Here is a 71,941-nt window from a genome sequence, read left to right as displayed (position 1 = left end):
GAAGGAACAATAAAATCAATGCTTGTTAATGTGGTGTAATATACTTCAATGGATATAACACACCAACCATTCAAAGGCCAATTCCTCATTCAGGCTCAGGTGCCAAAATGCCTGATTAAAACACTTTCTTCCATCCCCTCTTAAGATACACAGTTTGGAAAGATGCCTCAGCACATCTCCAGCAATGATTTATCCTCCTGCTTTATTCAAGGAAACAAAGTGACTTCAGCTTCCTTGTTTAACAAAATAAAATAAAATCAGACACAAATCCAACCTGGCAGGATAAAAAAATATATGTACATATAAAAAGAGAAGTTGTCCTGCTTTAGAGCAGTAATATGAAATTATATTGTAAATTAAATTACAGAAAGGGAGAATAATATGAACTGAAAAAAAGATTAGTTCCAAGGCTGAGTTTCAGTCATTTGCCTTCCTGGATTTTACTGGGCCTGTGAGTCGGGCTAAGCTGCCCTCAGACAGACATGGGACCCTGGTTAATTAATCTTTTCCTTCCTCTAGAATAGATAGGGCCACCAAAGAGGAGCAGAAAAACAGGGAGAAATCTGCTTCCAGTTGAAGCCTGAGCACGATTACACCATTTCCAGGAGGGATGTGAAGGGGTTTGCCCAGAGACACCCTTAGAAGTTGCGCTGTGGGGAAGGGGATGCTGAAGGACTGTGACCACGGTGCGTGGGTGGAAAGGGGGAATATTAACCATCTAGACAAGGTAATTAATAGGGAAGGGGCTGATCAAATTAATAGTCTGCATGGAGGAAGATTACCCAGACGTGGTTATAAAGGAGGGGACAGATTAGGAGACAAATGCTAAAGGTAATACACGGAGGGGTTCAGGTGAGCCTTCTGCAGCCTTTTGCTCCATCCACGCTGCATGGGAAGTGGGTGAGGACACCTGGCAGGCTGCTGTGTAGAAATGAAGGTGCAATTTTCATAGATTCCTAGAAGCTATATCTTATTTCTTTTAAATGGATATTTGATTCAGTTGGGCTTGAATTTCCCTACAGAACAAAGGGATTCCTATGAATGCTTGATTCGGGATCTTAAACAGAAATATTTGCTTTTCAGGGAAGCTGAGCACCTCAGCAGAGATCTGCAGAGCTTTTAGCACCTACTATGTTCTAGAAATCAGGCCAAACTATTTCCTAGTGGAGCTGCCAGAATAGAAAAAGGAGGAAATAAATAGATCATATTTGAATTAATTAATTGGGATGTGTTCATCTCCTAGAAAGAGATGCAAGGGACAGGCCATCTTCTAGTGCTGGCTTCAGTCTTTCAGGCAGGTCACAGGGTTTACCTGAAGGTACGGATAGGTGAAGGTGCTGGCCTGAGTCACAGTAAAGATTAGGGCTGCAGAAAGCTGACCATTCTTTGTTATTTACACACACATCCCCCCCCACCCCCCCCACCCCAGTTGAGTATTTTTTCAATTTTTCCTGTGCTGGAGAGCATCCTGTGTTTGTTCCAGACAACAGACACACCTAATCAGCTGTTCCATATGGGATGCAACTGGGGATTCAGCCATGGCAGGGGGAGATTAATTCAGGTGGATATCTCTGCTTGGAAACTCGTCCTGGTTCCCTTCCATCCCTCCGCTAGCAGAGCAGATGGGGGAATCCTTTCCTCAGCCTTTATTAGAAGGAAGGCTTTGCCTCAGCTAGCTTGAGTCTATGCCCCTCGTTCTTAGTTTCGGTCCTCTATGGAAGCTGATATCTGCCCAAGAGCTAAATCTCCTGTCCCCTGCAGTTACCCTTGTGCTGCGTGGCTAGAGGCTGGGCAGCAGCACAACAAGGGCTGCAGAACAGCCCAGGGGATGGAAACAGGAAAGCCGGTAACTTCTTCCCCAGGGATATGTCAGGCAAAGGGGCTGGCACTGTAGCTACATCCAGAAGAATAAAATGAAGGAAATAAATAAAGGAGGCACAGCGCGTCCTACAAACAAGAACATGTGTCTGCATTTATTAACATTTCCAAAGCAGATTTAATTCTCAGCAAAGTGCTCCTGCCTACACGAAGCCCAGGCGTGTTGCAGGAAACCTCTCGTTAAGTTCCATACAAGCCATCTTTTTAGTGCATCCTCCAGGGGAATCTTCAAACAGATTCTATAATTTCACTGATAAATGGCTCTTTTGCAAAACACTATTTACATTCCAGCGTCAGAAAGGCTGGCGACTTTGCTTCCCCCCACCCCTTTCAACCGTCTCCTCCCAGTGCCTTCAGGGAAGGATCTCTCGCCCACTCCAGGGAGGTAATAAACCATGTGTAGGTTCTGCAAGGAAGGAGAAAGCTGAGAAATGCAGCTGTAGGAGATTCTTCCAGAATCTGGATTCTTCCAGAAACAGGGAGACATAGCAGTCCTGGAGACAAATCTGGGTATTAGGATTCAGAGAACGTATGTGTGTGTTTTTTCCTTGGCATTACCACAGGTTTTCTGGGTGGCCTCAGGCAAGCCACTTAATCTCTTTGGGGTCCTGTTTCCATTGGTATGTGCAGGATGAAGACAGCGACTTTATTCCGTTTGTTTACCCTGCTTGTTCTGATTACAGATCCCTGGGTGCAAGGATTGTCTCTTATTAAACAAAGCAGCCTGTACATGGGGATCCCAGCTTTGGTACGGCCTCTAGGCATACGGAACAACAAAACAACATCTGACAACCAGTCTAGACAGTAAAATAATGTGCCAGAGAGACACAGTTTGGTCACTGCTTCCTTTTTTTTTTTTTTTTTTTTTTTTCTTTTTTCATTTTGGAGCACCTGGGCCTTTTTGCCTTTACTGGTTCCTTACTCTATCTGCTGACCTGTGTTTAGGAGGGAAAGAGCTCAGGGTTATTTCCATCTTTATCCACCTTCCTAGAAAAAGGAATTTAAAAACTAGATCCTGACTGTTCTTTATGTTCTTTCACTTCCCAATGCCAGCTGTTTGTGCAGGACTGTCAGGGTGTACCCCAGGTCCCCCTGGATGTGCTGGGTGAGCTGTAACTGAGCCCTCACTGAAAATAGACCGTAACAGCCAACACAGTAGAAACACGTGCACTTCTGTTTGTGAGTTTTCATGAGGTACCTCTAAGATTCTTTGCCAACATTAGATCTTGTGCTACTATCATGTCCTACGCGCAGCATAGGATCGATGTACCCAGTTTACAGTTAGATTGATTACTCAGTCTGACGATGTCTTGAGATCCCAGTTGCTGCCAGTTTGGAGAGCTGGCTGCATCGCCCCCTTCTTCGCTGTTCCTAAGGACAGGCTTCTTCTGGAATTCACAATAGCCAGCATCTTCTCACAAAGCCTTTTAACTTAAGTTTCAAATTTGTGTTTACAGCAGTCTGACTTGAGTTCCATTTACCAGCTAATGCTCTGAAATGGAGGTGAATCAATGCACCGGGAGACATTTGTTTGCTGCTTGCTCCTGTTCTAGAAACATAGAAGGCCAGGTCTTCGACAGGTATAGATCAGGCTCTGCAGATTCCAGCACTGATTTTTGTTACTTGATGCAATCCAAGAACATCTCAACTGTTGTGTATTAGTAAATCCCCTCCTTCAGATTATTACTGTTTTCAAACCATGTGAGTGAAGACAATGCATCGTCCCACTTCCAAAAGCAAAGCTGCAAATACTGTTCTTAAACCGTGTGAGTGAGGACAACGCATCTTCCCCACACCTAAGGAAAAGCTGCAATTACAGACATAGAAGCACTGGACTCTCAAGGATGGCATCACATCCCTGGCAGGAAGTTGGTTTATTTTTAAATTGGTTCCTAAGGAAACCAAGTTTCCACAGTCATGTTCTCTGTCCCTTCGTCTGTCAGTCCTTCCTCAGCAACTTTTACATGAATTAGGCATTTTCAAGCACATCATATGCAGTAGGAAACAGTTATGAAACTCCGACCCGTTTTGTGAAGCTGGCAATGAAAAGATCCTGAAACTAAGTGATGCGCTTGAGTAATGCAGGAGTTCAGCAGTAGCCATCTCTGCCTGGCTGCCATTTAGCTAATAAAGCTGCTGCCTCTTGCCCCATCAGTGCTTTAAAGTCAAGCGGAATTGGGGTCTTTCTGAGTCACTGGTGGGGAACCCAGGTTACTGGGCTACAGAAAGAAAAGGAAACTTGGCTTTCTTCCCACTACTGCTGTAAAAACTTATTTGATGGATCACGAAGGTACTTAAAATCCTAACCAAGATTTGTGCTTGGATATGGTAGCTTCTGCCTGTTTCCCAAGTGCTCAGTACCCAAATGAAAGCTCAGCATGTGGGTTAAATGTTTCTCATGAGAAGATCCTGTTACATTAAGACATCGCAGTGTGTGTTGTTTTGAGACAATTTCCAGCAGAAGGGTATCTGATGGTCTTTGTGAGGCTAGCAAATAACACCTAACTGGAGAGAAACCAAATCAAAAAGAAATTCAACACTTTTTTTCTAAAACAAGAGCTTTCAGCCCAGTTATATTTCCTGAAATATGATGGAAATGTTTAGCTTTAGTTCCAGTGCAAAGAAACACCAGGTGTTTGGCACCCTGAAAGAAGCTGTGAAATTGAATTCATGTTCTCTGGACTTCTTTACTAGAGGAACTAGAGGGGAGGAAAGCAAGCAGGATCCTGGGCTAGCACTGCGGGGAGCTTTGAGCTGACAGGAGAAGGATGGGGCTGTGTAGCCGCATCTGCTGCTCCACGTGCCGCTGTAGCAGCCCTGCTGCAAGGGCTGCCCTGGTGCAGAGGGCTCCAAGCCTCGCCCGACTGCTAAACCAGAGCGTGCCCGGGACTGATGCACTCCCCACCCCTGCAGCCAGTTAGAGAAACCTTCTCTTTCCCTTCTGTTAGTTTGCTGCTTCCCCAACCAAACTGGAAGGATACGTTAGCCATGAACAAACTCGGGACAGCTGTGCCTTTCCCCTTTCAGGTCAACTGCTTGTCCCTGGAGGGAAGAGAAGTGGGGGGGTCACCCTGACAGGAGGCAGAGCCTGGTCATTATCCGTTAATGGGGAAGTCAATTAAAAGCCTGCCATTGCAGAACGCTTTCTGATGACTCTAATTATCCAATAATTGTATTATCTCATTCAGTGGTGCGACACGGTGCGAGGCCTTGCAAAATGATGTGGGTGCTTGAGTCTTTGGCAGGTACCTTGTTGCCTACAGCTGTTGGTGGGTCTGTGCATGGCCTGATGGGGCTGGGCAGGCTTGGGGAGCCCTTCATGCCAAGAGGGTTACATGGCAGTGAGCAGTGGCTAATCCTCCCAAAATCCATTCTTCCCTCACAAAGCCACCAGCTGGTACAAGACCTCGGTGAGGCTGGAGCTGCTGGGCTGTGTCATTCATTGCTGTTCATATGTGAAATGCAAAACTGCTGCCTGAACCCCACCTCTGCTATGTGTGTTTTAATGGGGATATTTAGGGCTTTGTCTCCACATAGACAGTGACAGGAGCAGAAGACAACTTAAAAGCTGCTATCCTGGCCCACCCTGTGTATTTAAGACAAAAATAACAACCTTCAAAACCCATCTTATGCTGATGGTCACACATCACGTGTCCTGAGTTTGCCCAGCCTTAGCAGTCCTGGCTCCTGCCAGGGACCCAGCAGTGCCAAGCTCTGCTGGCTTTGGTAGAACACCCAGATCTCTTCTGAGGTCCTAGAGAAGGCTAAGCCGTCAGGCCTGCTCCAAATACACTGTATGCTCTAACCAAAATTGTGGCCAAGGAGGAAAACAGCTTCACCCCTGCCTTTTTAGCCAGTAGTTCAATAATTGCAGCATCTTACTGATACACTGAAGATTCTGTTTAGTTATTACTTATTCCTTTAGGAAGTTAAATAATTCTCCTTCACTTCCTAGGATGTGGTCCTACCAGGACATGAGAACAAGAAGTTTTTTTCTTGCTTCTTCAGGTAAAGAAAGAGGTGTCCAGTTCACAAGCCTGGGTAGCCTGGGAGTCCCACAGCCCTGATTTTGGCAGGTCTTACTGTGACTTGTGTTCAGCAGCAGCATGACAATAAAAGAACATAGGTTGTATGTCCATGGTGACTAGAGCACCTGTAGGAAAGGATATGCATCTTTCAGTTCCTGTTGCAAAGATTATTTTTCTTTTTGATACTAAATGCTCACTAAAGAAAATATATGCCCAAGTTTGAGGTGGGATGCACCACCTAGTGCTCTGTTTCTAATGCTCTGAAGGAAAAGAATGACTCCTACTCAGGCATTTTTCAGGGGAAAGAAGGTACCTAAAGCTATCTGAGGCTTCTGGGCTGTATGCTGTGGAGGGAGGGAGCTGGTTCCTTGCAGCTCAAACAAAAGGTCTAGGGAGAATTGGGATTTACAATCCACCTCCAAGACAGTTATTACTTCCCAGCTAACATGGCTCTCAGCAGCGTGTGCTGCCCATTCGCAATCCCGTTCCTGGCAGCTAATTCCTCCCAGATATTGTACAAGAAACCTACACAGCTGCTGTGGCGTCCCGGACTCCACCGCCTTGCTGGAGTCTTTATTAGTGCCAAACCATTAAACTGTGAACAAAACACAGCTGAAATCTACCTGCACTAGTAGTAATAATAGTCCTAATAATAACAGCAATGCCACCACCTTGATCTCCTGTGGTGACTTTTTGTGGATAATTTAAAAACCTTCAATAAATATTAAGAAGTTCTTAAAATGCACTGAGACTGGTAGGAGTGATTCTCCTTTCTCAGGTGTGAAAGCAGCAGAAAGAAGGGTTATGGAGCAGGAGTTAGGATGCAGGATGCCTGGTTTCCTGGACACTTGCCCTTTTCCTTCTATCTCCCACATATTGCTGGCACTACATTTACAGAGTCCTCCGAGCTGGAGTTTTATGATATGGATTTCTATTCCAATACTGGAAAAGCAAGTGGATTCCCAAGGAATATCCCTCTGTGTGGACACTTGGCTGGTGCTATGCAGATGCTTGTAGGGAGATGGCAAGAGCGCAGAGCTGAGCTGCTTTGCAGTGTCAGGCTGCAGTGAGGAGCGAGCGGAGCAGCCTGGCCGTGGTACCTCGCTGCTACACCTCCCTGCAGCCCGTCTCTTCCCAGACAACCTTGCCACGCAATTCCCTTCTAGTGGCCACGTCAACCCTAACTTTGTATCTGTTAAACCTCAGGTAATTGCTTTTAGATGGGTGTAATTAAGAAGCCATTAGTGTAAAGTTTCATTTCAGTTTATGCTTTGGTCTCCATTTGAGCAGAGAAATATGAAATTAAGGTATTAGCTCCTTTCAGAGAGATGAGTCATGAGCTAATAAGTTTCAAGAGCTGTTTCTCAGCTGTAATGATTCTGCTTTTTTCTTTCCAGATCTTGTCCTCCTCCCAAATTCGTGCTTCTGGAGAATTCCTTTTGAAAAGAATAAAAGGGGGAAGGAGACTGAGTCAGAATGAGGAATTGCTAATAAAATGACAGCCAGAGAGATGCCAGCATTTTTGTGTGGAATTTCCCTGAAGCAGCTAGGGGTGCACGTGGTGATGGCAGGTGGGCAGTGGGTGGGACGTGTCCAGCTTGCGGGGGACATGTGGCACACCACATGCAGTGTCAGACTGTGCTTTTGGCCAGGAAGGAGCGAAGCAATGAATGGCCAAGACGTCCAGGGAGAGAACAGGGGAAGATGCCTCAACTTCCCAGAGCAGACCAGAGAGGAGGGATGTGAGTTTGTCCAGGAAAACTCAAGGTACCTGCTGTGGGAGAGTCCAGCTGAGCTGCAGAGCAAGCAGTGCCCAGGGAGTGTGATGCCTCCGCAGGGCTGCGAGCCGGGAAGCTCACGGTGGTGTGAGCAGCAACCCCCACCACAGGGCTGAGCCAGGGGGAGTTGTCCCCCTGCTGTCCTCCCAGCCTGAGCCCGCAGCCCGTGGCCCAGCTCAGCCCTGTGGTTTCAAGCCCTTTCAAGCTGAACAAATGCCTCCCCTTCCCCAGTCTCCCTTTGCTGTGTGCCTCATCCTTACTCTCCCGCATGGAGCATCGTCTGGACGCATTGATCTGGCGAACAGCTCCGGCTGTGCCACGGCGCCCGCCAGCCAAACACAGTTGGACAGATGTGCCGTGGCAGCTGAGGCACCCGGAGGGGGACCTTCCCCGAGAGCAGGGCTGCCTCTGACAGCGCGGTGCTCAACTCGCAGCGGTAGCATTTCCAGAACTAAATCAGTGACAGCCAGAATTGCATATACAGTTAATCATGGCTTAATTAAACTGTTCAGTGTCTAAACGAAGGGTGCTGCATGCAAGAAGGGAGAAGAGGGAAGAGGTGTCCTTAGTTTGAGACAGTGAAATGCTACTGATCATCAATAATGCATCTCAGTAATGTTCCTGTATGAATTGGAAATGCCAAGCAATCAAAGGCCATATGTATTTAGCTTAGATCCACATGATGTCCATGTATTTTTAATAGTGTGGCATCTTTGAAGTGTGTTTATGAAGCACAGCATTTCTCTCCATAGCTGTAGAGGAAAGAAATTGCCCCTGGCTGGCAGGCACACTCTTCCTCCCCTCCGCGGGCTGCTGTGAGGATGACTACACACCTTTCCCGGCAGGAAGGAGTGGAGGAAGACACAAACTAAATCCCAGGCATGGATGTTCCTTCTTTTGGTCTGACGATAAAGTAGTTTGCTAGAAGTAGGTGTAAAATCAATAGCCTGGCGGGGAACAATGGGTGATTTCTTGAAATAATCTATTACCTGCCTTAATCTAATCTAATCTCTATCTTCTGCTGGTTTGATCATTTCCAGTGTCTCTGTAGGGTGAGGTTTGCATACCAGCTGGTAAGGAAATGGGAGACTGAGGATCAGAATATGAGTCTGGGAGCATTCAGCTCCAGGCGAGCATCCTGGGCTGGTAGCTGAAGGTACACTCTGAAACTGAGAAGGGAAGGAAAAGGAGGGAAAAAAAAAAAAAAAAGACAGTCAGTCGTGTACTGGCTTAGCAGGGCTCTTAAAATGTTAGGACAGCTAACAAGGGAGGTGGTGGGCTGCTGGAGCCTTTAAATCAAGGCTAGAGACCTTTTTAAAAAAGATGTATTCTCATTCAGCTGGGAATTTTTGCAGTATTGCCAGCTCATGTCTTTAAAAAGAAGAACCAGCTGCTTTACGTTTCTGTGAGAGCTCAAAAGTTTGGGCTGAAACTGAAATTCACATGATTCCTGCAGCAATTCCTGTTTGATTTGTGCTGCTAATGTAGCATTAGGCTTCAGCTTGCAAGCATTGCTGGGGAAAACAGTAACCTTTGCTAAGTTATGAGACATACATGATTCTAGTGGGACCCTTTAAAATCTCTGAGTGTTTCTGACAGCATTTCTGCCAGGGGATAAGATGCAGGGAGGGTACAGACATCAGACCATCCCATTCCCAGCTCCACTGCTGTCTCTACCTGCCACTAGTGGTCCCAGCAGAAATGTGGGTTTTGTCAAAGCCAGAAAAGCTCCTGAAATCTGCAAATCCCCAATTCCAGAAGAGACTTTTGGGAATGGTAATAAAAATTACCTTGGTATTGTAAACCATTGGTGGGATCTGTGGGATTCATGCTCTCTCACCTCAATTAAGGCACTGGGGATGGCTCCCTGTTTTTTTCCAGCCACCTTAGACCACGGCCCCTTGCCCTGCCTAGTCTTGCTGAGGGGATGGAAAAGGCACAAATGCTGCAGACACTTCCATGGAGGTGCTCCAGAACCCAACAAAAAATAAAGAAGATGCTAGAGGAGGGTGGGGAGAGGGCAAGGGAGGTGCGTTAACACAAAACAAATTCTCTTATTTTGAGTTGTGAACCTGCTAAATTGGCTGTTGGTTATGTAAGAGAAGTCATTGTGTTGGTGTTGAAAGGGCAGCCTTGTACAGAGAGCTGGGGACACAGCCTGAATTTTAAGTAGCTGGGCGGCGCTGGGGAGGGCGAGTGCGCGGGCCCCCGTCCAAACCCATCCGTCCCGCTGCTCCCGCGCACCAGAGCAAGGGCGTTTCACCCAACGGACCCATGTCAGCCCGGCCAAGGTGCTGCCCTTCTGCTCTGCCGCTCCAATCTTTCCTTCCCATCCCTTCCCTCTGAATCACAAACACCCGTGCTGCTGGCACTACAGGAAAATTAACAAACAGCCTATAAATTTTACATGAGTTCCTGAGACCAGAGAGAAATTAATTTGATGTTGTCTTTTGATAAAGATGTAGCACCCTTTCTCTGACTTCAATTTGTTGGCTCCCCCTGCCACCCCCCCCACCCCCACCTCCCCCCGCCACCACCCTTCACAAACATGTTTTCTTGAAGGTTGCAATTTGGTTCTTGTGATAATAGAAGTGCATAAATAAATAAATAACCCATTTCAAATAACCCCTAGCTTGTAAATAGGAACAGATAGAAGAACACCACCCACAGAAGAACAAAAAAAGAATCAGATCAAGTCAAATCACAGGCCAGTTGCCTCTGGTTTGGATTAGCTACGTCTATTCTGTGCACAAGCTTTGGTTGCTCCCATGCCAGTCCCCAAAGGTCTTGATTTTATAGGCAGAGCTTAGAGGGCATGAAGGATGGAGCAAACTCAATAATCTCTGGAAAAGCTGTTGCAGCTGGATTCGGAGGGAGGAGTACAAGCTGCAAAAAGAAGAAGGCTTGAGGCCATCACCAGGTAGTCATTTTGTGCACAGAAATGCCACCTGGGGCTTAATTTCTTTACTGGAAAAGCAGTAGGTGGTATTTAAATCTGTGTTGGTAATAAAGAGATTGGGAGGGAGGATGTGCAGAGAAGGTAGAAAATTGAGCTATGATGAATCGGTTGCAATGCTCCAGTGGAAGCTCATGTAAGGGTTTTTTCCTAAGCCTGATCCAGTCCCTTTGGCCATTTTGTTAATGGTGTGTTATCGAAGCCCTTATCAAGTATTGTACAAAATGGTTGGTACCATTTATCTTTGATAATCAGTTATCACTGATTAGAGTCAAATTAAGAACTTTTTTTAATACATATTTGAAAAAGCAACTAAAAAAGGTGTTAAACAACAAAATCCACTTCAAATAATTCAGAGTTTGCAAAGATACTTGAAAGGATAAAAGGGAAAAGAAACAATTTCAAGAAAGTGCAAACCCGTGTTTAATCTGGAGCACTACATTTGCCTAAGAAACAAAGTTCTCTTCTAAAAGTTATTTAACCTCTTCACCTCTTTTTCCTTTAAGCTGATTTCTAAAATGAAAATGCTGATGTGAAACTAAGAAAAATGTAGTATGAAAGACTTTAGAAAAAATATTTTAACTAAGTTATGAAATGTTTAGATTTTCAAAATCCTTTGTTCCCTTTTTTTGGTCTAAAACTCCTCACTAAATTTGATCCAAATCCACTATGATTTTCAGTTCTTTGAAACTGAATGTTTCCATCATTTTTCAGAATGTGTCCAGCTCATGCCAAGGCCTTCTATGGCAGAGAATTAGCTTTGTTCTGCCCCCGCTTTTTTAACATGCACCTACTTTCCCTCAACAGATTTGCTTCCTCACTTCCCATTTTTTTTACATATTATTTATTCCATTATTTTGCCAAAGAGAGGGTGTTATGTCTTCTGTACTTACAGCCTTCTTTCTTTTTTCCGTGGTGCCTGGATCACTTTTTCATAGCACCAGAACCAAGTCCATACATCCAGTTTGAGGGACTCGGTCATGGGTGTCAGGTGCGGAGATGGACTTTGCTGTCTCCGAGGATTTCTTCCAGCTTCACCTGCTGGGGTGGCAGAGGTTTCCATCCCAGAAGCTTACTCGCCAAACGTTGTGCTCCTTATATATATACCTTTCCTTTCCTCTATAGACAGCATCACAACTGCTTAAAATTAGGTGTCATATATATATATTCTAGGAGCAGAGTTTAAAGGCCACTTTGCAAGGCAAAAAAGATAAAAGTGTGTAGCAGAAATGTGTGGCATCTGACTCTCTCTTAGAGATTTTGCTTTGATTTTTGTTGAATTGTTTTTTGTCTGAATTTTTAATATAAAGAGGTAGGCAGCTTGTCACTCTTTATGTATGGAAAACATAATGCTCTTTGATGTTCTCAGTTACTGTGTCATGTTTATATGCTCTGACAGTCTTTGAACTGCAGCTCGCTGCAGACAATGGGAAGGAATCCTCAGAGGGGTGACAAGGATTTTGAAAGAGCCCCGTTTTCTAGTCCAGAAATGGCAGCACTTCACCAACATCCACACTGCTGTCCAGTGCCTTCAAAACAGAGACTGTTTGACTGATAAATCTGCACGACTGAGCCCAAGGTGTATGATACTGCTCTGTGCTATGTCAACACTTCAAGGGCTTTAGTAAGCATTAGAGCTATTCAGAAACTTCCAACAATTTGATGTAAAGAAAGACAAACTTCTGGACCTTTGCAAAATTATTGCCCGTTATTTAAAAATACAACATAATTCAATGAAAATAAAAATCCATATTTCACCCAAGCGCTGATCACAATGACAGAAACTGCTAGTAAAATAAATACATCCCTTCTGTAAGGGTTTTTGTACGTATCCAAGAATATAAAAGTGGCAGGCGGCTGATGCAAGGAAATTAGGTACGATCACGCCCAGACCTATTCCAGCTGAATACTAAATAAACACCTGAGATCCCTGATGATGCCGCCCAGAAGCTGTCCTCTTTACTCCTGATCAGCACAGTGACACTTAAAAAGAAAAATCACAGTGCAGTGTTCTGCAGATCACTTTGCATGGCTTAGTGCATTATTTAATGAGCTTCAGGGCACAATGCAAAGTGTATTAGTTCACACAGGTCTTTCATTAAAAACTACAGCCAGACCTTTTATTTAGTCATTTAAATGGGCTGCTTCTCTTCAGAGAGCCTTTTAAGTTGTTGTTTTTTTAAAAATGCCCAGATTCAGCTGCAAAGCAAATGTATCAAAACACGCATTATGTTGTTGTTTCAGTAACAGTAGCAGCTAAAGGACTCCTACCACCGTGGCCGCAGCCCTGTCATGCTGGATGCCAGAAACGGGGAGCAGGGAAAGGCACAAAAGCCCCCCGTGCCGCCTGCGGGGTGATGTGCGGCACAGGGGCAGTGAACACGCAGGCAGGACTGCCGGCGGGATGCCCTGCTCCCTCAATGCTGGCGGCTGGCCACTCTGACATAGCCGTGCCAGCACACAACCCACCCAAAATTTGTCTTTTCCTTCCCCTTACTGTGCATTTGGGATTCTGCAAGCATACCGGGTCTTTGCCCTGCAGAGCATCCCTGACCGCATCAATTTGGGAGAGGTGGGAAGGGTGAATTTTGCTTTAATCCCTGGTGTAGCCAGCAGCGTTGCCTTCCTCTCCATCCCCATCCTCGCCATTTCCCCAGGGGTCACCTGCTCTTCATGGAGCATGGGGGAGAGTCTCCCAGGTCCTGTTCAAAAGTCAATTTGGAAACCTGACAGGGGGACTAAGCAGTCAATTCCATTTTCTTCTCCTCCTCCTTCCCAGCACAAAACCTAACAGACCCCTTCAGAAAAGACTCCCTGTCACAGGAAAGAGCTCCTTTGTATGCGAGTTGCAGCATCTATTTTTCAAGATAACCTTTATTTCATGTACTGAGTGTTAGCTTTGCTGAAAAAGAGAAAAGCCGAGATAACTCCTTCACCTGTGGAACATTATTACGCTTTCTGGAAAAAAAGAAGAATGAGTTGTTCTGGTATATGATAATGGAGGTGGAATGAATCGGGCAGAAGCAGGTGCTGAATTGCACCTCTCTCTCTTTCTCCACAACTGCCTATCTTTGCAATCTCACTCTCTTTTCTCTGTCTGTCTTCCCATCTCCAACACAGGCTGATTTTTCTCTCTCCCTCCTCTCATTATCTCCAAATTCTCCATTTTTCTTACGCACCATATAACGTCTTCTGGGATTCATCAGCAAAAACTCTAACCAGCAGCTCTGTTATTTGTGCTTTCTGGTGAGGTGGTACCTGCAGACCTGCCCTGCTGGGCTCAGTGCTGTACGACCAAAGCACAAACTACTGGCTTCTGCAGTGAAGATTTTCCAGTCTAAAAATTTTGTGGTTTGCGTTTGGCCACAAATTGGTCTGTGGAACATTTTCCCCCTGGGAAAAGGCTGTTCTTTAGGTAATAGGTAAAAATGTGAATGCTTCATTGGAGTACTCTAATTCCAATGCCATTTCAAAGGCAAAATATTGAATCAATTTGAAATCAAAATGGACTTTAAATTTTTTATTATTTCGGCTGTTTCCTGCCCCATTTCCCACTTGTTTTCACTTCTATATTAGAATCTTAATTTTATTCTGCTACATATCTATATACCATTCAGTATTGCAGTACTAAACTGTGTTTCAATAATATCAAAATGAAGCATTTCAGTCGGCGGTGGCGTAACTTCTGAAGAGAAATATTTCAAAACCATATTTTCTGATCTGGTCTTATCTGAGACATAAACAAATGTTTAGTTGCTAGATTTCTCTAGAGACAGAATGCCTGTTTTCTCATCAACTTTAATGATGAGCCCTAAGAAATCCTGAGTTTGATCAGATGGAATGAGGCACATTCAAACATATCTTCTGAACTGGATGCTGTTATTGCTGCGTGACAGTGATGTATGGAAGAGATTCCCCCTGTCCCTTGGCATACCCCATTCTCCGTGTGAAAACGTGAATAGTGCCTTCCCCTGCTTCCAGCTGTATGGTTAATGCCTCATTTGACAAATTATTTCAGCAGGGAAAAGAGGCTGGTTGCCACAATTACAACAGGCAGCAAACCTGACTGGACACCAGCCTTTTTATGTACACCAGTCCCTGGTACCCACAGTGGGAAGCCATCAGTTCAGGGATGCAGGAGGTGGCATGGACCTTGAAGGGAGAGAGGGAATCCCAGATGGGATCAGGACTTTAAATGAAAACCAGAAATAAAATTAATGTTCTGGGAAGAGCATCTTAGCAGTCATTTATCCTACTGCTCTGGAGCAGGGCTGTGGTGGGTTGTGGGAAGCATGGCTGGCTTTATGCTCTAATCATGGCCATGTGTGTTTGCAGAGCTGGCAATTTCACATCGACTGGATCCTACTGGCAGGGGAAAAGCTCTGCAGCGCATGCATCAGTGAGCTGTATGCAGATATAACGGCTCTGAACGTTGCTACACAGAGTCCGTGCTGCACCATAAATTACAGGGTAGTTATTTCTTAGTTATTTAGCAGTTACAGTGTAATTAGTTCCACTTAATGTCAACTTTTGTCAATACGTCTTCCATTAGCCAGAAAATTACAGCTGGGTTTTGAAGCGATGGCGATACATGAGCTTCTCTGAGCTCAAACTCGGAAAGAGGAGAGGGTGTGCTGTGGGGAGGCGATGGGGCTGCTAGGTGAATTCCAAGCCTGTCTCATCTCTTCTGCATTCCCACAAGCTTGCACATACTCACCTCCACACCTACACAAAACACACATCTCTTCTCCAGGATCAATATTCCAGCCCAGACAGCAGAGAGGAATCAAACAGGTCCTTGGAGAAGTTTGCTTTGGCTGCTCAGAAACAGACAGACAAACAAACAAGCAAATAAACCCAAGAGCTGCCTTAAGATAGCATTTGTTGCCCATATTTTGCAAAGAAACTAATTAAGAAGTATGCTTTAGATTTTGGAGATCCCAGCTTTCATTCAAAGAGGGCTTGATTTCCAGCCTGTGACTGCTTTACTCTTGGTCATCACTGGATGTATCTCTGCCTCCCTCCCCCCCCCCCCCCCCCTTTTTTTTTCCCCCTTTTTGACACTGCAGACATCGTTAGGAGATTGACATTACTGAGTTTTGCCATTCCTTTGGCCAGTATTTTAGTCTCTAGTCCAAAAATGATGAAAATCAGGGGACTGGGGTTTAGAAGAAGCACAGAGAAATATTTTCCTGTGTCCCGATTCTCTGAGTGACGCAGGATAAGGCAGGCTGGCTTTAAGAGTGTTATCCTTCCACCTAAAAACCTCACCGTAGGGCATCACCAGCCTTTGGGAATAGTCTTAGTGTGCAAGATCCTTCTACTTATTTCAAAACCATGTGAAAGCAGATTGTACCGTGTGACTATTGACTGAGGTACTAACAGTAGACTGATTAGGAAATTGCAAAAGAAATTCTTTTAAGATTACTTCGTAATGGTGCACATCCAACTCATTCTGTCTTTCTGTGTGCCACTAGACCAGGTCTAGGTAAAGAAGTAGAAAAGAGGCAGCATGGGTATTTTTTTTTAATTATTATTATTTTTAAAATATATATGTTTGATATTCCAGCCTCCAATACTCCCCTCCATATAATTTTCCTCTATGACTATGCTATATTCATTTCACACAGTGTCCTGTATAGTGCCAAAGCTGGTTCTTGAAGAAGAATTAAATATTCAGTTCAGGAAAAACATATCAGGCAGAAAGAATATAATGGTAATGTTGGTATTAATACTTCCTCCAAACGTATAATGAAGTTCCTTTGGTTGTCCCACACCCCTCTGTGTCCACCAGGAGGCCAGGGACAATGAAGCTCCTCCTGCTATTATAAAATAAACAGTAATAAGAACAACAGCAATAAACATTTGCACCACAGAATTTTTCCAGACGAACATGAATTTCAAAATTAATGGGCATGGCTATTCAGTGGTGATTGCAACTTCCTCCTATTATGGATAGTAAGATCAGGAGCATATGGCTCCACTCACCCACTGCAACTGAAACACTGAGACCAACTAAAACCTCTCCTGAGAAACTCTTGGAGATTTTACGTATACATATATATATATACACACACACAAAAATAATCCCCAACTATGCTTGAATAATGAAGGACTGTAATAAAAAATAATGATCTGAGGAATACCATAAACCAAAATAGAAGATAAACTCCTCTGATAAATAATGTATTGTAAACTACTCACTCAGCTGAGTCCATTCCATCTTGCACACGTTTGCATCCATATGGATTCTTCCTTCTCTCTGTGGGCAACCTCTTCTCAAATACAGAGAACGAAATTTATGCAGACGTTTGTGTCTGTTTCTCTTGAATATTTAAGACCACATTAGACAATTCTGCCCCACCAAACTCCCTTGCCTTAGTCACCAGGAAAGGGATAATTGGCTGTGTTAATGCTTGGATGCACCACGTTTGCAAATCCTGTAGAGTCAGCAGGGACTGGAACCTGTGGTACTTTGGCTTTTTGGAGAGATGTCAGCTGGCAGTCAGCATGGTGGTTAGCTGGGTCTCGGTCTGCATGGGGATGAAAGTATCTTGAGCACGTAAACGAAGCAAGAGGACTGGCACGTTGGCTGGCCCCAGGGTATGGCGTGTCGCTCTGGCAGAAGTCATTGATTGGGGAAGGAGAGCTTAGCCTGGTCTCTTCAGCAGCAGCTTTAGGGTCTCTGTGTATGGCACTCTGGGGTGCCCCGAATCGGCTCCTGAGGTTCACTTGGGATGTCCATGTCCCAGCCATGCTCTGCCATGAGGCCGAGGTGCTGTCCCACCTGCTGGGGCTGGGAACTGCAGGAGTGTGGCAATCTTACCCGGGTCCAGCCCTGACATTCTACCACCCCCATGGGACTTGGTCTCTCTGTCACATTTCCCATTTCCACTCTCTTTTCCTGGGTAAACACGCTTACTGCCTGTGTGGGAGATGACTATTATGGGTTAGCACCATTTCCTCTGCAGAGAAACCTGCTGCCTACAGTGCTTCCTCTCACTAGCTTCTTTTTTTTATTTCATTTCCCTGGGACGAAGCTTGACTCTCTGTCAGCACTGCCCCAGCCTCCTGCCACCCCGACCAAAACCAAAGCAGATACAGATCCCTGCCTGCCAAGCAGCAGGAGAGAGGAGGAGGATTAAGGGAGTGGGGAAGTTAAGATAAGCACTTTGACAAGCGTTAATGCAGAAAGGAGAAACCATAACAAACTCCACTGGGGCCAGGATAATTTCTGCCTCTGGGCAGAGGCTGGAAGGCCCTCAGTGACGTCAGGAGAATTTCTAACGGCATCAAGTGTTTGTCATCTCTTTTTGCCTCTCTCCTACACAAGCCCATGCCTGATGACACTGAACCTACATCCAAGCTTTTGCTGTTCCAAATCTGGAAGGTGTTGGCTGAAGAAGGGGAGGATGTACTGAGTCATGATCTCCATGCTGCATCCATAACTTCTGGGGCTGAGTGATGGAAACAAAACTGAGCTACCACCCACAAAAGCCTTGTGACAGAGGCTGTGGAGTCATAGCCCAGGCCTGTCTCTGAGGGTGGTGGGCTGTGAAACACCTCACAGCCTCCTCATTCCCTGGAGCTGAAGTCCAGCCATAAGGGATTGGAAGTCAGGCCAGTGCAAACAGGGACGTTTTGGTCGGTTGAGAGGGAAAATACTGGGGTCAGTCTTCCAGAGTTACCCTGAAACATGTTTTGGTGCATCTGTGTACGCAGCCACAGGAAATTCAGCAGCTGCTGAGTAAGTTTTGCAGGCTGACCAAGTAGAAGTCTCTGGTAACTGAAAGTCTCTGCTGGGACTGTAATTTGGGACTTTGGGAAATGTAGAAAAGACCTGCTGCTTCTGATCTTATGAGAAGAATAGAATAAGGGTGACACAAAGAGGGAATGAGGTAGGAGAGAGCAAGATGCAAGAAGAGGGAGCAGAGAGTGTGTGTTCTTAAAGAATCAACAATACGCATAGAAAAGGGAATTACCCAGGGGAGCAGAGTGTGTGTGTGGAGCTTGGAGAGATGTTACGGGAGGAAGATATTAAGGCAAAGCTACTGATATTTGAAATGTTATTTGAAGAGAAGTTTTAATCTGATAGGGCGCAGACAGAATTAATGGATTTTCACTGAGTTGCATAGCGCTTCGGGACAGTGCTGGGAACAAAGTGAAAGTTCTGCTGCTGGAGGTCAATGACACATCCCTGGCACAGAGCAAGCTGTCGGAGAAAAAATCAAAAAAGCAATTGAGAAATCAACTCTGGCAAATTCCTCAGAGATGAGAGAGTGTTTGAAAAACAAAACCCAAAAATATAACTCCTGTATCTGCTTTCCTTTTAATTACCCGAGAGTTCCATTTGGATAGCTAGAGTCAGGGATGGGTATGTAAGTGAACAAACCCAGGTAACAGTGAAGCATCTTCCATGTCCTTCAGACTATGGCTGGTCACCTGGCTGGCCGTGGCAGGCAGAGACCTGCGCTTGGAAGTAAGCCCACAGGAGGGGCTGGCTGGGCCACCAGGAGGAGCAGAGTATTTGGGGAAAAACTAGTCACAATCCAAAGCCTGCTTGGTGAAGCTGGTTGTGAACCACTGTATCTCCCGTTCACCTCAGTGGTCTGCGTGACTCAGTTGTCCCTCTGGAAAGCTCATTGCTGTTGAAGAGCAATGGAAAAGAAAAGAGAAAGAGAGCCAGGGAAAGGGAAGGAAGGAAAACTGTGCTCACACAATGGCAGGAAGATCCTTTTTCAGATAAACACCAGTATCTTGGAGATGAACAATACTCCCTGGGCCATCTAGATATCTTATCCTCTCTGGAGCTTTTCTTTTATTTTCTTTTCTCTTTTTTTCTTATCTGTTTTATTTATCCTGCTTTCTTCTTACTACTGTTTCTCTTTTTCTTGTCTGTTCTTTTTACATGATCAGAGGCTGCAGCTCTCTTGTGTTTCCCAGGATCCCAGTTAAAGATCTCATTGGCATCTGGGAGGCAGAAAGTGGCAAAGGTCAAGAAGGCAATGAAATATCAAGTTGAGTCATCCCTATTATTTAAGTCCTTCTGGGAAATGCAGACCATTTGGGTTTGTATTTCTGTTTTTTACCTCTGAAATGTCCTTTCATCTAGGGAAATAGAGCTTGGGTCAAAACCATGCAAGGAAAACTATCACATTTTTTGGTTCTGCTTTTTGGAGTCAGCTGGATGGAATCGGGAGACTCTAGGGAGTTCCTGGTGAACAGGGAAGAAGCTGCAGCATGAGGTCCAAGATTTTAAGAAAAGCAAAACTCTACAGGGAAAGATATTTTAGAAAAGCCCCAACAACAAGGTCTACAGAAAGGCATCCAAAACCAGGCTTCCTTATTTCTTAATTCTTGTTTCATATATTGATGCCATCAGTAGTATTGTTTATAACCAATTAGCAAGAGAAATGTCTCTCAGCAGCAGGTTGAATTCTTCATTACATCTGTTTCAGTATCAAACCATTCCAAGAATTCTTCTGAGACTGCATTTCTCCCAGTGTATTATGGAAATGCAGTGCACCTTTTAATCAGGAGGGACATCTCTTTTCAGGTTGCAGACTTCAAAATTTCTTCTGTTCAAAATGCTGTGTTATTACTGGAATGAAACTAGAGATAAAACTCCAGCTGATATCATGGTTTCAGGAATCTGCAGATAATTCATTTCTAAAACTTGGGACTGAATAATGCATTTCCTTTGTGTTTTGATTCTTATCCAGTTTCTTATCAACTGAAGTTCACTCCCCCCTGCTTAACAAATTGAAGGCATGTATGTCTGGAAGAGGATGGCATTAGGACTAAAATACTCTGCTGAGTATGTCTTGGCTCCGGTGTACTCTCCTGCTGTGATCACTTTTGCATTGGATATTCACGGTCATTGTCTGTGGGTCTAGAGTTAGGAAGGCAAGATCCACAGAGGCTCGAGGAAAGGTCCAGGTGGCTATTCAGAGCTGCGAGTCAGGGTCCTGTCCTCAGGACCTGAAATGTCAGAGAAGGACCTTGCCCAAATGAGACTGCTTTTCAGTCTTCTCATTTATGCCTCTGAACTGAAAGCCTAAAATGGGAAATAGCGGAGATTATCCAGTGACTCAACCATCAGCATTCACAGTAATTATCTAAGAGATCTGCTTCCTTTAGAGTCCAGAAAAAATACAGGCCACTCCAGTGGACAGCTTGGAAGCCAAGGAAATGGTATCTTTAGTGAAATTAAGTTGTGATAGAACACCAATTGTAACACATTGGGGGTAGTTGGTTCCTCAAACGCTTAAAACTCTCTTTTTTCCTACCTTTTTAAATCAGACTGCATGTTTTTTCAAGGCAGGAATCTCATCTTTCAATGTGACCACATGCAGGATCATGATACATTTGTGTCATAGATGGGCCACAAAGACAGTCCCTCAGTGTAAGCAGCTGATACCAATAAGCTCTTATCACATCACAGTAATACAAAGGGAAAGGTGGAGCTTAACCTTAGATACGGGACTTAGATTGTCCTGCCCAAACCAACCACCTAGATTTAATGATGCAGAGCATGGAAGAGTTACATATACACCATCCCATCAGGAAGATCTTCCCTCTACTCTGCTGCTTGCTCTTGTCTCAGTAAGGGGATTGAATTAAGTGATGGAGGAAGGTGGATCTGCTCTGTAGTTGAAAAGAATGTGTGAAGCCAAAAATCAAATAATAATAGTAACTCCCATTCTGGAATCTCTTCAGAAAAACATCTGTAAGTAGCTTCTTTAGAGTAGTAAAGATTTTTCTCTTTTTCTTTTTTCCCTCCCTTTACTACAGTGAAATCTTTAACAAATAATCATTTTACACTGTACAGTTCATCAATAAAAGCAATAACACTGGGTTATGTAATAAATTAAATATGATGTGTAGTTGAAAGTAATCGTGCTTTCAGGCATCAGCTTCTTGTCACATTAAGGGCTCTGGCAAACAGGTTTAATATTCGTGGAATGAACAGAATTATTGACAAGCAGTGGAGGAACTAGACAGCAAGTGAGCATCATATTAATTTTTCAGAGGCCAATATTGCTTTTCCTGCTGACATCGCAATAAACTTTCAAGGCTGGCTTTTGCAGTAGAGGGTTTTGGTAGTGGTGACTTGTTTTTTCTTGATCTTTTCTTTTCTGCCATTCTGTCAAGTTGATGTCTTTAGAAAGAGAGAAGGAAAAAGGGAGAGAAATGGTGGTGGCTCACAGAGTAAGGGTTGCTTTACCTTTGGGTTTATTTTCCTAGGTAACTCAATTCAGGGTTAACTCAGATTAACTCCCTTTCACTATATCAATGGACATACTCCATTCTTTCAAAAAATGGTCTGATATTCCCATCACACTTTTAGAATATGCAAGGATTTAGGTACTTCCCACTGCCCTTGGGCTTAGAGACAGTCTGAGGGTTGAAACAATGGAGGTCCTTTAGAAGAGTTTCTCAGTATGGATAGAGTTATGAGAAGTCAGCTGGATTATCTAAGCTTCCTGATATTCAGAATTTTGAGGGAGTCACATAGGAATAGAAATTTGAAAAGCCAGACTTCCTGAGGTCCAGGTGATACAGTTTCCCAGAGCTGAATGTGGGTAGAAACTGATGACAATTCACCTTTTTACCTAAGAATTTCCAAAGTGCTACAAACACAGCTGAAGAAAAAAGAAAAAAGTGTGGCTGGCCGCTTTGAGGCATGTGTTTTGTTTGAGGCAGAGGTAAAAATAGCCACTGACATTTTTTCTTGTCTCATATTTGAGCCCTAACCACCACACCCTTCCTCTGTATGTCTCATGCAATTTGTCACGCAAGAAAGATGAAAAAAAAAGGTGTTAAATAAAATGACTAGCGTGTCTCTGTTGATGGGATATGGAGAGGCAGAGGAGAAGGTTTCTGCAGTGTGGTGGTCAGTGACTGCTCAGATCAGAGGTGTCTGATAGTTGTCATTAGGGATGCTCACAAAGAGTATCTGTCTTGAGATTTCTGCATCCCTCGGAGAAACACTGCCCAAAGCAACTCCCTGGAGTTGCCTTTTACATTTGGGTAGGATGGATTTGAGCTTCCCTTAAGCATTTCTAAGGCAATGGGTGAGATCTCTTATCTTGTATGCAATTATGTGCAAGAATCCTCGCAGAGACAGTTTCTCTCCCTCATCTACATCAGGGTGGTCAACTCTTTGCTTTTGAGCATTTTTCACAACACCAGGAACAGGGGAATGAGAAAAATGGGAAGTGGGTGAAGGTGTAAGACAGCTCTGGGCTGGTCAGTGATGCCTTCATGGGCTCTGTTCAACCTTTTCTCTCCTCTCCTATCCCTGTTCAATGCTCTGAGGGTGTTAATACGGCTGGCAGGGAAGGCAGCGCTGCAACGAGCTGGGCATGCTTTTGAGCTTGGCAGCATTGTCATTTGATTAGCCTGAAAAGTTATTTTTGAAGGAGGATTGTTTTGCAGACCCCATCAGACAGCACTCGGGTCAGGTTGGTTCATCACACTGAGGTTTCCCAGTCTGGCCTTGGCACACGTGGCCAAATTTTCAATAACAACCTTGGGTCTCTGCAAAAATCCATCACCACTGAATATGGCCCTGGCCATATCTTCCTTTCAGCTGTGAAATGTGCTGGCTACCTCATTCCAAAATACCCCACAATGACCTTATTTCTCCAAATAAATGCCAGAGTATAAGAAAGCCAAGGAGGAGTGGGGAGAGAGCTGAGCTGTGCATCTTAATCAGAATCAGACCCAGCTTCCCCACCCACTCCAACAGATGAGATCAAATCAAGACTCTGATATGAGCAGAATTTTCTTTTTCAATGAAAGGTGATAGAAAGTGTGGGCTCCAGTTCTCCTCTGTTTTACCAGAAAGCTGACAAACTGGTGGATGTTGTCAGCATTAAGATTTGCCAGTGTGATCTTCTCCACTCCTCTCCTGGGATTGGTTTTAAGGGGTTTTGTACCTAATTGTACCCAAGACTGGATAGATCACTGGACTGGCAGAGTCCAGGAAAACCAATATAACTGAGTGGGATGGTCTCCAGAGCAATAGGCACAAGATCCCTTCCTACTTACGAACAAGTTGTTCTGTTTCACCCCCTCCATGTGAAAAGAGAACCAGAAGTGAGAGAGGTTAAAGCACCAAAAAGGAATCCAGATATATCTGCAGGTCTGGGACAAAAGCGTGAGAAAAAGTTACAAGCAAAATGTCAGCATGGGAGCACCATTTCGGTAATGAGCTGTTTTACAAAATGTGGAAAATGTTAGAATTTCAAGCATCAACTGTGTGTCCTAATGGTGTATTAGCCACCTAAAATGCCTTGGGAAATCTTGTTGGAGTCAAGTAACAGAATAAACACAGGAGAAGTGTGAAGCCATTTTTATCTAAGGGAGAACCTATCTGCAGGGAGCTGGAGGGCTGAAAGAGGGATCCAGGCAAGGAATCCACCATCCAGAGTGGGGACTTGTGTCCACATACAGGCCATCTCCTAAGAGATGGTGGGAAGGAAATGTCCTACCTTTACAGTGAGAGAAAGCAGAGAGAAAGCAGAGAGAAAGCTGATTAATGCGTTGAACCTGTGAGGCTATGACAGCAGAGCAAAGGCTAGTAGCTTCAAAAGAGCTCAGTGCTCAGAACAGGGCTGAAAGAGTCAAAATAGTAGCTGCAGGAAGCATCTCTAAAATCCAGTCTGAAATATTAATAATGAGAACTGCCAATAAGACCTTTGAATTGCTTTGGATGGGCACCCTGTTCAAGAAGCACCTGCCTCCCTCCCTGCATCACTGCCAGTGGGACAAAGTCAAAAGGCTGGATTGTCATGGGTGAAAAGTGGAGATTTTTATTTTTTTATTTTTTAACCATGCTCTTTCAAAGCTGGTGGTTATACCTGTCTTTAAATCTTCTCTGATTTTTCCTCAATGCACGATCTAAGCATTTTGCTGTCTTTTTCACAGGAGTTGGAGAAATTGTGCTATCCCCATTACCTGTAGTGCAGAGGGAGAGAAACATGGAAAATAATATGTGTATGGCTGTTGGGCCCCGAAGCACACCTGAACATCCCACCAGGTGCTACCTATAAAGTCTGAGACCATTTGATTCCCCCAGAGGTCAGTGGTAGATGAAGAACATGCATATGGGTTCCTGATATCACTGAGCACCCTCTTAATCTAAGATGTCTTTTCTCTGCTGAAAGGAAAGCAGCTACAATATGTCTCTTACAGTGATTAGAATTAGAAATGGATTTGTTAAAGCAAAACAAAACAAAGCTCAAGCCTTTGTGTTAAAACTTGCACAGGCAATACTCCTGGGTTTCTTCCAGATTTAGATATATTATTGTTAATATAAAGTAATATTTATTTTTATCCTCACACTTTGCCTTTTCTATTTAACCAAGTTGCTATTTCTGAATTGAAAGCATGCACACAAAAAATGCAAATCCCAAATTTCAAAGGCACCTTCCTTCCACTTGGAATTGGATCTATTTTTGTCCCTGTGACTATCTTACACAGCTCTAATTGTCATGCCCCATTCTGAAATCCACAGTACATTCCTCTCGCCAGCATATTTTTGGATTATTGCTCATTGTGATCAGCCTTTTGTGTTCTTTTTGATATGGGCCAATTTTTGGCATGAGGTGCTGAGTCATACATAATGTGAATCTTATTTGTGTCTCAAGGAAATCTTCCTTTTTCTGTTCCCCTGTACCTGGGCCAACACCTGGCATAGTCTCCCCCATTTCCCAGACAGACAAAGGAAAAAACACCTGAAACATCAAAGTGCTGAGCAGCTCAAAACAATTCATTTAATTACTATTACAAAATGTCATAGGGAGTGCCAGCTTGATATTGTAGTTTCTGTGCTCATTTGTTTTGTCAAAAAACTGAGCAGTGAAAAAAAGTCCCAAAGAAGAAGGGAGGGGGGAAGGAAGGAAATCGTCTTTTGAAACTGAGGTCTATGGACTTGAGGGTGAAATAATTTCTGCACACCAAAAGTACGGTCATACCTGAGTGGGAAGTCAATGAAAAAAAAATATTACTGGAAGATGATGTTTAATTTTCTAAAGACAAATTACATATTACAAGCACTTTTAGGGAGTGATGAAGGAAAGGGCACGATGTAATGGGGTGGAAAATCCAAATAATCCCATCTCTGCTGTAGAACTCGATGTTTTCTGGAGTGCTTTCCCCACAGCCCGTACCGCGGTACAGCCCTTGCTCTGGCGCTGCCAGCCGCCTGGTACTTACATCGCATGGCCATGGCCAGGTTTCCTCGCAGGGAGGGTCCCTGCCCGGCAGCTCCCAAGGCTGGTCAACAACATTTCACACCTTACATGTGAATGGATCTTTGTAAGTCTCCTGCAGCTGAAATGATTCTGGGGATCACTCTTTTTTCTTCTCTTTCAGTTTCTTATCTGATCAGCACTTACCATATGTAAGCACCATTTGATATTTTCTCAAGAGGAGGGATGTGTTTTAACTGGGTAATGCAAAACAAAGATGCAATATTGGGGGTAGAATCTGCAGCAGTTTCCATAATAGCATCCTACATGAGAGGTGTCCTCCCGTTCTCTGAGTGGCCTCTCTGAACGGCTCCTCTTTCCTGAATTTTGGGATGTTGAATGCAAAGTGTCTGATATCCGTGCTGCTGCTTTGTGCCTCAGCTCCTCACCCAGAAAATTTCCCTGACTTTCATGCAACGGTGCATTGAGATAGGTGAACCAAGCAGGGGCTCTAGCCCTGCTCTTTAACCCACAAGCCAGGCTGCACAGTGAATTCGGGCAGAACAAGCTCCAGTGGATTTTTGTTTGCTGTTTGTGCTGACCAGCTGCTTTGCAAACTGTTGGGTTATTTTAGTTTTGTTGCCATAATCATTTGGCTCCCTTGGTGCTATCTGTCACCTGCAGATGAAAATGAAAAGCCTTGAAAATCAGGTGACAACAATCCAGCATGTCCAGGAATGTGTATATGTGTGTGAGCACAGAGCATAGTGAGCTGCCGTTAAGGAAATTGTTAAGCACCCGAGAAATGGAGTTCTTGACACTGGAGAGAGAGAGTGTGTGTTTATGAGAAACGTGGAGAAACACAGCCATATGTTCTTCTACTTTTTATAACTCGAGACCACATCCCTTTGAAGGTGGAAATTTAATTCTTCAGTGTCCAGGGCTCAGAGCATGCTTGGTCTATCTCTCCTGCACGCACGGTGGCATTACCTATGGGTTGTCAAAGATGAGCTATTGGGCTAAAGAGAGGCAACGAGACTGCAGTTCTCTGCCCTGTGGTGCAGGAGGTCTGTGTAAGATGTAATTGTTATTGTGGATATTAGAATGCAGAATTCCAGGAAAAATCCTTAAAGCCATGCTAAGGGACAAATTTATGAAGACTCCCTCAGCTATGGCCACAGCAGCCTCTTGGCTGGCACTTGACGTTATCAGAGATCCCAGCAGTTGGTGTTATCAGGGATCCCTTGGTGGTTTCCTACTAGGATAGCAAGGAAGTGTTATCTAATGCTGCTGCCTGAGAAGGTAGTTCCTGCCACCTTTCCCCATCTCCGTGTTTCCTGCATGGGCCGATGGAAATGGAATGAGCAGCCTGTGCAGAAGCAGGAAGTGTAGACCTTGGGCTCAACACAGGTGTCACACTAATATTCTGTCAGCACAGCCCCAGTGCCGCTGGCAGAGCCGGTCCTGGCTTCCGTCAGTGCACAGGAGGAGGAGCAAGGACTGCCAAGGGAGGGGGCGCAGGGCAGGGGTCAATCCCCGTATTTCCATCTGGCTGAGGGTCTGTGTCTTTGGCCACCTCCCTGATGACCTGAATTGAGTTAAGCTTGATTTAGACTGGGGGAGAGGGGAGAACTGAGCGCTACCAGCTGCATCCTAGAATAGAAAAAGGCCACTGGAGGGGGAGGCAGAGTGTAAGGAAGGGAAGCTAACGCCGTGGCCTCTGTGATTCTGTCTTTGCAGATCCCTCAGGCAACATAACCATAAACAGTCTCTTCAAAAAATGTGAATATTATGCTCCTTTCTGACAGTTTTTTCCCCAATTTCCTTCTGCCTTTACAAGTAGCTGAAGAAAATAAATATTTAATGACCTATTTCAATATTTTAATGTAGGTTTCTTGGTTAAAACACCACAAATCTCTTCGTGAAAGGGTGACAATAGAATTATAAAGTAATGAGCATTGCAGCAAGTGGGAAGTTTGTTGGAAAGGGGGGGGGGGGGGGAGAGGGTAGGCTGCAGAACACGGGGGCTTATCTTCATTAGGTGGCAATCAACAGTGACTCATTTCAAGCACTCCTTTCCAGAGCTTGTTGGGAAGGAAAGACCCAGACAGTTTGTTGGTTTACCCTTCACCAATCCTTTCTAGAACAACACATCAGTTTCCCTCCTCCACAGCCCAGCTGGACCATGTTACTTTGGTCAGCATCCTGGTGCAGGCTGCAGCAGTTTGGAGCGAGCCGTTAGCTGGAGAGACTCTGGGGAGCAAACACAGCTGATGGCCCAGCTCTCCAGCTCACCAGGGACATGCGCTCCCGCACTGTTACAGGCACCCCAAGGGCCATAAAGGACCTGTTGCCCTTCCCCCGGTGCAGCCTGCGGTGGTGTGTCACCACTCTCAATACATGATGGGGCAGTTGTAGATCCGTGCAGCTCCACCACCTCTTTTCTAACTCTCACGACACTGCTCCGGCTGCTTCCTTCTTTGTGGGTTCAAGTTGGATCATTTTTTGTCAATCAGCTGTTAGGTCCTTTTTGTGGCACTTTCACGAAGGCCACATTTTCACTCATCCTCATCTACATTTGAGGTTGTTCTCTTGTGTAGGAGACACAGCTGTACAGTGCACCCAGTGTAGGATCTCGGTAGCACCCACAAAAAAAGAAGCCAGAAAATCACATCCTTGCACCACTGTGGACCTCATGCCATCCTTACATCCTCACACAGGGGTTGCAACAAAAAACGCACGTTCCTGGTGCTGGGCCAAGGCTACTTCATTAAACAACACTCATGGTGCAGTCAGGGGAGGCATGCGCAGAGCATCAGCCTAGTTCTTCTGAGAGAGGTGGGCTGCAGCCCAGGAAATGTAGCAGTGAGTAGTCTCTGTGTAGAGACAACCTGAGAGTAAAAACTTGGACTGGTAGCTGCAGTGAATATTTTATACCGCTCTCTCCCTCCCTTCTCTGTCTGATCTCGGCAGCAGTCTCTAGCCAACATAATTCTTTGTGAGTTACTTTCGTTAGCAAAACCTTTCACCCTATGAAGATGTTCTACTTAATTAGTAAAAGTTCAATTTTTTTGTCACCGACAGAGCCCCATACATCACCATGTCTGGAGAGTCATTAGCTATAAAATTAATCAGGGTGGATAATGGCTGAATAGAGTCAGAGCCCTTTGTGTTCCTTCCCACATCTTTACCTCCAATGTGAGAACTTTTTCAAGAAGGAGAATCCAAAAAGCATCTCCAAATATCCAGGAGACCAGTTTCTAGGGTAGCGCTGGAGTCAGGGATATTCCTGAGCCTGAAGTGGAGGGGGCAATCAGGCCCGGGGGGCGAAGTGGGACAGGAAGCCAGAAGTCTGTCAGTTTTGTTCCACCTTGGTCAGACCCATGAAGAACTCCAGCTGAGGGGCTCTGGATGGTGGAGATTTTCCTTTCACCTGCCTCTGGGAACGCATCAAAGGCACTCATTGCTCACTATCTTCATGGCAAGTTTGGAGTAAGCTTGGGCTGTGAAAGAAGAGGGATCAGGTCAAAGAAAAGGGTGTGCCACATACTATAGCTTGAGGACTGTGTGCCATGAATGGGTGTCCTACAGAAATCCAGGCCTACAGGAGAAATTCAGACAAGTAGATGACTGAGTTTCTAGCGCAGCCTGTTTCTGTGGTGCACCAAAGGAGCCACAGCACAGGGCTCTGCCACCTGGCAGATCATCTGCCTGGGTGTTTCTGGCAGCCCCGCTTTATAATCCCTTGAGCATTCTTCAGGGCTCCATGTGTGGTAGGGATGAAACGAGGTGCCTTTGCTCCCATGCCTTTCACCAGCATGTCCAATTGTGCAGGGCTGCTGCCATCAGAGTTTTCTGTAGCCCATCATGGTGTAACACGGGACTCCTTCCCAGCTATGTACTCATCTCTGCTTGGGAGGTTGCCACTTGGAGGGGACTACTGCAGTTTCCTACAGGCTCACCTATTTCCAGGCAGGCTAACAGACACAATTAGACCAAATGACCAATGGCTCAGCATGGACTTGCAAGTCAGCTTCTTCCTGGTTGTTCTTGATGTTTTCACCTGTTTGCTCCCTGGCTCTGGAGTCTGGGCTTTTCCCCTGCCCATCTGCATGCAGGTGGGGAATGTTGTACATAGTTGTGCTGAGGATGTTGCATGTTTTGCAGGAATTTTTGGACAGGCACATTAGCTTAAGAGATTTTTTTATGAGAATAATAAAATCCTGTTTTGTTCTTATCTCCTGAGCACAGGACACTGTACATATGTCAGTCTCAGATCACCACTTGCTGCTCTGATACTTCTTAAAATTAACAGGGAGATGACAGTAGCTAGTTTTGGTGCAGAACACTGATTTTCTTTATTTTCTGGTGGTAGTATGGTGGTAGTGTTAACAGCAGTAAAGGAGGCCTTACAGTTTGGTAGCAAAGAGAAATAATTATAGATAATGCAAGTGACTGCAAGCGAGTTGATATCACTTATAATTCTGCATAACTGATCACAGGACCTCATTAAAAGTGAACTCCTCATGGTAGACTTCATTTTGGTACAGAAGAAGACCAGACAAGGGGGAGGAAGGAAATACTTTGCCTGCACAAAAGTATGTCATCCCACTTTGCAATTCTCCTCCTCAGAAAATGTCTGGGAAGCAGCCATCCCGGGAACGACTCGCCTGGGCTCTGCACTCCTCCAGGACTTGCCAGTTCTCTTCTGCCTCCACTGATGCTCATAACACTGTAGCATTCTGGAGTCTTCTCTGACTAACAAGTGGCTCAAGGCCGCTAGCTCTGTCCTCACACTCCTGTCGAGTATAGTTAAGTAAGTGTCTTAACAAATGGAAAGCGATTTCGCTGCCACATCCCTTCTGGGTACGAATCACACCCAGCCAGAATCACAAACGCTGAGGCCTTGTCCCCAAGAATGAAGCATGTGTATCTCAGCAAACAATTTTGTCCTTGGTGTCTGACTGATTTATAAAGCTTGTTTTCAGCATGCTTGTGAAGGGATAAAGTAGAAAAAAATGGAGCTTTAAGCCTCAAAACTCAGTGTGATTCCTTGCAGTAGGACATCCTTTAGGCATAGTGTCTCTGCAGAGCTGCAGAACTTTTCTTGTTGCTTTCCTTGGCCAGGCAAGGGCGGAAAACAAATGTTTAGTCTTAGTATTTACCAAAACCAATACAGATCATGCACCACCACCACCACCACCCTCCCCTGGTTATCATTCCTTTTAAAAATAACAGGCAAGGATAATTTCTCTTAGGCTCAATTGAAATTTTTTGTTTTCCATTAAGCATAAAGAAATCTTTTCATCTTTGGGAATCCTTAAGCTTAAGACAAATACAATTTGGGTAACAGAAACCTCTGTTCTCTTTTGAAGAGTTTTCATTTCTAAAATGCCAAAATGAGATATTATCTTTCTTATTTACTCTTGTTTCCAGATTAGCTATTTGAGGGAGTCAAAACAAATTTGTGAAAAGCTTCCTGCACCCTGAAATTACTTTTTCAGCAAACAAAAAATCGACTTCTACATTATACCCAGATACAGTTATCAAGATATGTTTCAGGCTTTTCCCAAGCATGTTTCCCTCTTAAGATTTTATTTGCAAGGACTGAAAAGCTCCACTTCCAAACAATGCCTTTCCTAAAATGACTTTCAGGCCAGATTATGGCTTGACAATGTCTGCAGTGTACGGGACCCTAATGGGGGACTCTTGGCGTACTGATAATATCACATATAAAGGCAGAAAGATGCCCCATTCCCATCCAGATCCCATCTTTAAAGTACTTAATGGGTGGACCATTAGCACTTTAATCATGGTAGAGATCATCACTGCTGATTTAGACAGAAGAATGATTTTTTTATTATTATTATGGGCAGGTAAAGATGTCATCAAGCTATTTGTTTTGTGCTTGATGATCAGTAAATGAACTAATTTATATATAGGATTAGTGTGATCTATAGAACAGAGGTCAGGAACAGAAAGCAGTGCCCTGAACTATGTAAAGAATTCTCTTAAGAGATGTTCTATCTGGTCTTCTGCTTTGCACTGAATTCTTGTGAGCATAAATACATAACCTCCTGCTGCCAGTTTGAGATTGGATAGATGGACAGAGGGTTCAGGTACAGAGCTGCAACATGCATCCCCTCTGCTCCCATAAATTAGCCTCAAATATCCCCAGTGTGCGTGTTGCAGTAACCTAGCACACGGACTGTAACAGCTTTCTCCCAGAGGTTCCTTGTCGCCATTTGGCACTTGGAGTAGCCACAATTTTTCTCCCCTACGAACCAAAATCTAGCAACTTGTTCGATGTTTACTGGGGGAGCTGATGAGAACATTTTGAAAATGTCTACATCTCAGTGGAAAAAAAGTGAAATTTATGTACGAGTATACACAAAATGTTAGTAAAATGATTTAGAGATTCTCTTCCTTTCTCCCACTCTTTTGCAGTCAGTACCACTCTTGGGCAGGGGGAACCTGCAGTGCATTGCTGCGAGTCGATCTCCACAGCCCAAGAGATAGTGAGTGGTCTCTGGGGGCTTTAAAATCAGCCTGTGCCTCCGGAGACACATTTCCAGCCCCACCGTGTGATGGCAGCCCCTGTGACTTTAGGTAAACCTTGCCTCTGCTGCTCTTGGCTCTTCATTACCCAGCTCACCTGTTCCCTCCTGAGTAAACATTTTAGGACAGGGATGATGTCTTCAGTCACGGGTCCACAGGGCTAAGCACAAAGCAGCCTTGATCTCAAGAGGGGTATGAGGGTGCTAACATAATAGCAGTAAGGAAAGCAAAAGCTCTCTCCATTCCCCCTCCTCTTGTTTGAAGCTGAGAGAGGAGTTAGCTGTTGTCCTTAAAGGGCTTGAAAAACAAATCACTTTTGTGTTTGTTAAGTGCTGAACTTCATGCACTACAACATCAGCAGGCAAAGATGAGAACCTGCTCAGCTAATTAAGATCCAAGGTAGGAAGCAAAATGGGTGCTAGTGAAACTTCCCCAGGAAAGCCAGAGTAATTCAACCAGTTATTAAAGTATATTAAGGCAAAGAAATGTCAGCAAAGGGTGATTTCTGGAGGAAAAGCCCCCCTTTCCTCCATGTCACAGCCCAGCATCATGCAGATGTCACATAGAAGGGATTCAAGTTTTTCCAAGTGTTTTCCAGCTTCATTGCAGCATCTGCCCCAGGCACAGAGTACCCAGACAATTTGCTCCAATTTGTTATCAAGATGCACCAGACTTCTCCATAGTCTCTTTAGTCTCCCAAGTTCCAGGATGAAAAACCTCTAACTGCAATACTAGAGCAAAAATGGCTCCAAGGCACCCAAGTTAGGATGAATGTGCTTTAAAAGCATCCGTTAACTCCGTATCTCTTTTAAGCAATAAAAATTATTTCACACACTCTCTGCAATCCCCATTTATAGGGCTTCAATACTTTGGTGGATGGAAAGAAGGAAGCCTGGGGCATGCAGAAAGGAAGGTAGTGCATAGCACTCATAGCACATTTTGTAGTAATCAGTTAATTTGATGGTCTTTTCAGATTTTTCCCTACAGGGTGATGCCTATGCAAAAGTCTGGGCCTGTGGTTTTCAAGGCATCATCCATGCCCTGCCTGCTCACAAAACACAGATCAGGATGCCTGGGAGGGTTTGCTTCTGGTGCAGTGGCCACAGAAGGCTTGCCAAATGCATGTGTGCCTGATAGGCTGCCTCCCCATCCCACCCCTAGTTTTCCAGCAGGCTCTGCCTGCTTTGTGGTGGCTGAGGACTGTCAGGGACCAGGGAAGCCCAGCTGGCCAGCAGCTCTCCATCGCAGTTTGGCCAGTTGAGCAGCACAAGCAGGCGTGGAGGGGAGCTGAGATGTCCTGGTGATGTGGAACTGTAACCCTCGAGGGATGACTGTGGCATGTTCAAGGCACAGGGAGATGTGAGGCTAGGCGGTTGGCCCCCCACCTCTCTCAGAAGGCTTGTCCTTCAGCAAGTGAACTTTTTACTGCATGTCACCTGCCAAGGCTCAACGGGCAGTCACTCTTTCCTGCTCCAAATATTTTTTATTGTCATTTGTTCCTGGTTCCCCACCCCAGAAAAAAATACCCCCGAAGGCTCAAGTGCTGCTTTCATCTTTCTTTACTATTGTCACTAGTTTTCCCATTCCCCTTTGTCATGCAAAAGAAAAAAAAATAAATAAACCCCATCTTAATTATACACAGGCACACGAACATCACAAAGGAGCTGTTAACATAATCAGCAAAAAGCACTAATTCCAACAATCTTTCCCAGGGCCCTTCATGGTGTGTGATGTTGGAACAGCCACTGCCGAGCGGTGTTCAGGAGTGGGGCTGTCTCCCCAAGCCATCTCTTCCCCCTTCCTCCCACCACCCCCTGCCACCTCTGCACTCCCTGTCCACCCCCCACCATGACTCTCCCCGGCATCCCAGGGTGGCTCTCAGGGCCAACAGTAGCCCTAGCCCTCCTCCTGCCTCTCCCTGGACTCCCTCCGCACCCTCCCCCGCCCGCAGATGCAGGATGCTCAGATGCTCGGGTGGAACAGGCACCTCCTGCCAGTTGGCGGGTGCAGGGAGCAGGCTGGATGCGGTGGGGGTTGAACTGTTGCCATTGGAGATGGCAGCAGATGCTTCCTGGTGGAGGCTGCGCTGGCTAATTCAGGGCTTTGTGGTTTGAGACAGAATCCCAATTATTTCCAATTAGGAGATTGTAGTGACAGCTGCTCTGAACAGGGCCTTCTCTTGCAGCTGAGAAACCTGCCGCCAGTTTTAGCCAGGTTCGGATACCTGCGTTTCCAGCACGGGGCTCTCAATCTTCCCTTTTATAACCTCTTTTTCTTCCACCTCTTGCTAAGCAATTCTTCCTCTCTCCCACACAACACCACCTCTCATGAGGAATTTGGCAGTGGAATCATCCTTATCTCTCGCTTACCAAAATCCATTCATTTCACCCTTTCTGTATGCAGGATTTAATTTTCCCGTTGTGCGGTCCAGGTCTCCCTCTTCCCGGTTCCCCCATTACTTCTGCCTGTCCTGTGATGTATGGACCTTGTCAGGCGCTTTTGGCCTGACCCAGCCAGCCAAAATCAGAGGAAAACCTGGTTTTATTTTGCCTGGGGAGAATTCATCACAGAAAGTGTCTCATTTAGGGAAATTAAGGATGAAGGAAAGGGAGCGCGAGAAATTTATTCTGCTTTAGTGTTAAAAATATATCTATCTACTGCTGTGTTAAAGGCTGATCCTTTCTCTCCAATTTTCTCTTCTTGTCCAACCGTATCACACAGCCCAGAGACAGAACTCAGGAGAAAGGGGCACAAGCCTTTGCTGGCTTGAAATGCTGGCTGTGCTAGAGGAGCCAACAGGACAAGAAGGAGATGCTGAACAAGACACGTTTCTCTCCGTTCTGCCTCATAACTACTCAGCAGAGGCAAACCTAATCCTAAAAATACAAACTAGACAAATCCTCTGAAAGGAGAAAGGGGAATTTGCGGGTGCTGGCTTTATTTATGATTCAGCTAAATCCTTGTTTGTTTGGATACTGAGTTTGTTGGATCACAGCAGGCTCAGCAAAGCAAAAGCAAACCCTGAGGTGTGCAGTGCAGTCCTGGAGAGCCCCAATGCAGAGGCTGCGGTGCAGAGCTTGCTGTTCCTGCCCTCCCCGAGCAGAGGGACTGGCACCTTTCCTGGTCCCCCTTTCCTATCTCCCTGTCCAAATACAGTGAAAAGTTCATGGTTTCCTCAAGGATATTTCCAGAAGGTGCTTGCCTTTACCAGGGAAGGTGCCATTTGGCTAGACCAAAGCCAGCCCAGCTGTGCAGTGTGAGCACCAAGCAGCTGTGGAGCAGCTCCAGGGAAGCTGTAGGGCAGATTTGCAATCACAATTTCCTTTGCTGTAGCAAACCCACAGCTGGAGGGAGCCCAGGAACTCTCTCAAGAAACAGTTGTCTTCTAAATATGCTTGCACCCAGAGGGGACAGCATAGGGAAGCTGGGGGCACTACCCATGTTGAGAAGGTGCTAAGGGGTGGCCAGGTTCCACCTTAATACAGGTGATGTAAACAGTGGTACTGGTCTGGGCACAAGCCTCTGCTGTACCAAGGAGAGACACAACATAAAAACCTCAGCTGGTGTCTAATCCACTGAGACCAACAAGAATTTTGACAGCGGGTTTTGGCCCATAGTGTTTTATCTTGATACCTACATAGCTATGGTCTTCATCATGCTTTCCCTTTTACATGGGATCCAAGAGGAAAGCTTTTAGCCCAGGACATTTTTCAGTGTGATGCAAAGCACCGACACAACGTGGTATTTGCATGACAGTGTTGTCTGTTAATCCATGTGGAGCACTCCAAGGGGAAAGCTTTAAGCCCAGGAGATTTTTCATTGGGTTGCAAAGCACCGAGACAACGTGGTATTTGGATGACATCGTTGTCTGTTAATCCATGTGGAGCACTTAGATGCTACAGAAGATAAGTGCCTTGTAAATAGAGATAAATAGATTATATTAGACCTTGACAGTGGTTCATGCAAAAGGCATTTTTATGTGCAAAAATAGTAACATTGTAGAGAAATAGCTATTATTTGAAACCTTGGGCTAGAGCTTCCATAATTGATATTGTTGGAGGAAAGAGGAAGCTAATGGAGAAAAGCTGCTCTGACTGCCCTTTTGGCATTGACTAATTCTTCCAGCAGCTGAAGTGACATTACCCAGCTCCCATTTAGGCCTCAAAGCGTGTGGCCACATTTTTCAAGAGAGCACAGCTCAATGAGTACCGAGTCCCTTCAAAACTCTTCTTGCAAGTGCTGTAATGGTGGGGATGAGGGAAGGAGAGTGCTTTTGAAAATCTGCTCTCCCTCTTACATCTTGACTGCTTGGAAATCCAGGCCACGACACAGCTCAGAGAGCAGCCCAGGGAACTGTCACTGCCCAAGGATCTGGACTTTCATACATCCCCAGTGGGAATATCCTCCTCAGCAATTTCGAAGGCAGCGGGAGGAGAAGGATGTGGGGGTTCCTGTTATTATTAGCTTGGCCAGGCCTGATCATAACTTGAGTTTAAGTACCTGGTGCCTATCCCAGCCCATTCAGGTCCAAGCTCCCAGCACGCAGGATGTACCTCCAGTGATGCAGATCCACATCCTACTAAGCTACACAGTGCTGGTCTACTGCAAAGACAGGCAGACCCTGGATCTTAATTTATCCCCACAAAAATAAAAGAAAGAAGAGCAGAAAATAAACATCCGAGTGATCTAGGAAATCCTGAAACAAACAGCAGTTTTGTTCCTCAAACAAGCTACAATGAAGTAACAGCATTACTCCCTCAGCACCACTTGTTCCCATTGCATTAGGAACAAAACCCAAGTGCTTAAAAGCCAGGAGATAAATAATTAAGAACAGCATACATCTTTTATTGCCTACATAAAACATATAAAGGGTGAAATCCTGACCCATCCAAAGGCAATGTCAAAGTTCTTCTTGGCTTTAGATGAACTTGGATTTTACCTAAATTGTTTTGTCAAATACAACGAAACGTGGGGTTTAGGACACCTCAACAATCTTAATCCTGACCAGAGAGGTGCTTTTCTATGATCACTTCTAGAATTTAAACAGAAAACAGAGCCTTAAAGGGGTGCATAGTCACCTATTACAAATGCGGTGTTACCCAATACTTGGAAATACTTCAGCTAACTAATCGTATTTGCCACTTAGGAATATTCCTTAAAAGAACAAGTTTGTACACCAAGTTGAATGAAATGAAAATATCATATAAAAGAAGGGAAACAAAAAAAATAGTCCACAGGTTAAGCAAGAGGTCATTTTGCCAGAATAAGAAGTGCATTTCTTTGTACTCAACTTCAAAATATGTATTTATTATGTGGGCAATATAGGGTTTCAGGAGTCCTTAATCATTCATTTCCTTGTTTTTAAGTGTAAGGGTTTTGCAAATGATGTGGTAAGTAAGTACATTGTTGTCACTTAGCAACCTTAACTTGTTTCTGAAGTGAGTTGTTTGTTTCTATAATAAGTGAGACACTCAGATACCATGGTGATGAGCATAGGAGACCACATGCTTAGAGAGAGTGCTATCTTGATAAATATGATATTGCTCAGAGGTATAAGACCCCCCACAAAAGAGTTCTTCACTCTTGTCTACAGCATAGAGACATGGTCACTGGCAGTGCCTGTGTTGCCTTCTGAGGAGCATCTGAAAATTGTTCTGAAGACGAGCCCTTGTCCTCTCAGGTAGAAACCCCCAGAATCTTGGCCCTAGCTATGGCCAGAGGCCACCTCTACAAGGTCCAAGTGTGATTCTGGTGGGTTTGCAGACAGCTCTGCAATGTTTTTGTTGTTGCCACCAGCTGTCAGTGCGAAACTTTATTCTTTGCCAGCTCCACACTGAAAACAACATCTTCCCATCTCCAGGCAGTCCTGCTAGAGTGGCACTGGGCCGTCCCTTGTCCCCTAATTCCTCCTTATGCACTTCTGATGTAACACAGCTATAAAGCCAGCTTAGCCAGCAGGTAGAAGATTGTTGGCGTCTGGGAAGCCTGCTGTGATAAAGAACCTCCAGTACAGTTCCTGCAGATGGGAACTGATGCCAAACCTTAAGGGCCACATCTGGGGAAAAAAGGAAAAAGACAAATAGTATGGGTCCTTCAAATTTGGGCTTCTTATTTCTGGGAGTAAATTAAAGCACAAGAGCTAATAATAAATGTCAAAAGAGATTCTAGACAACTCTGTTCCACCCTAGAACCGCATTTACTGTACAAGACTCCAGTAAATCCCTGGACATAGTCGATCCTGCTCAAGATCACCTGATTTTTCCAGTTTTTCTCTTCCCTTTTCTATGTTTCCTGACTTTACACACAATATATCCGTATTGCTGCTACTGCTACTTGAGTTTAAATTAATCTTTTAAAGAAGGATGAACCACATGAACTTTCTTTTGGTTTTAGAAATCACATCCATATTCATAATCCACTAATCATGTTTGATAAATCAGAATTCATTGTGAAACGTACTAACCCTTCATGTTGCTTCAGTTTTTAATCTTGTAGGAAAAGCAATCGTCAATGCAACATATTTGAAGGGGTTGGGCTGGGCTCTCTTGGGTGTCTTGTTGAGTCAGCTTCCTTGTTTGCACAATACAGCTTGTGCTTCTGAATCTAAGCTATCATCTAAAAACATAATTAAGTCTTCAGCACTTCAGTAGCAAGAGGAATCTTCACAGTGTGAATCAAACACCATCTTCTTGGTGATGCTGTCCTGAGTCTGCAACTTGTCTGGAAGAGCAGCTCTGAGCTCTCCCCTCATTCCAGTGGTGTAGCTACACTGAAACCACAAGATCTTATTCTTGCAAGTCAGAAATGGTATTTCACCTGCAGTCAAAGAATAAACAGAGACAGGACTGTTTGTGGAGATCAGTAGTGTCTATTATTATGAAGTAACTTGTTTAACCTGGATACGGTTTGTGGCTAACAGTGAAAAGATGGTATTTCTGCCCCTCAGTCCTTGCACATGAATATGCATGTTTGGATGTTCTCTAACTGTTTGCAAAACAGGATCTTTTGGTAATACCTAGATAAGTGCAAGATTAGCTACATCACTTTTTCTTTTTTACTTTTGTTTTTCCCCCTTAGGTCCATTAATCCTGACCTTTGCTTTAGAGAAGGAATCTTCACATGAGTCCAGATGCTACGATCTATTCTGTCTGCTTCTCTTGCTGCCTACTCCAAGATCATCTCTTCTTCGCCACTGCTGTGTGGCAGCTGGGCTGGGACAAGAGACAAGCAGCCCACAATGGGGGAAGGACAGTGACGAAGTGGAGAACTCTAGGCCATGGACCCACCTCCTGTGGGTGGTGTAAAGGTGGCTGGCTCCAGTCCATACACTGGAGTTGCTCTGCTTTTCCCACAGTCCCAAGTTTTGGGCTTCCACGCCTTCCCAAAGAAATACAGCTGTTATTTGCTGAAGCAGATTCTAAGCCTGCCACACTTAATAATTCAGTGGTGAACTTTAGAGCTGAGCACAGGTTGAAAAATAACTTGCTTTAGTAAGTAGAAAATCTCCATTTCTGCTGCCTTCGCTTCTCCCTCCTTCTCTCACCCGTGGCCCTGGCAGCCCCCTGCAATCCAAACACTCACCGTTATTCTGCTGTGGAGTGAAAGAGAAAGGCGGACGGGGGGGTGGGGCGTGGGTGGAGGTTCATTTCCTCTCTGTGGGATGTTTGTTGTTTTTTCTGCTCTCTGCGGTCCAAGGTCTCTGTCGTTTTACGTGATATTTTATAATGGGAACGGTTCTCATAGGCACCAATGAGTTCATCTGCAGAGATGCACGGATCCTGGAGATTTAAATTTATACCTCCCTGATGCCGCTGTAATTGGGACTCCCGGGAGAGGAAACCCTGACAAGTGACACAAATAAACCCTGCCAGACCCCTTTCAAGACCTGTAGCAGCAGTAACCCCGGGAGGATTCCCATGATCAAATTACCCTTAAACAAATGCTTCTGCAGTAACTAAGGATGTAACTGCTGAAGGTCAACAAGGTGTTCGTAGAACATCTTTTCCAGGTTTATTTCCCATTGCCTGCTCCCGTTCAAAGACCATGAGTTGCAACACTGGCAGAATGGAACTGGAAGAAGCTGCAAACCTAATTAAAACTCGTTACTCCAATTGTCTAGGAATATATCATTCCTTTAGGCCTTCCCCACCCCTGTAGCTATTCAGGCATAATTACACCAGCGATGTTTCCCTGAATATAAATGAATAATATAAAGTACACACATTCTCTCTCCTGTGAACGGAAATTTGGCAATGTCTGTGACACTTGTTTGGGGAGCTAATGAAAACATTTTGAAGATGTCTGCATCTCAGTGGAAAAGAGGAGGTTAAGGAAGATTGATAGACAGGCAGATAGATATGGATATACAGATATATCCACAGATATATATAAAAATGATTTACAGTTTGCTTCCATTCTCCCACACTTTTGCAGTCAGTACCCTTCTTTGGTGGGGGGTACTGCAGTGCGTTGTTGTAATCAGATCTTGACAGCCAAAGCAACAGTGATCTTTAAATTCAGCCTGTGCCTCGGGAACCCTTATTTGCTTTCCCCCTTGTGATGCCAACCTGTGTGACTGGATCAGCCCCTTAATTGCTTGCTCCTATTTATGTTTGTTTGTTTGATTGGCTGGTTGGTCGCTTTTTCTTTCTTCTTTTTCCTAATCAGATTGTAAGCCTTTTAGAGAAATGACCTATTGTATAAATATATGTTATTTCCATGTAGGAGGAAAAATAATTAATACTGATATGTGTCATTTAAACAGCTGGAGGGGAATGCATTGCAGGTGCTGCATTGCTTTAACTGTTGGTTAAATGAAGAAAAGTCACCATAACTGACTCACAAACTGTGTTGGTGTAAAAATTCTGTATTGATCTTATACAAAACACAAATAACTCTTTCTGATAAAAGTAGTAGGACAGACAGAAATTACAGATGTAATACAAAAAACATGGGATGAAATTCTCAGACTGGGTTTTATAGGAAGTTCAGACTTGAAGACTAAGGGTGATAACCATCTTTTATTCTGGATTTCCTCCCATGGGCTGCTCGGTTTGAAACATAAAGATACTTGTTGGTTAGCACAGAGCTTTGTAGTAAGCCTGATGCCTGGCAGGAACTGTATGTTCAACGCAAGCTTGGTGGGACCCAGGAACTTTAGCAAGATTTTCTCAGAAAGAATGAGTTATAGTGTCAAGGGACTCCTTCAATCCTTGCTCATTGTTTACCATTTAGTCGTTAACTAAAGCTCACATTCCTGGATCTAGCCCTGTTTGCAAATTATCCCTTGGGGTTTTGTTGCAATACAGGCCATGTCCTGGCCTTGCATCTCCCAGTCATGTTCTAGTCATACTCCTGTTTGTGAGCTGAACTCTTCCATGCAGCCAGAGGAACAGCTGGTGCCAACAGGTTGGCATTCCCAGGAACAGAGCATGGCCAGCAAATGTCCCATTCAGGACTCAGCTGCAGGGAGCTGTTCATATTCTTGTAGTAAAGGAGGAAAACCAGGGATCTTCTCCTGAACACTGGCCCTACATCCCAGGGGATGGGAGGAAGATCCCCAGCCCTAGTCCAGGCTGTGTACCTCAGTGCAAGCAGGTTCCCAGACACACTTTCCAAGGTTTTGAGCAGTCTAAGTGCCTCAGTAGGTGTAGCCATACTACCATGCCGTACACAGTCCACCCAGTAGCTCACCAACCCATGCGTTTCCCAACATGCCTAAGTTTTCCTGCTACCACAGTTACTCAGTGCTCCAGGTCATTCTGTGCTGGTGGTAAAATCTGCAGTCACAGAACTGGACTTTTGTATGTTTTCCCTCAGCTCACAATCACCAGAAGATGATTTAATTGCATGAGAAAATGTTCTCTTTAATCTCTTAGAATTAGTCATCTCTTCCTCAGTCATCTCTCTATATTTTTGGTTAGAGAAACTGAAAATCTTAATATATCAGTGACATTTATAGCACATGTTAATATTATAAAACGTCAGCGGTCTATTTGCAGAAATGAATACTGATGTGATGGGAGTGTTTTATTATGTCAATGACTTTTATTATAAATATGATAAAACTGTGTCATCTTTTTTTTTTCCAAATAAAAAATAAAACCACCTAATCATTTATCTCAAGGTTACTGCTCTGTTACCTGGTTAATTTATTCAATAGCACTTTTAAAACAAAGAATACAATCTGTAATGGATTTTCACATTGTGTGGTCATTTGGTGGATGTTATCATTTATCTGCATGTTTGTTTAGGATTAGAGTGTGACAACGAGCACAGAAAGAGGGCTCATATAGTGGCTTCCTATGGATACAAAGCCAGGAGACAAGATCTAGTTTTAAGTGAATAATTATTCATTACCAGAGAGAGAAAGGTAGCTTGATATCCTGGCATCTCCATTGCTCTCGCCAAGGCTACTGGCTGCTGAAACTGCCGTGCTTCAATCCCACCAGCCCCGTCTGAAGATGATGCTCTTGAGAGGGTTCCCCACCTGATGTCCCCTAGCCCTCAGGTTCATTACCAGACCCACAGAGATCTCGAGGCCCAGGGTGGTATCTTGAACAAGCCCATTGTGAGGGCTATGATACCATCCTACCAATTAATCTTTATTACTACAGCTGGTATTTACTGTTGTGAGTAAGCTGAACTGGTCATAATAGGTTATTGCACTTCCAACACCAACAGTAGTGTGGCAGTCACAAAAAATCAAGAGCTCTTTATGACAATAATGATATTTTATGGAAAAAAAAGTACTGAGTGTATATATTTCTGCTCTGTCTCTTTGACTGTTTAAATTTCCTTTACTATTTTTTGAAAATTGCAGACTCGTAAGAATCATCTTTACAAGAAATAAAATATTAGTGTATTTAAAAGAGGGAATGAGAAAACTTGAATTAATTCATACAAAGTATCGTGACTCTGAGGGCTGGGATTTTATCATGAAAGTCCCTTCCAAGTTGGAGGCAGCCACCATAATGAACTGGTGCATTCTTTGTCCCCAAGTTAACAGGCAGCACGATGAGGGGTCTGTACCTGTGGGGAGGAAGCACAGGGAGGACAGAGACTGCAGCGTTGAGATCATGCTGTTGCCATGGTTGGTAGTGTGCAGGTGTGCAAGACGTGAGGATATTAATTTTATTTTTTAAAAAACTTTTTCTTCTCCCCTTCCGTCTAATGCACTAGCATTACTGCAGAGGGAAACGCAGGGTTACAGTCCTCAGAAAAGACACCGGTTACCGACTTGGAGGAGGTCAGGAACGGGCTGTGGAAGGCGGCTACCATACAGTAGATAGTAAATCCAGGGCAAAATTTAGTAAGTGGCTGTTTTTAACGGTAGGCACCTAAAAGGTCTAGAGAGCCACCTAGTCTGTTTTTTCACGAGACCTCTGCTACTGCTGATGAGAAACAGCAGAATCGTTGCATGCATGAGAGGGGCTGGCCAGAGGGGTCTGCAGGGAGCTTGAAGGGGCTGTGGGGAGTGAGTGCAAGGCAGAAGAGCCAGAGTGGCAGGAGCCTTTTCAGATGCCACTGAACCAAAGAGCAGCACAGGGCAGCGAAGCACCCTTAGCTGCTACTCGAATGAAAAATATCTGTAAGCTGACTCTGCTGGAGTGCGCCGGAATTTCATGCTTTAGGTGAAGAGAAATAACTTTCTGTTGGTGTCCAGCTGGGAGATGCTCTGAAGGGGAAGGCATGAGGTGACCATCTCTGGGGCACTGTCCACGGGACACAGTGGGCTGTGTGCTGGCTGTGCCAGGACCGTTCCCTTCCCATGCAGCAGGAGGAATGCTGAAACGGTGCCTGGGTTATTAGGCTGCCTCAACAGTGTGTTTATGATGGTTCCTCAAGGACTCCAGTCCGAAGTAGCAGAGTCACACAGCTGTAGCAGGCTTCTCCCTCCCAGAAGTGAGCTACAATAGCACTTTAGCTGCAGACAGAACAACAGCTCTTTAAAAGAAAATGCTGCAGCTTCTCTTTTAAATGTTCCACTGGGCTCTTGGGGAGGTTTGCAGACACCCACAAGGCTCTGAATGCTGAAGGGTGCAGTAATGAGCCCTCCTAATTCACAGCGCTCTCCAGCCGGTCTCGTATCTGCAGCAAGAGAGAGCAGGGTGTCGTGTGGTTGCAAAGCAGGACCCAGGAATCAGCTTGTCTCATAGTTTTCCTTTACTTTCCTTCTTCTCAAGCCTTAATGGGGGAGAGGGGATATACATCTTCCTCCCCTGTGTTGCTAATGGCTATGACTAAACTCAAAGTAAGTAAACCATGGCAAGTTATGCACACCTTGAGGAAATGCCCTGTTGAAGAAACATGACTCAGGGTTCATTCAGAAGATTTCCTAATTAGACCTACAGGAAAGCACGATCCCCTTTCATTTATATTGCTGTCAAACAAGCTGCTCCCGATATTGGTATGAATTAATTGTTCCTGCTGTAGATTTCATAGATATCTTGTTACTGGCGTTTAACATATCTTTAAAGCAGGGTCTATAGAAACACCCTTCTGTGTAGCATCCCATTGCACTCAGGAGTTTAAAGATCCATAGCAAATAAGACCGGAAGTAAAGCCTCCTGAGACACAGGTGGATTTTTAAGCCTCCAGAGAACACCGTGACTTAGGCTGTTGAGATCTGGTTATTGATCTGGTTGAAGATGTGCTGCTGTTCTTGGACCTTGGAAAAAAATGTATTGATGGGTGGGAGAAAGGAAGAGAATCTATAAACATTTTTTATATACTATATCTATTGATACATCTATATATCCATATCTAGCTGCCCAGCTGTCTATCAGTGCATTTCATTGCAGTTCTCCACTGGACACTTGTATGGCTTCTGCTCTTCAGCTCACCCTCCTCGTACAGCTGGTGCTGGTGCTCGCTCAGACAACAGCCGGACGAATGCCAGTCGTGTTCTGACCTGGGCTGGGGTTTGTTTGCATTACTCCTGCAGCTGAGTTTTATAACTTCCATTTCCTCCAATCTCATGCTTCAGGAGCTGGCCGCTGGGAGACAGATCGTGTGAGGTAAGAAACTCCCCGAGGTGTGTGCTAGGATTTCAAAACACAGCATGGACGGTGCACTGGAGAGCAAAGCTGACTGGAGGCCACCCAGGAGATGCCTTTAGTGAGTTCCAGAGAGACAAACATGGCATGATAGTGCATATAATACCAGCAAACCAGTGGACCCTGAAGCAGATGAGTGTCTTCAAGCTGGTGTTACTCTGGAATATAGAAAAGACGGAGCCTGAATGGCCAAGAGTGGGAAAGGTACAGCAGGGGGCAGCTCATGGAAGGAGGAACATGGGCTAAAGGTGAAGGGGAGCCTGTGTGAGATGGCAAGAGGTAAGAAACCATTATAATGACACAGAAAGATAGTTAGGAGATTAAATGAGCAATCAGAGGGGATGTCTGAAAGGCCTTAATGTAAAGGCAAAAACTGCCAAATCCATGATGCTGCTGATAAGCATGAATAGTGTAAGGAAGGAGTGGGGCATCTCAGGGACTGACATAGGGTGGGAACTGAGGATCTTGAAGAAACAAAAGCTGCACAGTGATGCTAGAGAAAACCAGAAGCATCAGCCTGAGACAGAGAAGAGGGATAAAGGTTGTAGGACCAAAGCACAGAGATACAAGTTTGATTTATGGAGAGAGGAGAGCCTGGGAGAGGAAGACAGCCAAGGGGAAGTGCTGGCAAGAAGGATTCAGTTGAGGGAGGAGTAACACCGTGGACAGGGACAGCCTGCCAGATCTTGCTATTCTTTCCATTTGAGTTTGTCACTTCACTGTAATTTCACCTCCACCTTGCTGAGTTTCTTAAAGATGACTCATTAAAAAGAAAAAAGAAAACAGAAGGAAAAAAAGTAAAAGAAAAGCAATAGCCACCTATTTCTTATCTAAAATGAAAGGACAAGCTGTGTTTTCTATTTGGGCTAGAAAATGCCTTTCAGAGCTCAGCTGGCATTTAATTTGTTTATTCATTCTCGGGACTCTGTCCTCTCCCTGCTCCTATTTCCCACAGTTGCTCCTAAGTGGAAGGCAAAGCCAATAATGGCCAGGTTGGGAGTGAACTTTCAAACCCACAATATTGGAGCAGGTTCAGAAGGAAACAAACGGACACTGCTCAGGCATAATTTAGGAAATGGCTGGAGACAGATGGGCATTTGGAGCTGAAACAAGAACAGGAAGACCATGAACTTTGGGGCAGCAGAAGGATTTTCTGACAGTTCAGAGAAGCCAACAGTGCTGTCTCAGGAATAAAGAGGGGTGCTAGCAACATTCCCATATGTGAGATGAAGCCCAGGTGAAACTGGCTTTCCCCTTTCTGGAGATGTGACCTTGGTACCGTGGTGGCAGTGGGTGGCAATGAATGATGACAGCTTTATGAGAGTATCTGTAACAATGAGGCTTAGTTCCTGAACAGCTCCAAATGGGACTTTCAAATGCTATTAAACCAGCTGTGCAGCATTTTCTGGTTCACAAGAACAGCAGTGGCAAGGTCTGTGCCAATTTTCCATGCGAGGATGTGCATGTGGGCATGCATGTGCGTGCACAGAAACTGGAGGGGCTGCAGTGCACTAAAGCCCTCCCCGTTCTCCCAGGCTACTTTCTGATTTCAGGTCTGATCTGAGGAGGAAGGGAGCTAGAAATACAATGTCCTTTGAAAAGAGGGGCTTAACTCCTGCTGGCCTTGTACATAGAGATGGGGACACTGAGGCAAAAGGAGGCAGATGTTGCCACCTGCCAGCTTGCCATGCATGGTCTCCTTCCCTAGTTCATGCTGCCCTCTCTGAATAGCAGAGATTCCAACTGCTTCTCCTCGTCTCGGAGGAACCTTATTTTCCTGAGCTCACACTCTCAGCACTGATGGATGATGTTTTCCTCTGGAATAGTTTCTGGTTACTCAAACTAGAGGCCAAGAGACCAGCAGGACCTTCTGGCAGGTTGCAGTGGGGGGAACCAGGCAGAGGTGAGTGGGTATGAGGACAGGTTTATCAAGAAAACAGCCAAAAGCAGCAAAAGGATGTCAACCTTTGACACTAGAGTATATCACTTAGAAATGGAAAATGTGTAACATATTTTCATGTTTCAACCGGACAAATTTGATTTGAGAAAAGATATGCCTGGAGAAGGCAAAGCAATGCGGTCAGGGTTTGACTCCTGGCAAGTGCTTCACAAGCCAGGAATCTCTGATATCCCATCCATCTATCTGCATCCCAGCCTGAATTTTGGGAGCCACCCATCACTTAGCCAGGCTAAGCCCGGCTAAGCCACACTATCTCTTCTGGCAGAAAACGCTCTGCTCTGTCCTGTCCTTGCCTTGCCTCTGTCTGCCTCGCAGCACGAGTCTCTGCAGAGCAGCCAGGCCATCAGTCTCTCTTTCGCTTTGGGTTTGCACAGCCTTTTCCTTGGGATCCAGGGGACTTGTTTGTATTAACGTAATTGGCAAACACATTGTTCAAATATTAGCAGTGGCAGCAAAACCATTGTGCGGGACTAGTCAAGAGGCAAGCGGTCCCTTCACTCGCGACAGTTAAAACCTGGATGCTGTTGCCAGGCATGTTAGGTGCTGAATATGATCCAGAAAAGCCGTCCAGCTCTGAAGCTGGCTGAACCGCTCCAGTCTTAGTCATTACTAATTTGACTGGGGATAAAACTACATATAAAGGCTATTGTCTGCAATCAAAAGCAAGTGACAAAGCATTTGGCATTGCATTCGGCTGCCCCTGCTGCAGGGAGCAGATGAGGCAGTCCTGGTGCAGGAGCAGGATTAAGGCAGCTGTGCTGAAGGAGCCTCCCCGTCCCTGCATGCCAGGTCTGGTGTGCCCTCCCCTTCACTAATTCCAGCTGTGTGGTCCCAGAAGAGGTGAAGCAGGAGGGTTGCATAAGGCTGGATAAAGGTTTGAATCAGCAGCTCCAGCACTGCGGGAAAATGTCCTAATGGCTTTGCTGCTGCACCATGTTTATGTAACGTGTGAGTAAGGAGGTTTTCTGGGCAGCTTGTTGAACAGCACTTCATGGGAAGCATTTATAGCGGTAAGCCAAATTCCACAACCCCACTGAAATCAATGGCATTTTATGCCAGGTGTGAACCAAGTCAATATTTTTATGATGATGCCTTCACTGATATAGTCTTTGCCTAAAAAAAGAGAATGAAAGCCATCATGAAGCTCAGTTTATGCTTAAACATATGGACATGTGAATAATGCAGTTCCTGTATGGCAATAAAAGGATGGGAGGGTGATCTTCTAAACTCTTGATTGATTAATTTTATGTAGCAGACAATACCAAGCCTTTGACGTGATGAAGGGGCTGGGGTAGCCATGTCCATGTCTCTGATATGAGCCAGCCTAATGGTTGATGAAAGTGAGAATTTGAGTCATTCACTACTTATCTCCCTTCTAAGGCTGTGAAAAGAAGTGCCAACAAGATCACAGAGATCTCCAGATTACCTTCGTGTAAAACCGAGTGCCAGTGAGAGGAAGCTGGCAAAAGCATCTGTGGGATTAATAGGAATTCACTTACCTGTCACTGCCCTTTATACAAAACCTCCAGCATCTCCTCCTTCATGCCACTGGCCAATGGTACCAGCTTGCTTTTCAGGTAAGTCCCCAGTTCTTGGAGACATGTATTAAGGAGTACTTTTTGTGTGTGTGTAAGAAAACATGCAGTGGGTTTTTTCTGTAGACGCAATTGGAAAAAAAAACAATCCACAACTCCCCCCCACCCCATGATCCCAGCCTATCCTAATGATTTAAAATAGAGAAGACACATAAACAAGAATTAAAAACATGCTTCTAAAACCTCATGCATATTTTTTTCAGCTACTCTCATGCTGTTTGAACACGGAAAGCTGGGCATACTCTGGATACAGCCAATGTATCTCCTGCTATAACTCTGTTGGAGTTGAGATGAGCTACAGAAGCAAACAATTTGGCCCATAATTTTTCTCACAATCAGCAATTTAAAAAAATAATCTCTGAAGGCAGTGGGTGTTTGAACAGTGCTCTCTCTGCTCATGCTGATGCTTTCCCTTATGCTCCATCCTGAACCAAGCCGTGTGTGCTGTTTGAAGCCTTGGCAGTAGTACAGCCTGGACACAGAGTGGCCCTCCACCTTGTCAAAGCACCCAGACCATGCTTCTGCTCAGCTAGGCTCAGGCTAGACTACAACAGGAGTAAATCCCTCCCAGCCTGCCTTCTCACTTCCCCAGACAACTGACATTTGAAAGAAAATCCATCCAAAGTCTCTTCTACTTCAGGTATGTCACAGCAATGCCACGTCCTCCCTTCTATGGGTAAACTGAGGTATGGATTACCTATAATGACAATAGAGATTTTAACCCCCCAACTGTATATCCTGCTCATTGGAGTAATTTTCTTCTTAAACCCAGTCTTACACTTCAACTGAAAGTCTATCTTTAGATGAGAAGAGAGCAAAACCTGTGGCTTCAGCAAAGTGTTCCTGTTGGAACTGGAGAACCCTGGTGCTTTCAGTACGTTATTGTGTTCATTTAATTTTTTTTTTAAATAATGGGGGAAAATAAGAAAGCAAAAATCATTAAACAAAGCTTTTTCTTTTAATATGTATAAACTCAAAGAGATTGATGAACTGATTTCTTTTCTACACAACGGTTTTGTTAATGAAGTTTGTTGTTGCTTATTTACCTTTACAAATATCCAAGGACAGCTTCACAGCAGGGTTTATGTTATACCCCAGGAAGCAGAAAGTTTGTGGGTTTAAGGAAATGTTTTTATTTGACATTTATACCGGAACACAGATCTGATTCAGATGCAGAATTTTGTCCCACTAAGGTATTTCAATATATCAATATATCAATAGGGTTGATAACACAAAAAGCCAAACATAACCATAATTCTGTTGCAAAATAGTTGAAAAGTAGTTTGAAAATGCTAGAAATTTTATTTTAAGTTAAAATCCTCCAGATAAGTCAATTTGCTTCATGATAATTATATTTTGGGGCACATTATTCTCTCCCATGGCTTCAGATTAGGTCTTATACCTGTCTGCTTCAAAGGAAATGTTGAAGCCATTACTGTGATACTGATCTCTTTCAGCTGATTTTTTTTTTATGATTTTGATAGAAATGAAATACTTCTTTGCAAATATTTTGATGGAAAATTCCTAGCAATTTCCCAAAATTCGATAAATTCAATTGCATTCCTTAAATGGTCTAAATTCCAAGAAAACCAGCATCCTGAATCTGTGTCCAAGGGAAACAGATACACTCTTTCTAGTAGGTTTATTATGTTTCGATCTTCCTTGGTTGTGTCCCTGTGCCCCCTCTGGTTGTTGCTGTTCCCAGCGAGAATGGAGCACTATTATAATTTTGGCTGCTCCCCATTTGAGCATCCTGGCTGCTTGTACATCCCGTAGACACTGAGCTAGAGAGGTGCAGGGAAATGGAAGGATGCCTTCTGGGGAGCATCATTTCAGATCCATGCCAAATTTTTGTGACCACCCAGCCCTAAAATGGCATTTGTCTCCCATTTCCCCATCCCCAGACAGCTATTAAGAGCAGTCATATTCATTGCTAGCAGGTCACCACTTATCTTTCCAGCCTGTTATGTACTGATATACTATGGCAAGCACAGGAATAGGAGATCTTCACATGGAGCTGCAGATCCTGGACCATTTAAGATGATTCCAATAGGTTCCTTTTATTACTTTATTGCTACCAGGAGCCAGCCAACCGTAAAATAGCTGATTCAGGTTCAGCCACATGAAATTGAACACATCTCACTCTCTTCGCCCCACGACCCCCTCCCCCCTTCCTTCCCCCCAGTTGTACTTCACAGTGAGTTTTGATAAGCCTTAGGGATACGTGTCCCTGCATGATCCAAAGTTAATAAACCAACAATGAGATCCTGAAAGTACTAATGGGATAATATATGGGGAGAAAAATGTACTGGGGAGAAAAAAGAAGGAAGAGACAATATGTAGAAAAGGTGAGGGGAAAAAAGTAGAAAGAAGTAAATAGGGACAGGAGCAAAAAGGAAAAAATGAAAGTAATGCAAAAAAAAAAAAAAAGGGAAAGGATAGAAGGGAAAAGTGCAGATGGAGGAGACAGAATGGAGAAGATGAATGGGTGGGCTGAAGGAAGGCAAAGGAAGGGGAAAGCAAAGTAAGGAGTGATGAAAGAACTCCGGAGTGATCAGTTTTGCAGGTGCATCTCAGCAGGTTGCCTCTGATCGGCTCTCTCAGGGACACAGCATGTTACCTGGACTAATTTATAAAGGAAATGAAAAGGAAATGGACTTGTTATAATGAACACCATTAATTCACCTCTTCAGACTTCACTGTTTGAACAGAGAGTATCAAACTACTCAATTGTCATTTGTCTATTCCATTCTTTTCTGTTGCCTGTTGGAAATGACTGGTGAGCACATACACCCCCGAATGGCTGCACAGCCACTAATTAGCATATATATTGTTTGTCCTGGTACAAATTTATAGCAAACAGCAATATTTTACACTCCAGTAAAGTTAATAAATGAGGCTTTAGGCTATAAAAATTTCATGTTCTTTTGTGCAAAGGTCAATTACAAATAGTTAAGCACATATTCATCCAAAAGCTCTGGGCTTCAGCACTGGAAGAATAAAATGTATTTTGGTCAGTCTGTTTGCCAGCTGGACAAATGCCTCTCATACAGCCTCTGAGACACCTCTCTCCAAAAGACCACTCAGTTGTAGAGTGCTTTTGGCGGTGAGAGGACTGATGTCCTTTTTTAGCTTAGGGAGGGAAGATGCTCTGAAGTGTTGGAGGTACAATAGGATCACACTGGCCCAGGCTAGGGGAGACTTCAAAGATTGAAGTCTTCTCTGAGAAGTTCTGGGGTTAGAAAATCAGATGCATTCACTCAGCGTCTTCAGTGATGCTACAAAGGACAAAAACATAGGAAGATGTTAGAACTGTGCAATATGAATGCCCTTCCTCATTTTCAAGATGGAAGAAAATCTGGATTTAAAGGTATCTTTTATTTACATTATGTAGGAGCCACATTGTGCTCAAGACTGTAAATATATAACAGAGAGGGGGCCTGTGTTTTAAAGGGCATCATCTGCATATAAGTGATGCAAGGAGATTTTTGCCAGTTATGTGCTTTGTTACTAATATTATTCCTTTATAATACAGTTGCAACAGCAAGACTATAGCCTATTATATGGGGTCACATGTGAACATATAAAGAGACATCTCTCCTCAAGATTGAGAGCTCAGAAGGTAGGGAGTCAATGATATATGACTATACCTTCTTTGTAGTGCAGGGGGGGAGGAAAAGCATTGATCTTCCCTCCAACAGCCTTCTTAAGAATGGAGACATTAAATCGTTTTTTTTTTTTTTTGAGGGATCCTCGGGAAGCTGGTCTGTGAAGATGTGACAAGGTAATTCAATCAGAGGACATTGGAGATTACAGGATAGACTAGACCGAGCATAGGTTGCAGAAGGCTGGGTACTGGAGAGACACTCTGAATAAGAGCATCTGAAGACTTGACACTGCAGGAAGTTAGGAGCAGAGAAGGCTGGAGCCCAGACCATGGAGAAAGCAGTGTTAAACAAACTGTCATCCAGCACTTGTCATCAGTGTTAACCTGGTAACCAGGCAACTGAGAGATATGTAAGAAGCTCACTGCATCATCCAAAATGAAGGGATGTGTTTGGAAGGGATGAGAAAGGGCTTAAGAGCTCTGTGATTCATGGGATCAGCAACCCGTCATCAGGGGCTGTCAGGCTGGCAACTCAGGGGACACACACAGACTTCATAGGGTAGATCAAGGGTGAAACAGGAAAGCGTGGAAATGATAAGGAATCAGCTCAGATGGGGGCTGTACTGAAGATCTTAAGCTTCAGTTATTGCCATCGCTAGCAGCCTCTGAGCAATTTCTGCAGTCATCCCAAATGCAGTTTTTCACTTTGGTTTTACGCTTTCCCTCTCCCTCTCCATGGTTGTGCATCCAGTGTGTCTCTGTGGAGCTTTATCCTCAGCTAGGGGTCATATTCAGGTACACATAGCATCCCTCCACTGCCCAGAGACCATGTCAGGCATGACCAGCTCCAACAAAGGAGGCAGAGCCACTGGACTACAGTGACTATCCCCACAGCAGCAGGTGGGGATGGAGGAATAAAGTTGTTGAAACTGACCATTCACGTCCTGAGACTGGCATGTCTGCAGACTGGAGCAAGGAGACCCCCAAGCTGGATGGGTTTCATACAACGAATGGTTTGAAGTTCCTGTACAAAAAGGAGAAATTTGTCAGGGAACAGAATCTGTGTAGATGAGAGATGAAAGAACTCCGGAGTGATCGGTTTTGCTTGGCACATGAAGAGATGTAGAAAGGTTTTGGGACAAAGGAAGGGGTACAGAGAAAGGGTAGGAGGAAGGTGGAGGCCACTGGAAGGGTTGTTAATGCTCTTCATGCATCCAGAAAGGAGAACCTGGAGGTCAAAGCCTGTATCTCCCACTCACCCTGCTTTCCACTGGGTGAACTAGGAAGCAGAGTTCCCAGTTCTCAGCCCTCTGTGAGGAGGCACCCTACACACCACACACTTCTGCGATGGGCTTAATGGTAAAGTTGACTGAAGCTGAACTATTTCCATCATAACAGCCCGTGAGTTCATTTCCCCACATTTCCACCCAATCCATTTATTCAGCTGACATTAAGGGAGCTCTGCAGCAGCAGGCAATCCAGAAGAGAGCAATAACAGGACTGGAAAGGAGAAGCAGTCACCCAAGGTCAGCAAAAGCCTTTGGCTGCTAGTGCCAGGGTGGCTCAGCAAAGGTGACCACAAACGGGCAGAGATGTCTGTTTTGCAAAAGGCTGGTCAGTGTAGGAAAGAGGCCAGGCCTGACCTGAGCTGGGCTGGGGGAGGGGGTCAGAGATGCATCTGGCACCCAAAAAGGGAAGGGATGCTGATGTCTGCACTTGGTCAGAAGGAGACAAAGCTCAGCAAAGACGACAATCCAGCTGTGACTGTCATGTTGGCTTTGCTTCATTTACAGCACCTGTTAATTATACAAGGTTTGTGTTGGGAACATCTGGTAAGGTCCCTCCTTCTGTCCTGCTTCTGCATGAGCTGGTTTGGTTATGTTCTTCTCAGGATTTCAGTCCCAGGTTCAGGAGGAATTTATTTGATCGTTTGTCTCAAAGGTGACCTAAATCAGACCCAGGAGGTTCTTGTCTTTGTGTGCCCAGGCACCAGTTCTCATTCTGGTTTTAGTTATGTAACTTTGCGCTTTTAAATTGAGCTGTGAAACAATTTTAGAATTTCTTTTCATCTCAAACTGTAAAGGCTGATGAAAAGGGGTGTGTGTGTGTGTGTGTCTCTTCTGCTTGGATGTTTTCAGGGTCTTTATATTCTTCAAATTACAGGGAATCCTAAAGACAGACAATTTTAGCTCTCACTGCTCCAAATCTAGATTCTCCATATTGTACATATGTGAGGAAGTTTGCCTTTTAAACTTTTGGAATTACCAGAGCTAGAATGGGAAAAGCTTCTGATGTTTTGTTGCTCCCTCAAATTCAAGGGAGATTACATTTATTAAGCAGTGGTGTATATGTGACTGAGGAGCTCACTCTCAGAAAATGTTTACACAGGTGATTTCAGATGTAACATCTGGGATTTTAAAGCATTTAAATGAAGACTTTGGCTACAGCCTGTATCTGCACAAGCAGAAATGACAAGCCTTGTGACAGTGCCTCACCTTCACAAGGAAGTCAGCAGAGCTTCTGCCCACCTGGAGTTCAAGCCAAGTGAACAGAAATATGTCAGCAAAAACCCAGGTACTGTGATAAGAGTAAATATCTTCTGTTTTTTTAGTGATAGGTCACATGATGCGCTTTTCTATTTTTCTGCTATTAAATTGCAAAAACTCTGGGGGTTTTGCTTTTTAATGTTCTTTGTAAGCATTAAGAGAAGATTTGGATGAGGGTGGCCAGTGGTTTAGAAGAAAACAGCCACAGGAGTGTGCTTTTGTGAGACGAAGCCACTGTTGATGGTCCCCAGTTTCTACTGATGTGTCTTTAAACTTGCCACTGACTGATGGTGTGGGCTAATCCCTCCTCCTGGTACTGCAGAGATCCCAGGTTTTCCAGCCCGCTGCGTGCTGGACACTGTGCTGTAGCAAGGGCAGGGTAAGGGAGGCACCGGCCTGTGCCCTGAAGGCAGCGATGCTGGGAGGAGGGCACTCCCATACTAGAGCACACCCAGCTCTGCTGCTGTTATTTCCACCTTGGAAGTGGGGCCGTGGGTCCTCACATGAGGCTGGAAGGAGCCTAAGGAGTGTGAGAGGGGTTGTGCTATGATCCACGACATCTCCTGTAGCTCCAGCCATGGTGATCCAGGTGGTTGATAGATACGGGTTAGTTGTCCACTCTCTCACCTGGATATATTAACCCCTCAGGAGTTCAAAAACTCATATAGATTCAGAAATGTGGAAGTTCATGCTGGTCTCAACAAAGCTTTCAATGTTATTATCACTGTTAGTCAGAGACAGATTCCAAACACCCTCAGGAATTCACCTTTAATAAACAGTCACGGGGTGAGGGGGTGGGGAGCACCCAGCAAGGACCCTGTTATTATTTTTTCCCTTTCTTCAGTGTTGCTCTCCCTCAAATATCTCTGAGCCATAGGGGGCTGCTGGTGTGGTGGGGATCTTATTGCAATTCATTTCTCATCCAAATTAAAATCAGCGCGTTCAGTTCACCTTGCTGTGCTGACTGAGTGCTTTTGCTGGAACAGAGTAAGTCCAGTGGTCCTTGGCAGTGACAAAGGTGGGAGGTGGACACTGGAGACCGCTACCTGAGAAGATAAATGATAGTTATTGTAAAATTAAAGCTAGCCCAAATTACCCCCTCCTGTTTCCACTGAAGTTAAGCTTGGAAAGTAATAAGATTACCTTCAGACCACGGTCTTGTGAGGATGTGATGTAGCAAATGTCATCTACACCTGGAGAGGGTTAAAGAAGGAAAAAATACAATTCCTTTGTCAATATGCAATGGTACAGCCACCTCAGTGCCACAGCTAGGCTGTGCCCCTGAGACGCTGCTCAAACCACTTCTCTCCTGGCAGCAACCATCCTCTGAGACCTGGGTCTGCTCCAGGTGGCCCCTCAGGCTCTGCTGTTCCCCTTTCCACTGTGCTGGACAAGAAGTAGTAACAACATCCAAGTGTCTGCCACAGCCACAGGTCCCTTTTAGTATATGATGGTGGCAACATAAGGCAGTTTCCTCAGGGTAGCAGGATTTGGCATCCCCAGGCAATGTGAGGAGATGTGGGGGGAAGTCAAGCTGATAAAGCCCTGATCGGAGTCATGTGAGTGACTTGCAGGATTCATTCGGCTAAATCGCTGATGGGGTTTGGGTCATTGTTCTCAAGCTTATTACCAAATCTTACTGCCATCGGTAAGAGGAGCACAGCCTCGGCGTCTTCAGCAGGAAAGTCAGTAGTGGGGTTTCTCTTCACTGCTGTTCAGAAATCTAAATTACAAATGCATCCCTTTGAAATCTCCTTTCGCTTGGGAGTAGAAGCATGGGCTCCAGGGTTTATTTTATGTTTTACTATTTTATTCCCATTCTTTCTTTCTTGTCTTCAAAAGGTGCTTCTCACAATGCAGAGGGAGGATCTGTTTCTTAGTTTAAGAGGGGAAAAAAGTAAATGTGGAACAATACTTGACAAAATAAGCCTATAAGGGAAAATCTTCCAGCAGTTTTGCTTTTTATTGCAAGTTAGTATGTACACCCCCTGCTCTGACATTATTTTATAATCTAAAATACTGCTACACAGTAAAAAAAAAAAGAATACTAATATATTATTACTTCTTTGCCTGGCTTCATGATGGACACCTTGGGTAGGGTTACCAGTAAGGTACAAGCAGCTGGTGTCTCTGTTGCCTTTGACAACGGCTCCTTGTACCCTCCTCTGACTCTGTCGCCTCATTTCTATGTGCTGCAGAGCCTGTTTACTTGGCCAAGAGCCAGGAGCCTTCCAACAGAGGGAAGGATTCCACCATGTGAAGATATTTATTGTCATATGTACACAACCTCTGACATCAACTTAATGTCTTGTTTTTATTGACCCATTTTGTGCTTCTGAAGTCTGTTTTAAAAGCCTGTTAGCGGCAGGTGTGCTCCCATGTCCTTGTTAATTGGCCAAGCTTTTCAGAGCTCCCAAAGAGCACAACCAAGCAGTATCTCCTTATCTCCAGGGCTCAAACTCCTGGTGTCAGCTACTGCTGAACTCCCCCCTGGAGCCCAGGAGTGGAACAGCTTTGGAGCCAGACAGAGAAAAGTTGTGAGGCAAGGAGGAGGGGGGAGGACTGGAATGGACTCCAGAAAAAAGAATGAAAGTAAGAGAATAGCAGAAGAATGAGACTTACCATGGCAGACCAGGATGGAAAAAATTAAGAGTTTCCTCAGGGTAGCAGGAGGATCGTAGGGGGATAAGCTGGTGTTAACATAAAAAGAGCAGTGTGGGAGATGGAGGTGGAAGAGCAAAGGTTTATGGGAAGGAGAAAAGAGAGAAGGCAAAAAGAAATAAAATAATTGAAAAAAGATTCTAAGGAAGACAAAGAAAGAAGGAAAAGTATAGCAAAGAGAGTTTGTACTTAATCCTCCTGGAGCTGCTGGGTCTAGTTTGAGGATAAGCATTCTGTGTCTGTGTTTTAGAGGCTTTTCTCGCTCCATATGTGAGTATCAACCTTTTGGGCTGTCCCTATTAATGGTGGCCTGGCAAGAGGACACTGCAACAAGAAGAGAGCGGTCCCTACCAAAAAGGTGCATTTCTTCCAAGGGTGGGTTCCTCTATTCCAGGGCAAGCCAGGAAACTGCTCTGAGTGTGCATGAGGTCCTCTTGGGCTTTCCACACCGCCAGTAACACCCAGTGTTCAGCTCTGGGTCCTACCAGCCACAGCCATGGGATCCATCCCTGCAGACTCCTGATCCACCTCCGCGTCCTCAAGGCAAAGCGCTTCACAGTATGTTCAAAGCTGAACAGATACTTAAGTACCACACAGAACGGGGGTCAGCATGCCCAGTACCTCACAGGATCAATCTCTATGAAAACAATGCCTTAAGTTTTCACGTACTAGCTTGCAGTAGCCATTTTTATGTTACAGGCATTGTGAGTACCACAAATAAAACAAAAATGTAGTTGATGAGACAGCAGGAAGGGAGAATCTTTACAAATTTTTACCTAAATTCGGCAATTATTACTGTGTCACTGAGGCAACACTCTTTTAGGAAGCTTCTGAGGAAAGTACATCAACCTGTTTCACTGTCTTTTAGCAGGATCAGGGCCGTTCCTGGGCGTTGAGAGCTGGAAGCCAGCTAGGGCTGAGCAGAGACTACGGCCTTCCCATTCCTCACTCAAAATCACTACCTGCCACCCTCAAAACCCGCTGAAATATGCTCCCCATGACTCGTCTGAGCTCCCCACTGTCAGAAGCCTCTTTGGAGTTCCAATTTAACTCCTCCAGGGAGAGTGTGCCTGGAAGGAAAGAACAGAAGCTTACTAAATGAATCTCTTAATCACTGTCATTTTAGCCTTAAAAAACCCAGCCAAAACAATGGTATATTACTTGCAGACAAATGGAAGTCCAGAAGTGAATTCTCCCTTCATCTGATCACATCCCTCTTGAGAAATCTTTTTTGTTGAGCTGATTATATTTTTTTTTTCATAAAGCATATTTCCTTTGATATTTTTCATATTCCTCAAGGTGAAAATGCTAGGCAAAAATGTTTTGTTTCTGTGCAGAAAGAAAAATAATGTGTATACCAAGCTTTGAAGCCTTGACTAAACATAACCAGAGTGTTCTCAGGAGGCCCCAAGCCCAGGACATGCCTTGATGGAGCAGGCTGTAGCCCACCATCAGTTTGTGCTAAAACTAAGAGGACTTTTTCCCTGCCACTACTGGAAGGTGCGGGGTGAGACTGAGCAGTACAGACCCACATTGCCAGTTTGCTATGGATGCAGCCATCCTCATGACAGCACTGGTGTTGCCCCTAGCCCCCAGCTGGTCAAAATTGTGGTGCACCCAACATGAAGTATCATAGTTAGATGAACCTGAATGGCTAAAGTATAATTTACTCTCCATGTTAAGCTGTCATAACATCACATCCAGGGGCCAGGGGGCAGAAGCAACCCATCTTTCTGCTCACTGTGGAGCTTGCAGGATTTAATTCTGTTTGAGTTTGGCCTGGTGATCCTAGGCAGCCCTTGGGAGTGAACTGCCTGTAGATTTCTGGTGGTTGACCTGGGATTTTGGAAAAGCAACTGGTACAGATATTGTCTCCTTGCTATTAGTTGTCCTGGGGTAAGCCTCACCATAAGGATATAGCTCTGCTTGCTAGATGGTGATCTTTGAAGAAAAGACTGAAATTGAATTGCAGAAGGCTCCGTAGCTTCAGTGACATTGCCTACATGCCACGCACAACGAGGAGGAAAAGCTGAGCCCTACCTTTCGTCCATGCAGTGAGCTTCCTGCATCTGTGGAATGTTTTCCCAGGCTTGTGGAACAAATGAAATACAAAGAGGCCCTGCTAGCCTCTGCTTCCATCCGCAGCTGCCTTCAAATTGTGCATTCAGAAAGCAAGCCAGAATGGAATCCATTTAACAAATTCTGTTTGAAAGCTGGAAGGAGGTTTGCAGCCAGCAGAGGAGGGAAGCTCTGGAACAGCCTTCAGCAGGAGTGGGTGGCAAGCAGCAGCCTGACTAGTTTTATGATGAAGCTCACTCAGATTGCAAGTGGGATTGTGTAGTGTGGTTGCCTGTGGTAGCAGGGGACTGGATGCAATGACCTTTGAGATCTCTTTCCATCACGTGCTCTTTGACGGCAATGAAGTCACAGGATATAATGGGCATAGTTCAATTCTTTTCATGGAAGCTACTTCAGTTTACACCAGCTGAGAATCTGCCCTAGTGTGGCCAAAGTCAAGGCTGGCAACCTTTAATCCTTGTAATGTGTGATAACACCTCAGCCCTCTCTGCCTACACCTGGCTTCCTGATGATGCCAATGATGTCTTTATTCTGCGATGCCTTTTTCTGTTGTAGAGATGATAGCAATGGCCTATCGGTGGCCACATTCAAATATATATTTTTCTCTTTGTCTGGCAATAAAAGATACCTTGAAAGAGCAAGGATGGTGGTGAGAGTGTCAGGTGGGGTCACGAGGCACAGGCATTCCACAAAAGGGAACAAAATAACAATGAGAAAATACCTCAAAACACCTTCCAGAAATAACAGCTTAATTAATACAGCTTTTATTTGCTCAGTGGCTGAACCTCCTTTTCCTATGCTTTGGAATGACCACTGGGGAGTATTAGTAGGAGCTCAACTTTGTTTCTAAGCTTTAGTCCTAACAACATGCTTTGATAGAGAAATGTGTGTGAAATCAGGGGGAGCGATACACAGCATGTGGACTCTGAGTTGTGTCAGAACTAACCAGCACAACGTGAACATGGGATACAGAGTACTATCAATGTCCTGTCTGTTTTTTTAAATACACATATATATCTCTGTCTCACAGAGGGACAGTGTGCCCCCAGTCAAAGCGCTAGATGGACTACAAACAGACGAAAAAGGACAACCTGCAGAAGCTTACAGTTCAGGTAAGTGATGGCACAAAAAAATAATTCCAGGAAAAAATATTCGGCAAATAAATCCAAAGAATTAATTATCTCAGCTGTAGGAGGGCAAAATGAGTCTAATAAATTAGAAAGAATTTCTAAAGCAAAATTAGCTGAATAAACCCATGGCTAGAAGTTAATCATTGCAGTGCACAAGCATAATGCAACTTCCCCAGGTGACCCTGTGCATGGAGAGTGACCCGGTGTGGATGTCCCAGCCAGACATGTCGGAGTTGGGGAGGGAGGTGGGAACCGAGGGTTTGTTTCACTCTTTTATGGAACCCTGGCAGCCCACTGCTCATCAGGCAACAGATGCCTCAGTGTGAACCCAGTCCATTCCTGACTGGAGACTGACACTGGGTTGGTAGATCTAGCTGTTAAGCTTTGTAAGACTTCCAGATTTGTAGGGCTTTTTTCCTAGTTTCTGTGGTCAGCCAAAATGGCATCTGTTTGTGCTGTTGTTTCTCTAGGGGTCTTTCGGGATCTGCCGTGCATGCACTGCTAGTGTAAACTGACATCCTTATATATGTGAGGATACCAAAAGAAGGATCTAGCTTTATAATCCCATCAAATAAATTTGTCCAAGCTGCACAGGAAAGCAAGTCCAGTTGCAGGGTTTTTTTGATTAATTGATCCTACTGGCAACAGCTCAAGGGTACAAAAGTTTGTGGTTTCTCTTACCGCCCCATATTGCCAAGAAGCCGCCCTACATTTGACATGGGAATAACATCAAGATATGCCTCCATCCACCCCCATGGAAGGGCAGGCTAGAATAGGGAACGTGCCAGGTCAGTACTCTGTGGCCCCAGACATCGCCATGGAGGAGGGAATGATGCCCCAGACATGTTCTGCTCCTGCCAGCATGCACCACAGCACGTTTTCTGTGCATCCCCACTGTTACTGAGGGAAGACTTGAAGTGCTGTCTAAAACTCCGCTTTTAAGAAACCTCAGCAGCTGCCCAAGGACACTAGTTTGCTTAATTGCTGTATCAGTACATTCAAAGATACTCACTATCTCGCTATCGGCCCTAGCGAAACATGTATTATCCGTTTGTCCTTGCAACCAGCCATCCCCTTGCAAAGTGATTAAAGTAGTCTTGTGCTGGATGAACCGTGCACATCTTTTTTTCTCCTGCTGCCCCCAAAAGATATCATCCCCCCTGCCTTCCTACTAGTCACGACAGGGATTCTTACTTGCAATTTATTATGTTTGCACTCATTTGTTTTCCTTCAGAAATCTTTGAGATGCTGCATCCAGTGACCTCTGGCAAAGGGATGGGAATAGCACACACTTTTATCCTGACATTAGGCAGCAGTAGTGACAAATTGGTTTACTTTTCTGCCTGAGCCTGGGGGTTGTGAATAGGGAAAGGCGGGGTTTATAAGCCTGGATGTCTGAAATATGCTTTGTAATCTCTCCTTTCTGATGTTATTTAAAATATATATTTGGGCTTGTCTATTACTGTCTGGGAATACAGAAAGTTTTGCCCGAATGGACCGAACCTTCTGGTGGGAAATAAACTTGTTACCTCATTATGCCAGGATTTTTAATTTTTATTTCATAACAGCTAAATATACATATTCAGTTGTGTGAGGATGTATTCTACTATGCTAGGAAAAGGCACGGCAGGCAAATCTGCAACCACACTTTCCAGCATGAAAATACCAAGCCATGTACCAGTGAACTGAGGTTCGGAGGTGTGCACAGCCCTAGACAGTCCTCAAAGCTCATGGAACCTGCTGGTAAGTACTTTTCCCACGACTTCACTGTTCCTAAACAGAGCAGAAATAGCCCAGCAGATGGGGAACTCTGGGTGGTTCTTGAAAGTGCAAAGTGCTAATAGTGATGATTTTGGTTTCACTAATTGTGTTTTGTTATCACCTCTCCTGCCCCCCAGCGCACATACCCCCATGGACACATCCACCTTTGTGGGGTGCCCAGAAAAGTGGCACAGGCACTGAAGTGATGGAGATAACTTGCATGGAATTCAAAATACTGACCCTTTTTGCAAAAGCTGTAAGATTTACTGATGAAAATCGCTCCCTAACAGGTGGGTATTGTTGCCTTTACTATGTTCCTCATCGATTTAAAAACCAAGGAAAGTTTATATAACACTGGAGCACTTTTCCATAAGAGTCTGAATAGCCATTTCTAAAAGGACATTTGTACATTTGATTCTTCATCTTCCGTTCTGGCTGTGCTAGTTGCTGTTGTTCTGAGATTGATCCGTGCAACACACTGTTCATCCCAGTTCAGCGCACTACCAGAAGAGCTTTTTAGTGTTCCCGTGTTGCTGCCATGTTCTGACCTCAAAGGGATGGTCTCAGAAAGCTGCATGTGTTCCCTCCTCCACTTTCTTTTTTGTGGCTGATGTTATCTTGTGTTATCTTAATTACATACTTTAAGGATGCCTGCTGCACAGATCATTGATGGAGTTTGATGCTTGTTAATATCGCATTGCGTTATGAAAATCTGGTACATTAAGGCCTTGGTGTCTTTCCAAATTATTCTGAAGATATAAAAAACTTAATAAGCAACCCACTTACACTAATACAGACTAATAGGTTGAGAAGAGGGAGGGTGCGTTTGAGAACGTGTTTATTTGAGGGGTTGTGAGTAAAATGATTTAAAGAGCCCTCAATCAAGACTTGCTACTTAAGGTCAGGATTTAGTGTCATTATTAGGGTTAGTACTGATGGGGATAGTAGATACCAATTTGTGGTCGAATCTAGTCAACCTTCACACTTGTATTTAATTTTTCCCCAACCAGCAATTTGTCTTTAAATGTGAACACTTAGCTAAATCGGATGCAGATGGTTGTTTTTATCAAATGAATGCTGTTTTATCACTTTAAAAGCTTTTGTTTTTAGTCAAGTGAAGGAAGTGGGCAGCACTCCCTTGTTTTTGAAAGAAGAAGAGCATATGCTTTTTAATTTGAAATGTAGCACTAATAGCATTATCCACAGGGGGATAGGCTGTGCTATTGTGGATTGTGGATAATGCATTTATGCTCAAATATCCTTTATTCCCTCCTGAGTGAAAGAATTTAACAGCATATTGTATTACCATGCCATGGAGAATATAGTTTACTCTAAGAGTGAGTTTTTTTGACAGTATTAACTCTTCTTATAACGCTATGTTGAAAAAAAAAACCCTCAACCTATCATGAACAGCAAAAAAATACTGTTGAGGGGAGATCTGGAGATAATGCAGACAAGAGCCAGAGACAGTTTCAAAAATAGCTTTACTGACACATCCTTTTTTTGCATTTCTCAGTCTCTGCTCTCCTCTCGCCAGAAGTTGGTGCTCATGCTACAACGGTGCCAAGCTGTCGGTGCAGCAAAATGGAGAGAAGCAGGCTTGAGACGAGCAAACTCAGTCCGTTTGTGACTTTCTGTAGCAAACTCCTTCTCCTCTGGGCTGTAAGACAAATGGTTTAATAACCCAGAATGCTGTGCTCTTTGCTTCAGCAAAGTTGAATCTCTGCATTCAGCCTTATTCACAGGTATCTCCAACAACCTCCCGGGAAAATGTTGAACAAAGGAGATCATGGCTTGGAGGCCTGGGGCTGGCCTTGCTTTGTTTGCTTTTCATTGTAAAGCTTATCTTGCTGTGTCATATGGTTAAAAACTGGAGCCTTGCCTCCAAGATAGCAGTGGGAAGGCAAGAAAAGCTTGTGCGCATTTGTCTTCAGGTCAGTTTTATAAATGAGTGTACCGATGCAGCCCCCAAAAAAATGCAAGGGAGAAACTATGAGCAAGAGAGAACAAGTCCTAACTTCTCTCCCATCATGTGGTTTTCTGGAAGTGAAAAATCTGAACGGTGCTCTCATGCTCTCTCACCAGAGAACTGGCTGCACTCCAATAATGAAGTGCTGGACTGGTACCTCTGCTGTGAGACAGCGAGCCCAGCCCTGGCTAGCCTGGCTGGACTGCATTTGGAAAATGAAACCAGGTCTTCGACACAGTTCCCACCTGCCCAGGATCTTGGGATGCCCTAGTAGTCCCAGGGACAGTAAGCCAAGCCTGTTAGAGATATCAAATCAGAATCGGGGGGCTGAGGGTGAGAAGTTCAGTGGAAAGAAGGCACCACAGCCCACAGGGTGCAATGTCCAAGTGGGGTGCCAAAGGAGAGGGAAGAAGTTTTTGAAATCAAGTAGGGCTCACCCAGTGTTCACCCACTACTTAGTAGCAGGAAACACAGAAAGAATTCCTGCTGTGTCCCAGGAGAATTCAGCTGAGGCCACAGCTTGCGCCTGAGCTGGCACACTGATGGGCAGCAATTGCTTCAGATCTCTTTCGGCCAGGGCAGGTGGCACATGCTGTGGCTCCGCTTGCTGCAGCTCCGCTCACAGGGTCACAGAGCACAGCGGTGTGGTGTCCATCGCAGTGCTTTGCTGTGAAGCATGGCAGCATCTGCGTCTTCTTCAGCAAAGCGAGGATTAATTTTACCCAGCTTTACCCATGTAAAAGTTTAGATGTCTAAGCCAGTGATTTAGCCTTCCTCTACAGGCTGTGAAGAGAAAGGGAGACATCTCCAGAGGATGAGTCACTTCTTCCTATGTACAGTGTCTAAAGTGGGTGGGATGACTCATCCTCCAAAGGTAACAGTCTCTCTTTCTATGGCTTAAATGACTAGTGTCAACTGAAAACCTAACTTTTTGGTGGCAGAAATTAGCCATCTTCACTGTTACCTGCATTCATCTGAAGTTATTTTCAAAACTCAGAGTGAGGTGAGAAGGCTTACTTCTCAGTAGATGGCCCCTTCAAAGGACCATTTTGTTCTTTCTCCTGGGATCTGCACATCTTTGCCCTTCAGAAATGGTGCTTAAATGGTTTGCTCAAGTTACATGGAGTCAGAGAAACTAAAGCCTGTTGGAAACATAAAGAGAAGTCACTTGACCCATCCCCAATGCACAGACAGAAAGCTGCCGTTAAGTTTTGTTATCCTTAATGTTTCCTCCTTTCAACAGTGCCTTCCAACAGTCAGTAAGAAAATTTCAGTTGTCTTCAATGGGCTTTCATCCAAGCCTGCAGAGAGAGCAACAGAGAAAATACAGCTGCAGAGGCAAATCAACAGAGGGGAAAGGTAATGACATGAGAGAGGCAAAAAATGTAATTGTGAGAGGGGAGAGAGAGGGAAACAAAGAGAGGTGTTTTAAAGATTGAGCAGTGGAGGAACACAGAGGCAATGCTTAGCGGAGAGGAGATCTGGGCAGGGGGAGAGGGACAAACCTGTACCCTTGAAATACGCATCTCTTCAGTGCTGCTGCATCACTTCCATTTGAAAATGCCTAACTGCTCTTCAGTTTAATCATTGCTGCACTTTTGGGTATAAGATGAATAATTAAGCCTGGGAGTAGAATACAGCAAGTGTTAATAGGGCAGAAGCTACTGCAAAGTCCTTATAAAAAGCTGTGCTTGCAGCACAAAGTGGCTGCTGTTCTCTGCGTCCCCAATCACGAAGTGAGGAGCATGAAAGTACTAAATTAAATGAAGTGCATCTGTATCCATTCTCCTGGACTTTTTTTCCCCTGCGTTTGATACTATCGCTTGCTAAATAATACCCCATCTCTAGCAAAGGATGAACAATGTAATTTTAAATTGCCCTTCCAAATCAAACCAGGACAGACAACCTGCACAGCCCACCCTGCCGTGCCTACACCCACGGACTCTCACAAGCACAGCCTTCTCCCTTACCTAAGTTAATGTTTAAAGAAACTATCTGGTGCCTTAAAGAGACAACTCAGCCTGAAGTGGCAGTGTTACAGAGTTCATCCTCTTTGATGAGTTCAAGATTGCTTCCTCTTGCTGTCAGAAGATAAAAAATGAAGAAATAAACACCCACTTCAAACCATGAGAGACAACAATTACACAATGGCCAAGAAGACACTGGGCCAGCTCCACTGTCCAAGCGCCTTGTGGTACCAGCTCGTGCGTACAGCAAGAGAAGGTGCAGCAAGGAAAGACTATAAATGGAATAAGACACAGCTGTTAATCCAGGTACAAAGCAAGTTATTGTGGTTTGCTGCTCTGTATGCTGTTTCGCCTCAATCTGAAATGCCTCTCTTTCCCTGAGCGTGCTTCTGCCTCAGCCTGCGGACCACCAGGACCACAAAACAGTAGCTCAAAAGAAAACAGGTCATATCTGAATCACCCAAAACCTGTTCAGAGACAGTGTTGTTCATTCCTGAGAGATCAGACTGAGTGTCACGCTAAACAGCAAATGCAAAAATCCTCTTTCAGGTCTTCATTTTCTGTATGCACCCAATTAAACAGTGCTATATAAACTATTCAAATTAGACTGGGAAGGAAGAAAGACAAATAGTTATTTTTAAGTACTTGGGAGATGTTTGGAAATGGGAGGTCATAAAGGTAAAGAGGGAAGTCAATAAATAGAAAGGAGGAAATTATTTTTAACCATTGCAGATAAGGTATTTTTAGAGCAATCACCTGAAAGCTCCCTGAACGACACAGGATGATAAGCACTGCCCAACACAGCAGCAATCATGGGAGCTGAGTTACAGCCTGGCTCAAACCCTTGTTCCCTTGCTTCTTTCAAGTGAGTTTCAGTGAAAAGATTTTTTTTCTTTTCCTTTTTTCCCCACCTCCTGTCCTCACTGCTATCACTGAGGGTACCTCAGAGAATCTGGCTCGTGTATGGACATCTGAGGAAATTTTCAGTTATTGCTAAGTGGGTATTTCCCCCCCTCTTTGGTTTGTTTTTCATCCTTTTCTTTTTGACTGGTGTCCTCTCACCTTTGCACTAAGTGGAAGAGATGAAAAGCTGAGCCTCCACAGGCAAGCATGTGTGAAAAGAAACCAGAGCTGATGTCCAAAGGGACTGGAGGACCTTGGGGCCAGGGGGATACATCTCTGGCTGAAAAATCATCAAGGGATGCCACACACAGGGCAGGGGTGCTGCCAGAGGAACATCGCCCCTATCCATCCCTGCAATGAACCTCCCTGCTGCAGGCAGCAGATGCAGGCAGAGCTGCCTGGGGAGCCTGTGTGGGTTTTTCTGTGGGAGGACAGAGGGATATCACTGGATTTTTAAGTTCACTTTTGGTCCTCACAGTCTGGGGAAAATAGCTGTCTTGGAGCCATCTTCCCATCTGCTATCTTAAGCTGAACGTCTTCCTGCATCTTCCCGGTCATTGACACCGATGGTGCCTCTGCTGTCCAGATTTTCCAGAGTGAGGGCAATGAGAAGGATCAAAGCAAAACAGAGAAGATGTCAAATGATAAATATTTGACTTTGAAACATGAAAAAGAAGATGAAGAGCAGCATCAAGGGAATCAGTCTCTTGGGATGTCCTGCATTCTGAATGCACATTTTGTACTGCTAAGATAGGAGTTGTGAATGCAGTGTGTGGGTTTTACAAGAAAATAGAATCAGCCAGAAGAGAAGACCTCTGGGAAATCACAGAATGTGTGCATGCTTTATGGTTTGTATAAAATTAAATGATCTTTTTTTTCTTAGAGATATTGATCCTTGTTCTTTTATTATTATTATTATTTATTTATTTTCCACTCTTATTTGATTGTCCATATCCCTGTCTTTCAGGTCCCTTGTTTGAATTTGTTCTATTTATGTGAAACAGGTTGATAACTCTCATCTCTTCTCTCTTGCTCTCAATAATTATAGGTCTCCTAGGAAAGCTGGCCTTCAGTAGAAATTTTGTAAAGGTTTTGAAAGATTTTATTAGAAAAGATTTGGATCCTGCACAATTATCAGTTCTGAAAGGTGCTTTGCCCACCTCCTCCAGTGGAAGTGTTATTGATCATCTCACAAAAGGAAGGCATGTACTTACAGAGAGAAAAGGTGAGGTCTGGTTGCCTCTTCAACATCAATGATAAAATTGCATCTAATGTTCACCTCATTCACCTCGACTCCACTGGTCTGCACTAATTAAGGTGGAGCAAGCCGTGCCAGTTAATAAAGAACACTGTAATTCAGCTTGTGCTGGTCAGTGATTGCAACAAGAGGAACAACCCAATCACTGATTCAAAAGGCAGGCTTTGATTAGCAGAAATATCTGGGGCTTTTGTTCACTGATTGTACAGCTCACACTGTAAAACCCTGCCACTATCAATGCCTTAGATGTAAGACTCAAAATACCTTTTTTCCCTTTTAAGCTGGGCTCTAACTTGTAAAGTCATGTTTTAAAATATTGCAGGTGATCATCATAATTCTGCCTTCTATTTTGCAAAAGCACTGTTCTACTTGGCCATGCATGCCACCGTCTTGCTCCAAGGTCCTGTCCTCAGGGCAATCACATCCCACATGATAGCTGACTCCTTTTGGAGCAATCACCTTGCTCCCTCCAAGTTAAACACTAATGTGGTTTACAGAACAATTTTCTCCTGGGTCTATTTTAGTTATCCATACGTATACCACGTTTGGTTCTTTTTATCCAGGACAGTTCTTCACCACTGTCAGAACAGGTTTTAGACTTTCACGTCACTACCAGCCATCCTCAAGACATGTCCTGCAGTAAGAAGCTTGTCCTTTGTGCCATGATAGAAGGGCTGCAACTCTTTTGCTACCTCCACAACTGTGAGGTTAAAAAACAGACACATAAAATAATTGGGGGGGGGGGGGGCAGTGGGAAGCCACACAAGGGAAAGAGCCAATTTGGGTGCGGTGTGATGTCTTACTATTATGGCCGGTTCCCTCTACAGAACATTAATCATGGGAAGTGTGATGGACACTAACTTTTCCAGACTGGCCCGTAAGGACACGGAGCAAACCCATGGCTTCTCACACTCCAGCCCTGTCTGGATGAGTATATTACAGCTGTAGACAGGAGAGAGTAATCAGGGATCACTTCTTCCCCTGAGGCCTCTCAGAAGCAGTAAGAAAGGTTTACATGTACTCTGTGAAGCCAACTTTTCACACCCCATTAGCACAGATGTGATGAACTTCACTTCTGATAACTACCTCTGCCAATAGAGCTGGCCATTTTTTTTCACCCCAGCTGAACAGTTTGTTCTTACAGAAATGCAAATTCAGCAAAACATAATTTTTGTTGACATTTGTAATAGGAAATTATTGAAACGCTTCATTTCCATTTTAGCATTTGGCCAGTTCTGTCTCATCTGGCATGAAGTAATCAAAATCCAGCAGAGAAGCCCTTGACTCTTTCAATCACTTCCCAGAGTTTCCTTCAAGGAGGCTGTCCTGAGATTCCTGAGCTGAAAACTGATGCCTTTCACCCTAAACTTTGAGAACAGCACTTTCCATTTAACTCCAGAACTTTCCTCCTCGGAATGAAAATATTGGTCCAGAAAGTTCCATTCCTAGGGAGGAAAGGTATCTTGCACCAGCTGAATCATAGAAAGGATGATTTGACTCATGGCTTTTAAAGAATTAACAGTCGCCACAATGGGATCCCTCTTATGCAGCCAAGGCAGTGCCAAAAGGAGTCGGTACAGGGAGTCCTGCGTGGTTTAGGCTTTTTATAGTGACAGATTTCTTTGCATAATGTATTTTGGGTGAAGCTTTGGGTTTATTTTGTACTTATCTGATGTCAGAAAAGTATATATTAAGTCTTCAAAAAATAAGAAGGTATTTTAATCAGCTTATTACAGCCTTCCATGTATAATAAAGCAGTTATATGGCAGTAAACCTGGAATCCTACAGGAGTTTGTTGTAAAGTGACAGATTCAGGTCAGAGCGGTTCGTGAACAGCCAGATTGATGTGTGATGCATAATGATGGGAGAAATGGCATTATTGTTTTACAGGAGAGTGCAGAAAGATAGTATATGCCAGACCTGTTAGAACAACTGGGTACCCTGCAGTTTAATGCATTGCCTCTGGCCAGTGCCTGGTATTTCAGAGAAATTAGAGCTATTCTACAACTGGTGAACAACATAGCCACACAGTAGACGTGGTTTTGGCTCCTTACCTCCACTCACCCTGGCAGCAAACCCTACATTTCCCAGTTCTGTAGACACAGACTTTGAAGACCACTGGCATGGGTGGGTATGACCAGAGCAGTGCCGCAAGAGACCCTTTTCTGTAACTTCTTTGGCTTCTGCCACCGACTATGTGACCACAGACACCTCTTTCAACATCTACTTCTGCCTTCTTTCTTGTTTTAAACAAATACTTTCTGGACCATGAGTTTCTCATGTCCGTGACATCTAGTTGGCTTTTTAAAATTCTATTTCTTTTTCTAAATTTGCTGGTCTTTCTTTTCATTAACTGGATCCTATAATCAACGCACAAGTAATGCTGACCTGAAGGAAACGCTGCTCAACCTATAAAGAATATCAAAGAAGTAAAAAAAACAAAACAAAACAAAACCACTTTGTGAAATATGTAGTGGCAAAAGCAATGGCTCCTGCTCAACATTTCCTGGGAAGAGAGGGCAGCAAAATAACACCTTAAAAAAAACAGATGAAGGACTGGTCCACCTTTATGGGACTGACCCCTGAAAACCCACTGGGAACTAAAGCTGGTGCCACACATGTCTTCCTCTTAATCTGTGCTCTGCTGAGAAGCTTCTTGAAACCAGATCTCCTTTTTCTTATGTCTCAGTAAAATGTCAGCTACTCCGGGGTCTTGGTGCATGACTGAGGCCCCCCAGTGCTACGTCAGAGATATTAATTCTCATTAAGAAGTGATGCAATTGATGTACATTTGGACAAGCATCGTGCACTTCACTGGCTACTCCAGGGTGCAATGTAAATGTCCATTTCAGTCTAAAAGGCTCTGTGTATGCTCCATCACAGCTGCCAAGGCTTACTGAACCCAACACAGACACTGAGATTAAAAAAGTAATTCAGGCTAGTAAGTTGTTTTTTGATCTTGGGATTCATGGGCCTTTACAGCCCTGAGATCTGGGATTCCCCAGAGCTCAACACACATTATCAGTTATTGAGAACTCTGAATTTGAGC

At 44.4% G+C, this 71,941-nt stretch overlaps 2 long non-coding RNA genes across 2 annotated transcripts; both read left to right on the top strand.

Moving 5' to 3' along the window:
* Positions 1-48,133: 48,133 nt before the first annotated feature.
* Positions 48,134-49,644, top strand: LOC129783679 (uncharacterized). The gene is made up of 3 exons (XR_008745468.1): positions 48,134-48,426; positions 48,797-48,993; positions 49,215-49,644. It is a non-coding gene; the product is annotated as an uncharacterized LOC129783679 (long non-coding RNA).
* A 2,901-nt stretch (positions 49,645-52,545) lies between these two features.
* Positions 52,546-68,559, top strand: LOC114010465 (uncharacterized). Its single transcript, XR_003551889.2, has 7 exons — positions 52,546-52,633; positions 52,759-52,795; positions 55,007-55,192; positions 60,935-61,016; positions 62,650-62,777; positions 62,933-63,085; positions 64,312-68,559. It is a non-coding gene; the product is annotated as an uncharacterized LOC114010465 (long non-coding RNA).
* Positions 68,560-71,941: the final 3,382 nt, after the last annotated feature.

The sequence above is a fragment of the Falco peregrinus genome, chromosome 1 (assembly GCF_023634155.1).
Source record: "Falco peregrinus isolate bFalPer1 chromosome 1, bFalPer1.pri, whole genome shotgun sequence".
In the NCBI taxonomy this organism is placed as follows: domain Eukaryota; kingdom Metazoa; phylum Chordata; class Aves; order Falconiformes; family Falconidae; genus Falco; species Falco peregrinus.
The sequence above is the reverse complement of the archived record's forward strand: the minus strand, read 5'-3'. Positions and strand labels throughout refer to the sequence as shown.